This window comes from Pyxicephalus adspersus, chromosome Z (assembly GCF_032062135.1).
Source record: "Pyxicephalus adspersus chromosome Z, UCB_Pads_2.0, whole genome shotgun sequence".
Classification (NCBI taxonomy): domain Eukaryota; kingdom Metazoa; phylum Chordata; class Amphibia; order Anura; family Pyxicephalidae; genus Pyxicephalus; species Pyxicephalus adspersus.
Genome location: NC_092871.1, coordinates 20,367,547 through 20,439,635, shown reverse-complemented (window position 1 = coordinate 20,439,635; position 72,089 = coordinate 20,367,547). Strand labels below are relative to the sequence as shown.

The window sequence follows — 72,089 nt, the reverse complement described above, 5'->3', positions numbered from 1 at the left end:
ACACATGGCTGGAAGGACAAAAATACAAATCTTGTAGCAGGTAAAACTACAGTCATGTAGATATTTTGTCTGTATATTTAGCCTTTTGCCTAGAGTTCAGCTTTAATTTGTTAAGGAATGCTGAGAAAGAGTGGAATGAAGGAATATCAACCCTGCTAAGCTAGCAGATGTCTTTGTGTCTGTAGGTGGAGTCCTTACATCCCATGACAAGTTATGGTATCCCTCGCCCACCAGCAGTGCACACCCTATGGTATATGCACTATACTCCTTACTACAGAGCTATGTGTGGATCGAGCAGCTGCATTCCATCCTCCTCCTCCGCTCTCCTCCTGGCTAGTCTGGATCGGACAGCTTGCTAGGACACATTAAGTACTAACCCTAAATAACATAAATTCTATATGTGTATAGATAGACAGTGGGAGGTGACATAATATTGATTACAGAGAATCCCCTTTCAGCAGATGCTGATATCCGATAAAAACTAAACTGACAACCACCATTACTTATGGAATTCTTCCTGGGCCTATTGGCATGGCTGGCTACAGTGTCCAAGTCATCCCCAAATATTCAAGAGAAAATAATGAAAATAAAACAATGATCTGGGCTTCTCCATGCACAAACCAAAACTTCAGGTCAATAGTGACACTTGAAGGCCTCTCAAGAAAATACTTAGTTGTAGTTAGTTACATTCATTCTGCATTACTGAAGACGTTTCACAGCCTATGAAAGCTGCTTCATCAGTATCATCTTCAACTTTCCAAAAATAAGTGCAGTTGATTGTGACTAACTATCAGTAGATATACAATGACCTGGGTAAATGAAAACCTTAACAAATTCTCAAGAAAACCTTCACATCCAGCAGCACTAAAGCAGTCAATACAACTGTGGGAAGACACCCTAAACACTACTTTGAGAAAGCAACATTAAAAACGCGGTTAACGGGCAAGGTCCTCTCCTCCTCCTGTGTCACTGTCTGTATCGGTCATTTGCAACCCCCTATTTATTGTACAGGGCTGCGTAATATATTGGCGCTATATAAATACTTTTTAATAAATATAATAATATTAATATTATTAATAATAATAATAATAATAATAATATAGCAAGTTACTGCTGCAACAGGACCCCTGCTTCACTTGATGTCCAGACCATTTTCTCCTTTTTGTAGAGAAGAAACACTGCTGACCCTTCTCATCCAATCCTGATGTATCACGGGCACAGTTAAATACATCCAAACTGCAATGACATCTTTTCTTTTCACATGATGGTTTAAAGGGGATTTCCATAAAAATGGAAATCCCCTATTTAAATAATGCTTACATGTGTGTATAGAGGTTTTTACTTTTTATGTCCATTGCCAAACAGCAGCAAAACCTCTGTCCTGATGTTACATCACTTGGACGAGTGGTGTGTGCCAGGTGATACGCTTTGGATCAAATAAATAACTTCAATATTTAAAGCTTTAGTCTAATCAAACATTTTTTATGTTTATGCTGTTTAGTTCTCCAAATATTTTAATAAAAATGTTGTCGATGTCTGAAATTTAAAGTGATGCTAATATGCAAATTAGCAGATTTTTTAAACTAGACACCCCCAAAAATGTGCTGTCCATGCCAATTCTCATTACTGCATCATCGTAACACTGGAAGGGAAGATCCATTTGGTTATAGGCTTTTATTATTTGTTCCTGATTCAGATGTGTTGACAGAATGCGAGACTAAAAAGAAGTTCTATATTTTGCGAAATGTATATGACTGCTAGAGTCATAGTGAGCCAATAAATGGATGGTTTTCTGACATCACATTGAAGTATGATAGGTTAATAGTTTATATTCAATTAGCTCTCAATGAAATTTCTCCTACACTGTGGTAACATATTTTACACACAGTAAGCCCTTCTGGGGAGAGTTTTGTCCCTCCTAAAGTGACATCCAGGAAAACTTTACATTACTTTAATTTACTGATGTTTTATGATGATTGGTCTACTTTAAGGCGCCTGCATTTGTATCATTATCCGTGGTGATGCCTAGTTAATAATAAGGTCTGCTGAGAGGCAGTTACAATGTGATCAAGTTGTTATTCAGGGTAATTAAGTCACCCCTGAGTCACCTCTTTCTAGGAGCAACAAATTGTATCCTAGATAATATCTGTCTTCCTAAAGCTTCCACTGCACATAATTATTTCAAAGCTATTTTTGCTCCTCCAGTGTTCCTCTATGTAAAAAGGTATAGCACCTAGTGCTGCTAAAATATTTTTTCCTCTTACTTACTCTTCGGACAAAACCTGTCTGTAATAATAAACTGACTAAAGGCTGGTTGCTCGCTCATCGAGAATGATGGGCAATGAGGTCTGCTTGTCCTTGCCTTGACTCCATCCCAGCGGGACCTGCTGCATCTTTCCTTGCTGTATAAGGTGATATTTGACTGCAATGCAAGGACAGTGAAAGAATCGTCCTCCTTTCTAAAAACAATATGGATAAATCTGTTATCTGTAGCAGGTTTCCTTCGCACCTGTAAGGAACTTATCTAAAATTGACACATTGCCCCTATTATTGCTATCTTTCAGTAAGATTTCCCCTTCTGATTGAATGGTTGCAGTCAGGGCTTGGTGGTGAGATGAAATTTCTGGTATTAGCATTGTGGTGTCATTGGCCACCTAGTGGATCCATATTAAGTTTATTCTCAGGAGAGTAAACCGGGAATTTCTGCTGACAGAAGAGGCCTGCTTACCACAACTGTTATGAGCATGGGTCACAGACAGCAATAAAGACTCGGCAAGGATAAAACTCTGTCTTATGCAAACAAAAGTTCCTATTTTGACTGCAAAGATTGATAACTTAGGGAAAACTTGAAATGGTTAAATGGGTCTGCAACAAAAGGCGGGTGTATGGTTGTCTTTACCCATTTGTGTATTGTTTCTGGGCAGACTTATGATTTATTAACACAGCTATAAAAAGGTTGTATGAAATGCATGACCATTAGTTGCCCAGTGTTTAGGACAAAAAACAGCATCCTCAACCAGAACCAGTGTCAATACCCCTTGTACATCACAGCCCTTTTCTTTTCTGGAAATGACTGTGCTGTCCCAGCTTTTCTGTGCTTCCCCTTTAATGTTAAGAATACTACACTATTGGGTGAAAGCTGTTTTTTTACGGGGCTACTGACGTCATACATACCGGTAGTGGCCACAAGCTTATTTATTTTTAATGTCTAAACTAGAAAAGATTTTACAGGTCAAAAGCATACCAAAATTGCAATTAATGCACATATATCCTTATGGAATGTTTTTTTCTGTGCGTTGTATGTTTTTAGCTTTAGCACCAACAGTCATATCAATGTGCCAAATGGGACATGCTTGAACATCCAGTAGGTCAACCTGCTGGTGAAAAACAGTATACGTAAAACCAAAACTTTATGATGTGTGTAAATAGAACTTCTGTCAGGGTTTTACTGCTGTCTGTGTCCCCAGACAAGAGATTGACTCTCTCTGTCCTGGAGACCATTGCCAAAATGTTGCTGCTCCTGTGACAACGGTCTTATGAGAATTCCCTGAACATTGGAAAATTTTCTCTAACTTTCCCTTTTGTGTCTTAGAAAGAGAGACAGGAAAAAGTCTGATTCCAACTACTACTCCTACTTCCTATTTAAAATTAAAGTCTGGGAATGCTGAGGTGCCTGAGGTTACTCCTTTTTAGTTGAAGTTAGCCCAATTTATTGCAGATTTAGCAGCGGACAATAACAAACAAACCTGACAGCCATGGGCAAGTATAAAGACTACAATGACCACATGTGACAACTATAGGCAAACTTGAAGACTACTGACATTCCATATTGGTTGGAAGACAATGAGAAAAATCATGAGCTCCACATATATTCATCAAAACAGCCTTCGTTCATATGCTTCGGCTTACTGGAATGACAGGATAACTATTGATAAAAAGATGTATATGCTGCCAATCAAGCAGGTCTAAAACTTTCTCTGCTTCCCTATAGTCACTGTTATACTCATGAGCATACAGCTTCCTAAAATTGTAATGCAGTTTATAGCTTCTTGCTCTCAGCCAAGTGGTATTTGTAACCCTAAGGCTAACCTGACAATACCTTCTGGCTGGTAATCTGCTTTTTGAATAGCCCTGAATGGTTTTACACAATCACAAATCATATGTATAACAAATCTGCATACTTATCTTTATTACCCACACTTCCTAAATGTGTGTTTTCTCAACACTTCAGGCGGTACTTGAAATAAGCTAACACACCAAGGGGTACTTGAAATAAAGAGACTGTTGTAAAACTGTACATAATATAAAGCCATGCAGATAAAAAATGCCATTTAATTCAGCTATGTGTTCATAAAACACAATATAAATCACACTTTGTAAATATATTTTAGTATAAAGCACATGAATGTGTCTTTATTACCTCCCTGAAATCCCCTGCACAGCAGGACTTAAGGTTATGGTGATATCTCAATCCAGAAGAGGTAACTATTAACTATGATTAATATAGTGCAGGCTTGCAGGGGTAATTAGGTAACGGTAGGGTCAATGGTTATGCTCTGGGTTAGAGATGGGGTTTTAGGTGGTAAATATATTGTTTAAAGTCTGGTTAGGTGGTAATTTCAATAATAATAATAACCTGATGAATAGATGTACAGATGCTAAATATATTAGAGAGCACATTTACCTGCCAAAGTCTGTGAACTTCTGTCTATCCAATCCTGTCAGTGCCTTTTATATCTGACTGGGGTTCTGCTTTAGGTTAAATGGTATTCATATAAAGAGATAAAAGGTAAATTAAATTTCCAGCCAAAAAATTATTCTTATTTTGGATAGAAGATTTGGTGGGAAATGTAAGAACCCCTGTCAGGGTAATACTGTTCTCAGAAGTTTCATTTCCTGGCCTGTTGCCAGCATTTACCCAAACAGGAAGTGAAGGTAACTATGCAATGTGGCGAATGCGAAAAGTGACAAAAAATGAATTGTGCATGGCCAGCATTAGCCCAGTGGGTGGTATTTTTCATTCAAAAGTTCTATTTATTAAGATTATAGTGCCCCCCGCCTATGTCTATTACTGCCAAGCCTTACAGTCCACTACCTCTGCTCTCTGTTTTATGTGATTATTTAATTAAAAGGTAATGCTTCGTATTTGCACCTTTTATCTATACAAACCAGAAAGCAAAAGAAAGAAAACATTTTTCTGGAGCTATGGTGAGTCTTGTAACTTTTCTCGAACACCCCTTGCCTGATGGTTTGGCCTGATGGTTAGAGTTAGACAGAAGGAAGAAACATAAGAAATAAAAGGATCACAGCATGTGAATTTCAGGGAGTGGCATTCTCTTTATATCAATCTATCTCTTTATATATGTTACCCAATGCTCCAGCTCATTAGTGCCATGATGGTGAATGCAGCCCTGCCCTATGGGACTCAGTATGGCAATTATGGCCATGCAAGCCACAAATATGTTCTTAATGTTCATTTAGCACCCTGAGAAATGTTTGATATATATATTTATATATATATATATATATATATATATATATACACTGTATACTAAATATTGTGAGCCCTTTGAGGGACAGCTAGTGATATGACCAAGGACTTTGTAAGCGCTGCGTAATTAGTTGGCACTATTTAAATACTGTGTAACAATATTAATACTTATATTTATACACACTCAAAACTGATGTATTATTAAGCAGCTTTGTTACATTTTTGCCACTCTGTAAATTGAGAAACCTTTAAAGCAACCCCATCTTGTGTTCTTTATTTCTTTATATGTAATATATATTTACCTGGAACCACTTTACCTACACAGATCTATGCTCCAAATATAAGGCATACCACCCAGACATGCAGGTGTTTTACTTATCGCTGTAAAAAGATCTATTCCTTTAACTCGCCTACTCGCCTTCCCTACAATTAATTATAGAAAAACTATACCTGTATTAGAATGGGGATGATCAAGACCAGTGGGTCAAGAAGATGTCCACCCTACAAACCAAGTGATGTAATGAAATTGACATGTGTAATGTGTTAAGAGACGGCTTCTGTATACAAATAGAGTGGTCTAATCATAGTGCCATGTTTAATTGGTTAACAGATCAGTCCTGCATAGGAACAAAGTGATTGAACAATGACATGTTTAGCGAGTTCCTTAGAGGAGCAGCGAATGGCTGTTGTATTTATTATGTATACCAGTGACCTGGCTGTATCCTGGGACTCAGCAGACAGAATCAGGCGCAGTGCCTCTGCTGTTAGCGAGCTGACAGTAACCCCTTCCTTTCCAGCTGCTGCTTCCACATGTATCACCCACTGAGAATACAAACATTGCCTGGGAGATATTGTGCACTAATGGCAATTTTTTATTCTTTACTCATCTGGGAAAAACATTTTAATGTGATTAATTGGTGTTTATTTAAGACAGGCTGCTGTCCTCATCCTAAACTGTGTATACATATATAATGTATATACTGTTTGTGTGTGTTTGTTGCAAGTTCTCCCACGGAACTTATCTCTATCACTACAGAAATTCTCCAACCAATCATAGGACTTTTCCCAGTGAAGTGCTGCTATAATTGGCCAGTATGCATCCCTCCAGGTGTACGTGTGGCTGATGTCTGGATTGTGACTGGCTAAAGAGAACCCCTTAGCATCCAATCAGCATTCAGCCTGCCTCGCATCCAGGCTCTGTGTCTCTGCAGCAGATTAGCCTGTTCAGGAATCACAGCTAATTAGGATAATCCCATTACTGCAGCTCAGCCTTGCCTGGACCACAACACATATTCAGCTTCCTGCAGGATGCTGCATAACCCATAGACCTGCCAGGGACCAGGCAGCCCAGTACCTGCTGCAGAGACTGGGTGTTTCCCTTGTGTTTGTTTATTGTTGTGTGTCATTTAACTCCTTGGTGTATTTCACACAAAGCATGCCATTGTCTTTAAACCTCATTTCTTTACATGGGACAAACACTTTAAAAACATTGCTTTTTTTAAACAATGTCTCTTTAACCCTTCAAACAACTCACTTTGTGCCTGCATCCTATTTTATGTTCTCCTAACCCTAAACATGTAATCTTTCCTAACCATAGACCTAAGACATTAACTTGAAACTACCATTAAATCATTTTTTTCCCAACACAGTTGCAATCTCTTGATCAATTCCCCCACTACTAATTATCTTTTTTTCTGTATACAAATCATTCTTCACATATGCATAAGGGCCATCACTTCTGAGTCTGGCTATGGACATAGGATGTATGTTTGTGTGGGAACCGTCTGACAGCCCTCAGGTATGTATTGTAGTTTGCATGCACATAAACACAGCTCAACCAGAGAATTCATACATGTGCCTTTGGAGGGAAGCGAAGGGAAGGACAGACAGACAGGGCAATATATTGTAAAGGGGACAACAGTGAACTGATTAGGCTTTAAAACGTTTATCGACTTTCTGCTCCCATAGATATAATTATGCCCTCTGATCTGCCCGCTTCAAGGAGTGGCATTTCAAACCACTTTAAGACTTGGAAATCAAGTATCATCACAATAGCTAACTACAAACTACAAAAAAAATCCTAACATGACACATTTACAGCTATATTGGATAAATAAAGGATTGGGTTGTTTGTAATTTGTTTGCACCTTACAGCCTTAATTGATTTTACCATTTTGTAATCATTTGAACCGAAGACCCTAAACACGGCACATACATGTGAAATATTCTTCCTTTCCAACTATCCTACTATCTATCCTGTAGTTTACCATATCTTCCCTCCCAGAGCAGATACAGTAATCCACAGGATGGATAGTAGTCCTCAAACAGATTGTAAACACAACATAAATTGTGTACTTTTCATTGATACGCCCGACCTATCTACATCTGATTAGGGACCCAAAATCAGTTGCTCACAATTGTATGTCTCTTGAAATCATTTGAGATCTGATAATTTAATCAGATTGGGTTAGAAGAAAATCTGCCTATGTGTACTAATCTTTAATCTGCTGTGCTATGGGACTTTTAATCTAACCTTTTACTAAAACTCACTTTGTAATACATTTCTTTAAACATTGAAAACCTGGATATAACTTTCTGCCACTAAGCTTAAATTCATGCCAATAGGTGTTAAAAAATCTTTAGTCCCTGGATCACTTTAATGGCACATTAAGGCACACACACTAAAAATGGCTTTAGCAACACTAAGTCTATTGGTATGAAGGACACCGTCTGTTCTAATAGAATGGATATGAATGGAATGGATTGGGGAGCTTACTGATGAGTGGAATAGGTACTGGTGGTGTGAACAAGTCCCTAACAGGTACCTTTGGCTATGTACACATGTGAGATGATTCTCCATACAATTGGGCCACTTCTAGGATAAGAACAGTGGTCGCCCAACGTTGGACAGATCCCTGAACGACCGCTGTACAAGTCAATGGAGAAGAGCACAGCGGGGTGCCACTCGCTTATTCTTCCCCTCTCCTCTTTATAGGACAGTAGTCACTCCTTTGTTTCTGGAAATTATAATGAAAGATCATTTCCAGCGACAAAAATTGCACATGTGCATGCTGCCTTTATTCAAAGTGCAACCTTCCCTTTGACCACTCCTGCTGCAGCAGGAATTGCTTTATAAATTTAAAGACCACCTATTGTTCCTAGCAATCCAGCAAAAACAGATTTTGCTTTTGAATGAAAAGACTCCGGTACATTGTTAGACAGTATTTATATAGCGCCGTCATATTACGCAGGGCTTTACAACGTCCTTAGTCATATCACTAGCTGTCCCTCAGAGGGGCACACAATCTAATGTCCCTACCATAGTTGTATGTCGTTAACACATTATAAGGTCAATTTTGGGGGAAGCCAAAAAACATAACTGCATGCTTTTGGAATGTGGGAGGAAACCGGAGTACCAGTCCCACGTAAACACAGGGAGAACCTACAAACTCCATGCAGATAGTGCCCTGGCAGGGATACAAACCTGGGACCTAGCGCTGCAAAGGCCAGAGTGCTAACCACTGAGCCAACTGTGCTGATTTGTTGTTCTGGGTTAATGCTTCTTGTATATATCTCTAAAAGTATACTTGTGAACCATTCAGGTTTTTCTGCATTAAAGTGTCTCTCAACCAACATGTTTCAGGTACTGGGGAGAAAGCAATTAGGTAGGTTTACAGGAAAGAGTACATACAGGGCTAATAATGGCCATTTAGATATTTTTTATTTGACAAAGAGCAGGCTGGAGGTGGAAACTTAAAACTTGCAAAGCAGGCCGCTCTAAATAATAATGTCACGTGCTTTACATATGTAGTCCAGCATGTGTTTTAATCATAAAAGAAGCTGAACAGAAACATCAAACATTTGGCAGCTAAAACAGTTCCCATACATCTACTTTATCTCTGTATTGCTGTTTGCCATTCTGTTTTAAAGCTGAACTATACTTCTTCATTCTTTTCATCATTTTAAATCATATTGTCATTTTTTAAATGCAAGTAGAGTATCATTTCACTCACAGCTACGATATATCAGAGCTCAGACTGACAGAGGGAGAAGCAGCACCAGAAGCTAATCTTACTGCAGTACTCATGTTCTATCTAGGAACATGTTGATGGAGAGAAGAATTGCACAGAGCTAAGCTCATCAGTCTGCTGCTTCTCATTCCACTGCCCAACCTCAAACTGACCTGACCGGTAAGTACTTCTTAAACACGGCCAAGAATAACATTTTTTGTCTGCCTGAATGGGCTGTGCAGAGCAGAGTTGTAAATCTTAGGACTGGATGGACAGATCTTTGGCATGTAAACCATCCCCCACATATATGTATTACATCTGTGTTTGTATCTGCTTGAAGTTCAGCTTTAACCGACTCCTTCCTTATTTTTAAACACTATCTTGTTTTCTTAATTAGACCTGAGTTTTTTTAAGTCATTTACATCATTTTGTATCAACAAGGGACTGACCTTCTATCTATTAGATGACTGTGTTCCTACAGCAACAAGTGTCATCTCAGTGTTTACATCACCTGAATCTGTGTCATCAGCTCCACTCTGTACACCAGTGAAGGAAGTTACACCTACCTACAAAAGGAAAAAAAGAGACAAAAAACATTCATAAACAACAATCGTATAACAGACATGAAAAACAAATTTACACTGCTCTTATATTTTTAAGACTGTACATTTGCCAGTGCAAACAGAATAAAGAAAATATATCACTGACTGACTGATAGGGTCAAGAGGGACCCAGTCAAGCCAAATCTGATGAATAGTAAATAAAATGACAAATGTTTATTAGGGGCACTGTACATGGGTATTGTTATCATTGTACATTGAACCCATATTTGTAAAGCATAATGGGGGCCTTTAATTACACATGATTGTTATATATGGAAAAGTAATGTCACTAATGACATAAAACAGGCAATCATCTGACATGAATGATCACCAGATCATGAATGAGGTGTCAAACATCACTATTTACTGGTGCTTTTACTACTACTGTCACATTTATAAAGTGGTAATCGGCATGATTACCACTTTACAGATTGCCAGACAGCATTCGCCACTTTCACAGATGTGAATGTCGTTGACTACAATGGCTATCAGTTACTCGCTTCAAATGAATGAAATTTTTGATCACCACCAGTACAAACACGGTGTGGTGATTAAAGAACTGATCAACAGCATGCATTATACATATATATAGCCACTTCTTTATAAATGGTCCCAATGTGTTGAGTGAATCAGTTCTTTTATATGGAGACTTTAGTTTCAATGTTTTACTCTTTTGAAAGAGTTGCTTTAACTGCATAGTTTTTTTCCATGTCAGTAAGTTAAAAGATTATGGCAAACAGGTCAGCAAAATAATTATTTGGGCATTAAAAGCATACAATTCTCACAAAGCTATTTGTGCTGAAAACATATGTTCAGAATTTTCTTTGCCAAAAATTAAACGGCAACAACAAATCAATCTTCAAAAACCGACCACTAATGCACAGACTCTGTGGAATATTACAGGTCATGAAACCCACTCAAAGCTGAAAGGCTGACCCTTCAAACCCAACACTTTGATAAGTAGACATCAAGCTTTTTGTTGGTGCTGTAATTTAGAACAATCAATCAGAAATCATTTCACATTATTCTGATGTTAACTAAAATCCAGACAGGCTGCAACACAGGTAAAACCTTGAAAGCAAAATGACTCTGCTTCCAAACCTCATCCAACTTTCATAGACAGTCCCCATAGCTCTAATGCATTTCAACCTATACTGGACTTACGGTAGTTATTGAGGCAGTTATATCCATCACTGGTCAGCTACTATAAGCAGTTTAATGTTGTCTTGTTTGGGGTTTAGGTGATACTCTTTATTGGTTTACTTAAAGTGGACCTATCATCACATTTTCCTGCCACAGTGTTAAGGACTGAAAGGGGAAACCTGTAGCCTCGTGGGATATTTGCACCACCAGGATGCTGCCCAAAGATCTGGCGTGTGTCATCAAGGGCTCAATCACATGCATGTACAAGGAGATCGGCTCTTCTTTCATTACATTTGGAGAAAGAAACATCACACAATCTCCCGCCTGTGTTCTAGTGAGTACACTGAGTACACAGCGTGAGGTCAGGTGATTTCAAAAGGAACCCAGAAGAACAAATGGCAGCATTGGATGAAACGGCGAGCTTACGTGGCTTTTCCCACGTAAAGGTAAGTGCATTTTTCTTTTAAATGAAAGTTCCACTTTAAGTAATTAAAATGAAAACTTTTGAAATAACTTAAGATTGGTCAGGCATCACGCAGTTCTGAAACTGACATATTAATACACAAAAAGCAGTAAAATATACCTATTTAAAGAACAACTAATGTTACTTGACACTGGGCTTGTGATAGCTATAGTAAAATCTTATTCTATAGAGATAGAAATCAAAATATTATTGGGGTAACTGACTCCAGGTACAACCTGTACCTCAAGTACCAGTCCTTTCTAAAGATTCATAAACAAAAGAAGCTATGATATACAGTATATATTTTCATTGCTCCTCCAGACCTGCAGTAAAGAAAGGTTTATTTGGGATGTACTATTTCTTATATTTTTGTTATGACAGATTTTCTTATACAGTATTCAGATTCTCTAATACAGTAGATGCTAATAAACAGACAACATTATTTATTGTATTGTCACGCTGCTGTATTTATGTTTTCTTTTATGATTACTCATCATGCCAAATACAATAAAAAGAAAACCATTTTGTGGTTTCTTTTTATGCTGCTATAGACGGTCAGAAGAAAAGTGGATATGATTGACTACTATAGGTCAGCAAGGAATTACCGTATATATTTTTAATGTGCAGATAAATTATACAAATTAGTTAATACAAATTAGATTTTCAGATTTGCAAATGAACTGACAAGCCAGCAATGTGAGCATTTTCCTGGGTCCACAAACTGACCATTTGTGAAGGAGTTAAGTACTAGAGCGGGGCCACATATCACATCCGTAACATCAATCACTGTTTGATGGGATCTGCAGATTTCACATTCCCTTTCAAATGTCTGCAAAGCTTTTTCAGAAATCAATTACAAAGCGGCTTTTCATGAAGTCTAAAATAAATAAATGTCCCTGGGCATCAAGATAGCCGAACTGTAGTGTCAAGAACAGTCTTCAGGGCTGTACCCTCTAATAATGTCCTTTTACTGGACCACCATGCTTGAATAAAATCCTTGTTTTATTGTAGCAACTGCATGTATGTCTAGCCAGAGCTGATTATTTCAGTTCTATGCATACCTTACCCACTGAATTTTAATACAACCTGAGGACAAAAAGGGTGACACTGCGTCACCGAGTTCCCAACTCTGCCCACCTATTATTGCCTTTACAAGGGGTCCTATGCACTGATGGCCTGCAAACATGTCTGCCTTTCTTCATCTCGCCCTAACTAATGCCTACATGTGATGGTGATCCTCCATGATTACAAGAACTAAAATCCATTAAAGCAGAACTAAAGTTGTTGTTGGTGAGCTTTTGCCAAAATTAACTTCTCTTCTCTTTGATCACTTTAAATTGCCTGGAACAACTTCTTTGTCAGGATGTTGAAGGTTAGAACCTCTGCTTAGGTATATTTAGTCATTGGGGAGAATTCTGATCTCCACAAATCAGGGAAAGCATGGTGACCATCTTTAACACTTGTAACTTTGTTGCTTCAGGGAGTCCCCAAAAACTTGTGGCAATCTAAAAACTAAGCAATCTACTCAAATATAACCCTACAGTACATTGGGAGGGGCCTTAAATGGGAGGAAGGAGGTCTATTATATTATTATTGCTATGAAAGGTAACTTTGTTTCTGCATTGTGCGAAGATTGTGTGGGATTCTGGGGTATCCATCAACAAGAGGATTATATAACATTTTAATAGGTACCCTCCAGTGCCTACACAGGGCCTTAAATTCTATCTGCCACCAAGGTAAATCAGGCCCTTTATTTTGAAAAGTACTTTCTAAGGATACAAATATGGAACTGGCTATTGCTGACTTATTTTTAGTATTGCAAGATAGGCTAATTAAAAGTTTGGTCCAGTTCATGGTGATGTATTAATGATATGTGGTGCCTGGTGGCCCTAGTCAGCGCATGGCTTCTTTTATGCTATGAATATTTTAGAATTGACATCTCCTTGCTATGATTTGCGACTCTGTTCCTACTTATTTGGAAGTTTTGGTGTTTCCACCCACTATTTTGTGTTCTAGCTCTTCCTGGAGTAATAAAACATGCAGCATGTATAGTGAGGAGCCCTTATGATGGCCTTTGACCTGAGATGAGCATGTGAGTTAGGCTATGTACACACGTGCAATAATTGTTGTTGGAAAGGATCTTTCACGATCCTCTTACAGCACTGTTCTGCACTATGGAGAGGATAGGGGGGTGAATGATGGAAAGGCACCCCGCTGCTCTCTCTCCCCTTCACTTGCATTACGATCGCTCGTCATCCATCGTCCGTGGATCTGCCAGGATGGACGTTTGGACGACGAGTGCTGTACACATGCAAGATTGTCATCTGAGGTCGGCCCTGAGCCGATTATCAGCTGAGAACTTTTGCACATGTGTACCTAGCCTTAGGCTTACTTCACTGACTACATACAGTGGTCAGTAATTCATTGTGAAATGAAACACAGAATGAGAGCCTCATATCTTACGCCTTTAATGACAAATAGGCAAATCTAGATCCCATATGTACAGTAAATCCGGTTTTGGTAAAGTGTCTCTGTCATATACACAATGTGAAGAAAGGAATTGTAGGCTGTACCAATGTGCATTCTAGGCTACTTTAGGAAATAAGTGTGTTCATGGTCAATTTCTAAGTTACTTCCCCAGCATACATTTCCTACAAAAACTACCAGATCCCCTCACTAAAGTTCAGTTATAGATGGAATTTAGAGAAAGGGTCTTTGACTGATTTTCAAATGAATTTATGCCAGGTTTTTTATTCTGGAACTGCTGAGGGTATGGTGGCGTGGCCGCCTAACCTGGTTGGCCTTGAACAATGGCTCCATTTCAATTATGATTAAAGCAACCCGATGCACACCTTATTGTCTTATTGTGCGCCAGGCAGCCATAACACAGTATAGAAAATAAAGAGAAAACCTGTTGTTAACTTGGGTGATAAAAAATAATTTTTCTCTTGTACAGGTTAGATATTGTATAGAACAGACACAGAATTCTATGATCTGTAGTCTTTTAAAGCAGATGAGGTCGTGTATTGAAGAGTATAGACAAGATTAGACCTTGTACCGTGTACAGAATAATGAAAGGTCTGTACTTTTCATTCTGGGGGGAAAATACAGTTATGCAAGCAGTGCATACAAGGTAATGGGGAGATAACTAAATAACATATTGCATGATAATGAGAACAAAATGGAATATGTATAAAGGGAACTTCTCAGTACCAACACGGGAATTAACTCACACAAGCCTTCCCATCTAAGAAAATGAGGAAGCGTCAACCACTCACTCTGATCCTTTCAGTGTTTTTGAAGAAAGCTTGGCGTCTGCTGCTGACCACAAGGCCTATTTTACCCATATGTTTCTGTTAAGGGTGAAGTCTGAGAAATAACCCAGTGAAGTAAAGAACTGCTGTGTGTCTTCTGGAACAAGCTGGGTGTAACTATTCTGTTACGGACCTGACAAGCTGGGTGTAACTATTCTGTATGTCTGTTTGTGTCAAAAATTTAAACAGAGCTTTTTAAGGTTCTTCTTCCTAAGTTGGTAAGTGCCAACCCAAATAAATTTTTTTTTGGTTAGGGCTAGTTCACATTAGCAACCCCTACTTTTAACATTCCTGGGCACCTAGTGGTTGCCAGTGATGCCGGAGTGGTACCAGGCAGTAATCACTAGGCTTTGCTTACATTTTTTTTTAAATTAATAACGCTTTAAAATAAAGTTTGCAAAAGCGACTGGTTCCAACTGAAGTCTAGCGACATAACACCCTTGAATGCTGCATGTAGAATCTGTAAAATCAATGCTGCTACAAGCAACAACCAAAAAAATAAGTGAGGCATTTTGGATGTGCTACTGATCTTTGTTCCTTTAATTATATTGAATTAATTTAAAGATAAAACGTTTCAATTTTTAGATGTAGGGTATGGAAGGGTTAGACCACTTGTCTCTTTTGTGTTGCTGTGTGTGTCCCCATTAGAGGGAGATACTCCTCTATTTGTACCGGGGGCAACTGTCACCTAAACAGAATGAAAAATCTTCCAATCAGGACAATTCTCTAAGAGGGGAATATCCATCATTTAGGGATTTACATACCATAGATCTGTCTCACTGACTACAAATGATATGATGCGTACTATTTAAAGTATGCTGAGCCATTCAAACAAGGTAAATGCTGCCAAGCTGCATTCCACGGATCCAACAAGTCTCTGGTGGGGCTTGATCATAGATGGGGTAAAAAACAGTGTTGGCGTATCTCTGGCCTGTGGCGTATTGATATGTACTTGGGAATATAGAAATAAAAGTTTAAAATGTTGATAGATCTATAAAAGGCAGCCTGGCATTTCTTTTGCATGTGTGCATCCTGGGAAGTTGGTCCAGAACAAACCTGCACTTGTTGAATGAGTCGTTCTTTTTGTTCTTGTTCAGGGTTTTCAGGATTCTTTTGTGAATCTTGCACTGGTATTGCCCTGTTTGGAATAAATATAAAAAAAGTACCAGTATCAATACGTGCAATGATATAATAATGAAGCAGGGTCCTTTTAACATAATTCATAATAATTAAGAATTTTATTTGGTTTCCTCACTAGCTAGGGAAAGTTGGTGGATCTGATCTCTTCTCCTACAACGGATTAGTTTGCAGATTGCTTTACATTGAGGTGAACAGGCACGCTCTACACACTATTACAATACTGCAAGTCATCTGGTGGAAAAAAAATCACCTTGCTGCTCTCTTCGCTCTTCCAATGACCTACTAATGACTTCCTCATTAACAACCTCATCACACGTATGGCTCCAAGACTTTTCCAATGCTGCCCCGATTCTCTGGAACGGTCTTCCTCGTCCCATTCGGTTTGCTCCCACGTTACACTCATTTAAAAGAGCACTCAAAACACAGTTTTTCAGACTTGCCTACCCCATCTTCTTCTGTCTCTTAAAACACTCACCAATCAATCTTTAGAAAAAATAGGACCCAGGGATCTGGATCACAATACAGAGGCATTGTACACTTGGGGCATAATACAAAGACGATGGAAAAATGGGACATAAAGGACAGGGACCTGGAAAATTATAACAAAAAAAGAGGGGCAGTAGAAAGCTGATAGGGGGGAAGTAGGGGTTATTGGACACCTATGACAAAAATAACTGGGAGTAATAAATTGTTACCCATCCAACTTTCTGGCCACAGGGCTACAGCTTTCCCCCGCCCGTCTGAAAAAAATTCTGGGGAGAACACTGAATACGTTTTTAGATTATACATTCATTTTCTGGCTTATAAAGCAATAAGGAAAATAATATTGTACGCAAGGAAGAATTATAAAGGAAAAATAAAATAACTAATTAAATGTTTTTTTTTTTTTTTTTTAGAATTTATGAATGTTAAATCTCTTTGGGTGATCTATTGCTGATCTTTACTTATTACCACTGCTTCATTAACTGTGTCTTTCTGTGTATTATTTATCACACAAAAGCTAAATGTAATTTTTCTGTAATATTCTTTTATTGTGGAAGCGCAGCGCCCTGAACTGTCTGTCAATTATCTGTCGCTAAACGCTTGTTTTGAGAAAGCAAACACACAGCTTCAGGCACTGAAATCTGGTGGTCAGCCAGTCTGGGATTTCAGTAATAAATGCAAGTGTGTCAGCCAATGCAGCACTGTAATCGCCACATCTGTGATTGATTTCCAGAAAGTCTGCTCTGCAGGTCTGGCACTGTATTTGGGGACTATGGGAAGAACAATGTTTTATGTATTGGTGACATCTAGTGGTGATTTACAGCATTTCAGAAGAGAAGCAGGTGGGTAAATTTAATATACAGCTTCCACATACTAAGTCTGGAGAATACAATATGTTCTGTACGGAATAACCAGCATTATATTAGCACCTGCACAACAAATGGTGTTTATCATCTAGAACAGTATTGTTCAAACTTTTTAACATGGGGGAACCCTTGAAATAACCTTCAGGTTTTCAAGGACTCCTAGTATAGTAACTATATCCACAGCTCACAGTACATAGTGTTCATGGAGAGTGGTGGTAATAGATAGAATGCTTCACCAGTTGGAATAATGTCACCCTTACAAATAGCCAAAAAAAAAATTATTAATGTCAGTTAAAACGACCCGAGATTCACAAATTGCTCATTGCCTAATGAACCCCCAGCAACCTCTGGAGGAACCCTGGCTTAGAATCATTGACCTAGATGCTACATAATAATATGGTGTACATAAATGATAATGATAGGATAATCACAAAGCACTATACCACAGAATTATATACAGGTAGTCCCGGGTTACATACGAGATAAGAACTGTAGGTTTGTTCTTATGTTGAATAAAGTCAGAACAGGTACATTATTTTAATAAATACAATTATGACAGATGTTTGTTTCAACATATTATTAGGTAGCATGGTGTGAAAAAATCCTCATTGTGAGTTAATCTCAAACAAAGAAAAAAAACTTTATGCAGCCTAGACATTCTTTAACTTCTGGAGCAAGCTGTGCTTTGATATACAAAAAGAAACAATTGCTGAGTTTGTCTTGGTCATTAAAGAGGTACAGGATGCGCAAAAGAGATCACCCCCAATAATCATGCACAACCTCAGCCCTGTTAAGCAAAAGATTTCTTCTGCAAGTCATGCAAACCCCCCCTCTCCCCCATCTAGCCTCCATCCTGCACACAAGGGAGCAGGGAAGCCCGTTTGTATCTAGGAGTCGTCTTTATGTCAGATGTCCTTAACCCGGGGACTCCCTGTATTAAAATACCTTACATCTGTATTAAGCTAGAGAGTAAAAATTACCAGGGTGAGGAACCTGTTAGAATCGTCTTGAGGTACTGAGTCGGGGTCAGAAAAAAGCCACCTACCATAGAAGGGAACAGACCTGGGTGCTATACTTATTAAGGAATGGATTTCCTTAGTGAAATGTAAGGACAGCCACTGCTGAACTCTTTCTAACAATGCTAGTTCAAAGGCTACTATGCTAGCTGATTGGCTTGAAGCAATGCTATAGGAAATTTTAAATGTTCTGCAACAAATAACATACAAAGGAAGATTATACATATTTACCTTACCTGCTGCTGCAATCATCCATGAGTCTGAACCTTTATGTGGGTTGCTCTCCATGGTGTCCTGCAGTGTTAACACCGTTTTTTTGTAACTACCGGTACTTCTCTGTTGTTACTGCATCCTGTAATAAATGTAGGTCTTTTATTCCAATGCAATGGGCCACGTCCACATGGGTTACTATTCATTGCAATGGGCAGTAATGCATTTATTATTATTATAAATTGTGCTGACATATTACGCAGGACTTTACAAAGTCTATAGTCATGTCACTAGATGTCCCTCAAAGAGCTCACAATCTAATGCACATACCATAGCCATATGTTATTAATACAGTGTAAGGTCAATTATGGGGGAAAGCAAATTTACCTAACTGCATGTTTTTGGAATGTGCAAAACTTGCAAACTCCATGCAGATAGTGTCCTGGCCAGATTCAAACCTAGGACTTAACAAGTGTGCATTGTGTATGAGCCCCAACATTTATTCACCTTGTTTCCCTCCTTATAAACCTAACACTTACCCCTCAGCTTTGTGTCTGATTCACAACACTATAGGTGAAGTCATGTTCGAGTTTTCATAATCTGTTTTTACATTCATATACACCTATTGAGGTGCAAGGAAAAATATTTTCAATCCGTTAAAAGAAATTGGTCATAATGGGCTGTGTAGATATTTGTAGTCCTATAAAAACATATTCATATGTGATGGGATTTAAATACACAAACTTGGTGGCAATGAATCTTTGGGCAGCGTTGGGTCCCAGGTTTGAATCAGAGCAGAGTGGCCCTGGCTCATCAAACTGAACAGTGCTGTGTGTACAGTGCTCATTCATTAATCTGTCACTGGAAATGATCAGTAAATATCATTTTAAGTGACAGATACCTAATGTATGTACATGGCCTTAAAGGAGAACTAAACCTGCACAAATCACCTATCCATGTTTCACTGTAGGACGTGACTGTCTTCCTTTCATCTTCTTCCCAGAGATGATCTTTGTCCATCTTGATTGGCTGTGCCAGTTCAATTATCCCTGGCATACATAATGGAAGCTCGGATTGCTGGTACATACCTCCCTATCTGATACTCATTTGGATCCAGACACTTTTGTTTCTCTTCCTCCTTCTGGTCTGTTGTATAAACTTCTATAGAAAATTCACTTAATCTTTCATCTCTAAATGATTCATTGATTATTTATTTCTAAGTGAAATAAGGGACAATTTGTTGGGTATGTTGTGTATCTGTAGACATTTTACTGTCCTTTTAAAAACGTACCAGGTACGATTTTTGGTGAGTTGTGATATGTAGGAAAAACCATTTAAATTAAAGCTGCCCCAATGCAACACACAGCATTACTTGCATCAATGTGCATGGACTAATGCAGCCCACCAATGGGAACAAGCCTCTAGTGCAAGGAAGGTATTTACTGTTCAAAAAGTGGGGTGAATCTGCCCAACAGGGTCACAGGCAACACTAAAACCTAGCAGGGGTACAAACCTTTCCCCCACTATATACAAAACTTAAAAGATTGAATCATGTAGAGATTGGATGAAAGAATTACATTTAGAATGTTCTATAGACGTTTTTCTGTCAGACCAGAAGGAGGAAGAAGGACAAAAATACTTGGATCCAAAAGAGGATCGGATGTTGGGGTATCAGAACATTTCCTTTGCCAGTGTCAATGGCTATTGTCACATGACAAACCTAATTCACATATACAGTGTGTGTGTGTGAATGGAACAATGAATATTATAGATTTAGATTGTTCATGGTTTGGGTAAATGGATGATCTGTGTATAGCCAGCCTTGGGTAAGTCAGTGACTGGTTAGGGTATTTTTGTAGGTCCAGGCTTCAGAGAAGCTTTCCTGCACCATTATGTTATGTACAGGGGCTAGATAATTGCCACCCAAGATTAACAAGGATTGCCTTGAGCAAGAATTTAGCTTGTGTACAGCTGGCCCCCATCTATGTTCACTTCAATCCCACTTCACAAAATACGGGTTCACAATTCCTGTGCATCTCTGTGGGAATTATATCATCCCAGCATAACCAACCAAGATGGCCTGAGATCGTCTCTGGGAGGAACGAGGAAATGCAGTGGTGCAAAAGAATGCTGATATATGAGGTGTGCAGGTTAAGTTCCCCTTTAAAATAATGTACACACATAATATTTCTGTCACTTGATATTATCGTTCCTGATAATTTCCAATGATGATTCAATCAGCACTGTGTTGGTAAGTTTTATGTAGAGGGGAGTGGGGGGGGGGGGACAAGCACAGGGCACCCTGCTACATCCTCCATCATAGGGAAGTACAGCGGTTGTTTCCACTCCATCATTCATTGATGGGCCTGGATGGATTGGTAAATGATGTTGGGGTACTCCTGTGCACACCTTACATTTTCCCTGGAGATGATCGCGATCCTTTGCCTGGTGACAATACTCTAGTATGTGTACATAGCCATTCCAGATCCAACATTCCATATCTTTCAAAGGCAGCCTCCAGTTATGAGTTTTCCTGCATTTTGCATTGCTGCAGATTAGGAAGAAACATGAAATCAGGTTTTACTCAGCCCCCATTTCCTATTACACCTGGACAGGAGACAATCTGGGCACACCGCTCCATTCACATATCAATTCGTAAATAAACAATGAAGTCTTACCTAAAACTATGCGTGCATTGCTGGGATAATTTTTTCAGAAATTATTTAGTTGGAGTTTAGTTATAGTTTTAGGCGAGACTTCAATGTTTAGCTGATAAATCATATGGATATGGAGCGGTCTGCACAGATCATCATCCATTGTTCCACCAACACAGACCTGAACAAGGAAGGTGTACATCTTTACACAAGCTAAATGTTACATCAACACAATCATTGTTCATCTCTGAAAACAATTATCTAGCCCCCTACAAAACAAAAAGAGCTTCTTTGAAGCCTGGACCAGCTAATATTCCCTAACTGGTCACTGACTTACCCAAGGCTGGCCATACACAGATCAATCATTCAACCAAACTATAAACAATCTGATTCTATATTTATTGTTCTATTCACACACAATGGAGCGATGAATCATTCATGTACTCACTCACAATAGCTGGTGACACTGGCCGAGGAAATGTTCCGATACCTCCACATCTGATCCAATTTTGGATCCAAATCCAAAGTGTATCAGTAGACATTTTTATGTTTTGTATGGAGTGGGGAGAGGTTAGTACTCCTGCCAGGTATTAGTGTTGTCTATGACCCTGTTGGGCAGATTTACCCCACTATTTATATCGGTGACTACTTTTCCTGGTCTAGAGGATCATTCCCATTATTGGGCTGCATTGGTCCATGCACATTGATGAAAGTAATGCTCTGTGTTGCAATGGGGAAGCTTTAAATTAACTATAACTAAAACTCTAGTTCAGTTTTAGGTGAGACTTCAATGTTTAGCTGTACAATGATATGATATATGACCGGTCTGCCAGAATGTCATCTATTGTTCCACCAACACAGAAATCACCAATAACCGTACCTGGTACATTTTTAAAAGCACAGCAAAAATGTCTACAGATACACAACATACTGAAAAGATTGTCCTTCACTTTTTTGAAAATAATCTTTGAATCATTTAGGTTGTATGAAAGATTTAGTGAATTTTCTATAGTAGTTTATATATCAGACCAGAAGGAGGAAGAGGGACAAAAGGATTTGGCTGCAAAAGAGGATCAGTTGTGGTATTAGAACATTTCCTCTGCCATTACCAATATCACCGGCTACTGTCACATGACAGACCTAATTCACATATACAGAGCTAGTGTCATGAATGATTCACCGCTCCGGTATGTGTGAAAGATTTTTTATGGTTTGGTTGAATGATTGATCTGTGTATGGCCAGCCTTCGGTATGTCAGTGACCAGTTAGGGCATTTTTGCAGCTCCAGGCTTCAGAGATGCTTTCCTGTACCCTTGGGCTATGTACAGGGGCTAGATAATAGTTTTCAGAGATGAACAATGATTATAATGATAAAACATTTAGCATGTGTACAGATTCCTTGTTCAGATCTGTGTTGGTGAAACAAAAAATGACAATCTGGGCAGACCGGTCCATTTCCATATCATTGTGTGTTTGAAATTAAACTCTCACCTAAAACTACAACTACACATGATTTAGTTGGAGTTAGTTAGTTAGTTACAGTTTTAGGTGGGAGTTCAATGTTTAGCTGTGCAATGATATGGAAATGGAGCGTTCTGCCCAGATTGTCATCCATTGCTCCACCAACATAGACCTGAACAAGGAAGGTGGCCATCTTTACACATGCTAAATTTGTACTCAACACAATCATATCAACACAATTATCCTTGGAAACGAACGAATAACAACCGATCGGCCGATAATCGTTAACAAAAAAAAAGTGCAGAATGACGCCGACAAACAAGGATTGTCGCTGGAAACGAACGACCGTCCTGGCAGATCTGATTGTGTGTACGGTCGTTCAGTGATCGTGGATGGTTCTGCAGTACACTTTCTCCTTTACACGCCACTTTCTGCATAGTTCAAACAATTGTATCTGGCGTATGTACATTATTGGTGGATTATATTTGATCGATCGTTGTTACAACATGTACAGAATTGTGCACAATACGATCGTATAGAATAATCGTGCATATCCGTTAATCGTTCCTTTTCTAACGTTAATTATTGCAAGTGTGTACCTAGTTTAAGGATGCGTCTCTGAAGCGTGGAGCTGCAAAAATGCCCAAACCGTTCACTGATTTACTCAAGGCTGGCCATACACAGAGGTATTCAACCAAACTACAAAAAATCTGATTCTATAATATTCATAATATAATATTCATTGAAATCTATGGAATGTTATACATGTTACACTGCAGTATAAGGCTATGTACACATACTAGAGTATTGTCACAAGGGCAAAGGATCGCGATCATCTCCGGTGAAAAATATTTTCTGCAGACATTTATTATGTTTTGTATGGAGTGGGGAGAAGTTTGTACCCCTGCCAGGTTTTAGTGTTGTCTGTGACCCCTTTGGGCAGATTCACTCTGCTATTTATACTGGTGAATACTTTCCCTGGACTAGAGTCTCATTCCCATTATTGGGCTGCATTAGTCCATGCACATTGATTAAAGTAATGCTGCGTGTTGTGCTGGGGCAGCTTAAAGCAGACCTAAATTCAGAAATTTCACTTTACATAAAAGGGTAGAAAAACCACTTTACATAAAACCATTTTATGTAAGGTAAAAATTCTGTTTGTTTTTTAAGTACAAAATCCTTATTTTAAAAAAAAAAAAAAAAAGGTGCAGGATTGCCCCCTAATTCTCGATCGAGATTGAATGGGAGCGCAAAACCTCCTGGGATATCTGCGTCAGGCTCTTAGGCGCTCCTTCATGCCCTAAGAGCCTTTTTATTAGAAGAGAAACATTTGCTGATATCACGCATGTGCAGTGAGATTGGCAAGTTTTATTTTCCAACCTACATCACCCGATCTCACGCCTGAGTAGGAAAAAGAACCAGCAAGAGGAGAAGATGGCGGCGTGCCGGAGACCGATACCAGGACCAGGACATGATGGAAGAAACCTCTGGACCGATTAACTGCTCTGCGGGATTGAAGGTAAGCAAATTTTTTTGTTTTAGGCATTTTTTAGTTTAGTTCCTTCCTAAATATAATTGGGTTGGACAATATAACGCATTTAGGGCGCAGGCCATGTAACGCCGGTACACAGCAACACAGGTGAATTATGAAGATAGGCTGAGGAGCCACTGACTGACAACACAACACACAAATGTGTGTACTATGCATTGTGGTGATAAATTTGGTAACACACATTTGTGTAACAAGTTTTTGTCACAATTTCTAGTTTCTTAAACAGGAAAACTTCTATTGCAGACACTTTTTCCTATGACTACAGATACACATGCATTATTACACATTTACACATCTATTATTACACAGCCGTACTTATTTGAAGTTGGCTTTAACCACACACCGTCCTACCCTGACACAAAATCCTTCGCCAGCAATAAAAATGAGCGCCACGTTTTACGCATGCCCTTAGATGGGCGGGGCAAAACTTACGTCTCAGTCATCACCCATCACTATTCCTGCACAGCGTGCTGACGTAACCCTGACCGGAAAAGCGTGTGTGAATCCGGAAGTCGAGATACAGCTGCAGGTGAGAGGGGATTATCATTATTATCCCTGTGAGGAACTGTAAGTGGTGTGTGTGGGAATAGCGGAGCTTTCTCTGACTGCATGTGGTAAATATACCCCATATAAATGTGTATGCTGTGTACAGAGTGAGGTATAGGGGGCTGACCCATGCACTGCTGTATGACCAGGCTGGTCAGGTGTTACATAGGGAGGGTCAGCCTGTGGCCTGGGGAAGTGCAGAGGTCACATTAGTAAAGCTGAGCTGCTTGTGTTATTGGGAAGGATTGTAATTCATGCTCCACATTAATGGTGCCTTGCCATGGGCATCAGATACAGAGACCCCCCCCCCCCCCCATTCCTGATATTTTGCCCCTGCAGGTTTTTTGATATCAGGAGACATTCCCTTTTTTCAGGGGGTGCACATTTATTTTGGACTTGTAGATTGTAAGCTGTTTGGGGCAGGGCCCTCCCTTCCTCTTATGTCAATATCTGTCTTTCATCTGCAACCCCTAAAAAATGTACAGCGCTGCGTAATATGTTGGTGCTATATGAATATTAATATTAATAGACTGATTTATCTTCACAAAATGACTGTTCGGGCCTGGAGTACTGTCATCCCAGACTGTCAGTGTATATAATAATACAGGTAGTCCCCAGGTTAAGGACATCCGATATACAGACGCCTCCTAGATAAGAACTGGGATTCCCCGCTCGCTGTGTGCAGGGCGGAGACTTGGGGGGAGGGCGGCGGTTTGCATGACTTGCAGAAGAAATCTTTTGCTAAACACAGCTGAGGTTGTGGGTGATCTTAGGTGAGTGAGCTCTTTCTGCAGCCTCCTGTAACTCTTTAATGACCAAGACAAAATCTGCAGTTGTTTATTTTTGCATATCAAAGCACAGCTTGCTCAAGAAGTTATTGAATGTCTAGGCTCCATAAAGATTTTTGTATTTCTTGCTTTGTGACTAGCTCACAGTGAGGATTTTATACAGTAACTGACATCACGCTGCCTAATAATATGTTGAGACAAACATCTGTCCTAATTGCATTTATTTAAATAATGTACCTGTTCTGACTTACATACAAATTCAACTTAATAACAAACCTACCCTCCCTATCTCGTGTGTAACCCTGTAACTACCTGTAAATATATATATGAAAATATAGAAGACTCAAAACAATAGAAACACTTTGGTTCACTTTATCAGCACACAATGCATTAAATGCATTGGATGAAATAGCGAAGGGGGTGGAATAGATCTACTTTTCCTGCAGTGCCCATGCATTAGTGATGTCATCCTGGTAATTTTGTTTTTTGTTGGTGTATTGTTAGGATAATTTTCATGAATTTTTAGCGAATATGAAATCATTTAGTTGTTTTTTAGTTATAGTATGTGGATAGTTTTTGTATAGTGTATACATAAGACTTTATTGTTTAGCTTCCATGTTTAGTTACGCATTGATATGGAAATGGACAGGTCTTCCCAGATTGTCTTCTGGCCAGGTGTAATGGAGGGGGGGTACCCATTGGGGCAATAAAAACCGACACAAACTGACGCAGACACACATACACTGAGCACCCAGAGACTGAGAAAGGAGAAGCAGAGGTAGGTGAAGTCCCAAATTTAATCAAGGTAACAAATAATTGTGCAGATGGCTAAATTAGGGCAGTTGCTTTCCTATACTCAAGTAATGTAGTTAGGCTTGATAACATTTTGTAATCTCATCCCAGCTCTGTTTTGTCACGGTAGTACTTACATGTGTTCATCTTTCTGCATATATTGATATATTTCAATTTGGTAAAGATTCACATGTTGCACCATCATATTGTGGACTTGCCTGAGCTCCCTTGAAAGACTAAAATGTAGCAAAGCAAAACAGAAGGTGAATTTTGAATTTGTTTTGCTTTTTTGAAATAGATAAATGTTGAATCAGAGGCTGGTACAGATCATATCCCAATGTCTACCCGGTATTTTTTTTTTTTTTTTTTTTTTTATTACAAAAGACCAGACGTACAATGCTGGTGCAGATTGGTAAATCATTGAAGCTTTTGCACCTCTTTCAGTAATTTGGGTTCAATGCCTCATTGTTTGAGTTATTACAGTGTCTTTATATTGTGTGTTTTGTGAAGGAGTAAAATGATGCAGTGTTTTCCCAGACTCTTTTGGGGTGGTTACTGAGAAGTTAGGACACAATACGGGAGGCAGAAATGCCCCCTGTTGCCCCATTCTTAAGCTTTTTGTTTTGGCAGTTTCTAATAATGATAATATATCCTAGTCAATGAAACTTTTCCTGCAGTGCCAAGGTGTCTAGGTAATGTTGTTTTTTTGTTGCTGTATTGCTATGGTCGTTTTTAGGATGTTCTAGCTAATATGAAATCTTTTAGTTGGAGTTTAGTTATAGTTTTAGATGTGGCTTCAAAGTTTGCCTATACATTATTATGGAAATGGACCGGTCCACCCAGATAGTCTCCTGGCCAAGTGTTAAATAGGGGGGTGATACCCAGTGGGACAATAAAAACAGACACAAACTGACCCAGACACACACACTGGTAAACCAGAGACTGAGACAGAAAAGTTAAGCAGAGGTAGCTGAAGTCCCAAATTGAATCAAGGTAACATAATTGTGCAATTTATTGTTGTATTGCTTAAACTAGGACAGTAGTTTAGCCTTGTTTGCTGTATTGTTGATGTTTTTATTGGTATTTGCTTTCCTTTAGACAAGTATTGTATTGAGGTTTGATAATACAGTTAAAATTTTGAAAACTCATCCCACCTCTATATTTTGGTGCAGTAATACTTACTGTATATATTTTTGATTTAGTAAAGATACACAATATCAAGGTGTAATTTGTATATTTGCTTGCACTCCCTACTACCGCTGAGGAACAAAGACTAAAATTTAACATACCAAAACACACAGTGAATTCTGTCACAAAGTTAGTAGGTGCTTGTTTAAAGGATTTTTACTGCATTTTTTTAAACCTGTAAATGCTTTAAGAATAGTCTACACAGACTGCTTCCCCTAAGCGTTTAAAGACCCATAGGCCAATCTACACCAGGGAAATCAATAGGAGCGTTGGCAAGTGTTTAAAAAAGCTTCCATAAAAAACAAATTAAGATTACAGGGGTTTATAAGCCTGTTTATTTTATTAATGTATTGCCGTGGACACTTTTTATGATTTTATAGCTAAATAATAAAGTTAACATTTTAGATGTGACTTTATTGTTTAGATTCAATGTTTGGTTATGCATTGATATGGAAATGGACCAGTCAGCCCAGATTGTCTCCTGGCCAGGTGTAAAAGGAAATGGGGGGGGGGGGTGATACCCAGTGGGACAATAAAAACAGACAAACTAACCTACACAGACACTGAGAAACCAGAGACAGAAAGAAGAAGCAGAGGTAGCTGAAGTCCCAATCTAAACCAGGGTAAATAATTGTGCAGGTTTTTATTCAATGCTTAAACTAGGGCAGTGGTTTAGCATTGTTTACTGTATTGTTGATTTTGTTGGCGCTTGTTTGCTAGTTCATCTTTCCTTATACATTTTTAATTTGGTTAATACTACATATTACACCTTGATATTGTTTACTTGCTTGCACTCCTTGCTTTAGAACCAAGACTTAGCATAGCAAAACAAAAGCTGGATGTTGCCACAATGCCTTGAACTAAAGTATCTGCTGAGTGCTTGTTTACAGGATTTGTACTGCTTTTTTGAAATAAGTTAATGCTTTGATTTATGATGGACAAGGGTTTAACTCTTTAATTGGCTAGGAAGAGGATGTTGGTGGCAAAGCTTACACTTACATGCATTCTAAGGTGGTAATACAGTGTTCTGCAACTTTTTCTTTTGAAAACATTGAGAACCCTTATAAGAATATAAGTCAGTTCTTAAGGAACCTCTGCTATAATTACTATGATGCTTTTGCACCTCTTTCATTTGTGTGGGTTCAAAGCATTAACATTTTTTTGTTTTACCTACTCGTATTTTTGAAAAATCAAATTGTTCTGATTGTGTATGTAATCTGTAAAATCTTGTTTTACAGAAAGACGACATCACTGTTCTACAGACCGATTTACCATCTTCCATTATGGTAAGGATGATGATATCAACTAGCCTTGCTTTTATTTTTTTTATAGGACCGCTGTCACTTTTAAAGTATTTTCCTCATTGTTTTAAAAACATTTTAAAGCTGAAATAAATGTAACAAATTGGGATCAGGCAGCTTCATTTTTGCAGAAGAGACAGGCTTACTCGCCCTGCTGCCATCTTCATCAAATCTTTGGCCAGGTTGGGATAACATTGTTGTTGTGTATTGTGCATGCATGAGTTTATTCAAGTCCCACCACCCTGCATTGAGCTGCACATGTTTAAGCTCTATTTATCATTATAATGCAGTTAGACTGCAAATACAGCAATTAATCTGCTCCTTGTGCTTTGTTTTTACAAATTTCCCTAGCAAGAGTTTAAACATCCTCTGCTAATACCACACTAAAGAGGTGGATGTCTGCTTTTTCACACATCATGGTGCCTAGCGGTGTGACATTCACCCAGAACAGTGCTTCAATCAGCTCCCCATCTCAGGGAATGTGAAGCCAGTTAATTGCAACTTATATATGTGATTGGGACTGTCATAGGCTTCTGAGAGACTTTAACTGATATATGTGTTTCCTCCAGGCATCTGTGTTGGACCTGAAATCTAAAGAGGATAAGGATGCTGAGCTAGACAGAAAGATAGCAGCTCTGCGCAAGAAGAATGAAGCTTTGGTGAAAAGACACCAGGTAGGTGGCGAGAAGTTGTCTAACAAGTGTTGGGTGTGCACACATCTAGACTTAATTACAATAATTCCTACCATTGTTATTCTTATGGGAGTGCGTGTTAGAAAAATGTAATATACCGTATTTTTCGGACCATAAGACGCACTTTTTTTCCCCCTAAAGTGGGGGGAAAATCAGGGTGCGTCTTATGGTCCGAATGCATATTTTTTTACTTCGATCGGCGCCGCCTTCATGGGCGGGCACAAGTGCCGCACGCTGGATCTCAGGGGAAATCAAATGAATTTTTCTTGTTTTCCCGTGCGGAAAACCTGGTGCGTCTTATAGTCCGGAGCGTCTAATGGTCCGAAAAATACGGTACATATATTTGAATTTCCTAAAATGTAGCCATTTTCATCTGAACTCGTAACTAAAAAGGAGTTCCACCCATTGAAAGGGGTATGTCAGCCTGTGAAAGTATATAGGATGCTGCAGGTTGTAAACATTTCTGGGTCATGAGAAGGCAGCCTGTTAATCTAGAGCTGAGGTGTTTCCTGCTCAACATGTTAATTGAAGCCATTGTGTCTGTTATGCTAAATATGTTAATGCTATAAAACTGTTGGTTTTGCTTAATGTAGCCAAGTTACATATTTCTACCATTTACTGGAGACATACCAGGCCTGTCAGGTAAGCCTGTTTATACGAGGCAGTTTAAAGTTTTCAATTATATGTACTGTATAATATACTGTTTTACTCTCATTAATGCACTTTATGTCAAAGCATGTTCAATAAGATATGTCAGATTTATGAAGCAAAGTTGTGTTTACCTCTCTTTTTTTCCTCCTAGCTGATTGAGGAGGACCGGAAAAGGGCTGAGCAACAGGGCAATGCGGTAACCACTGCAAGAAAAGCAAAAATTTCAAATGGTGAACCAGACAAATCACGGAAAGAAAAAGAGAATTTCTCTATAACACTTGATGTGTCTGCTGGGGTGAGAACCTTTTTCATCTTATTCATCCTGTGCAATTACCATAATAGTGAATGAGGATAGCTGGGGACCATTCACATTGAATCCCAATCAGTTTACTATGACAAGTAAAGATTGTAGCGACTATAGACATTTCCTGTACTTTCCAGTACAGCCTGGCATATACATCTTCTCATTTTCTCAAAACTGGATTTTGGCATATGGGGATTTTGTTAGTTTTAGATGTTAAATTGTGATATCTTAATCTCCGGGGTGAGGCCACCAGCTGGCAAAATATGAAGTATTTGATTAAAGGGTTTGCTTTAAAGGTTCTAGGGCACAGTCTGTCATTTAGATTACCAAGAATGACATTTTCTGTAATTGGTCAGTGTGCAAACTTTTTTTTTTTTTTTGCAGGAAAAAAGAATAATAAGTGATGTTAAATCATCTCCAGGCTCACACACCCCCCCTCACACCGAAACCTCTCCGAAAAGCTCCACCTCTCCGAAAAGCTCCACCCAAAGGAACAGTGGCCGAACAAGAGCCTACTCAGGAGGTCGAAGCCCCCATTCTGACAGACCTGAAGAGGCTTTTAAATTTGATGATGAGACCACCCACCCCCCTGACCGGTCAGCAAGAGGTAGGAGGAACCATGGTGCAGAAGCGCCAAAGAGAACTCCACGTGTACCCAAAGAAGGCCCTTCAGTGGACCAGTGGGCATCAACTCCTAGGGGTGGAAGAATTCCAGGCCAAGCAAGAGGAGGAGGCACTCCAGGAAGAGGAGCTGTTCAAAATGTAAACCCAGAAGGTATCCCCGGAGTTGACAGAAAGACCAAGGTATATCAATAAATATGGCATATATCGTTTTTTTATTTCTTATTATGACATTTTTTTCATAGTTTTGTTTTTTCTTCCCATCAAACTAGGAATGGGAAGAGAAACGAAAGCTGAATATAGAAAAGATGAATGAAGAGATGGAAAAAATCGCAGAGTATGAGAGAAGCCAAAGGGTGTGTATAAGGCTGCAACCTGATTTTACATAATTCACTATAACTATGTCTTGTGTACACTGAAATGATATCCATTACTAACTATTAAATGATTTAATTCCTAGCCCGCTCACACTTTTGACTTAAAATCTTTTAAATTTCACCTAGGATGGATATAGAGAAAAAAATCCAATTCGCAACTTTCTGGATGACCCCAGGAGGACTGGTCCTATCGCAGATGTTGACAGAAAGGAGGGAAGCCGCAGGCACAACAGAAATTGGGGAGGTCCTGATTTTGAGAAAGTGAAAACCGGTATGGATCGGGAGAAAGAAAGTCATGTGAGTAGCTGAGCCTAATACACTAATGAATTTTAGGCACAGTCTTCAATTTTGGCATCTTGAAGTCTTCCTATAATTAGAATATTTAATGTGCAGCCACTGCCGATTTGCTTGTTTATATATAGCATGGAGCTGTGGAAAGCATTTCTTGTAGTTTTAGGTACAGCCATAGAGATTTCCCCTCACTTCATTTTCTGACACATTCCACATTTACCAAATAGGGAAAATCTACAACAAACTACAATTAAAAGCGGACATATATTCAGAATTCCTATACATAACTTTAAAATGCATTTATTTCCTATGTCTGTATTGCTGAGAGATTTTCTCTGTTTTAAATGTTAGACCCCATAACCAACAATTATTTTTATTCAAAAGGTGAGAAGACCTGGAGGAAAAAATCAGGTGGATATGACTATGTCAATGACTGGCAGAGAGAGAGCAGAATACATCCGCTGGAAACAAGAACGGGAACAGATTGATCAGGAGAGACTGGCACGACATAAAAAGCCCACTGGCCAATGGAGGAGAGAGTGGGATGCTGAAAAAACAGAGTCTATGTAAGACATTCATCAGAAATCATTTTGTGATTTTGTGAATCATTTTATTTTTCTTTAAATGTTTTAATAAACTGCATTAGTTGTGTGTATCTTGTGGGTAATGTATTGGTTTTGACTTATTATACTATCTTATGCTTGACAGGTTTAAAGATGGACCCATCCCTAATATAGAGGAGGAGCCAATGAGCAGAAGAGGCAAGTATCACTTTTTTTAGAGGAATACCTATCATTCTTTGTTCTGGGTTTTAATTCAGTTAGAGTTGCATTTTTTTTTATTATTATTAATATTATTATTTTCTATTCAAATTTCAACCTTTAAATGAAACATTTTATAAGGAAAACAATGGAATGGGTTTTAACACAAAACAAATGGGTATGGCTTGCACTGATAATTTGTATAAGCATCACAGTGTCCCACTGTAGCTGACAAAGTGGCATGTTTTAACATTCAGTGTCTTTTTTCACAGACCAAGGTAAAAGAGGAGCTCCGAAACCACCCACTATGGCAGAGTTTCTTTCTAAGGGATTACAAAGTTCTGGAGAGAAGAGAAATCAAAAAAGAGGCAGAGGAAGAAACAAACCATACAGGTATATGTTTGGGCAAAGCCTGGAAAAAAATGCTTTCTTTATCATTTGTAGACCTAGGAGGGACTATTGTTCCCGGCAGTTATAGTCCTATATGTATATGTAGGAGTATGATGGCGTATTAAAAGGGATGTGGAAAGCCTTTACAGATGAATTCAAGAGGTCAGAATCCAGGATATGCCTGACATGGCAGCTAGACAACGCTGAATAAACAGGCATTCATGCACTAATTTTAAGGGTTTTGCATTATAAAAATGTAAACTTAAGGTTTGCAGTTGCACTGTGTTACAACCATATTAAGCACAAAGACTTAACATGTTTAAAATTTTTTTTAACAGTATGCACGACAGTCGTTGGGAAAGCGATGAGGATGAAGTAAATGAAAAAGACAAGACCTTGTCTGTGGAAGAAAAAGAGAAGGAGACGTGCGTGGAGAAAAAGGTTAGAAGAACTTTTGTTACGTTTTGGGTCTTCATTGGGGCACAAAGTGATGTAGAATCTTTCTATGACACGGCAGTAGAACCTTTTTTGTTTTTGCAATGGAGTTTCAAAGCGAGGCTGTTTTAGTTTTTTTTTTTTTTCCCTCTCTCCTTTATTGGAGATAATTACTGTGCAGTTCTAAAGCTGGTAAAGAGGTAGTTTGGTAGTCTGTTAGGAACTATGACATTATTATCATGACAGGCATTATCAGCATGTTATCAGTACTTCGTTCTGAGATGGGTGCCAAAGTACCCAGCCTGTAATCTGACTTATATGGTTTAGAGGAATTCATGACAACATGTATATTAATAGTTTGCTTCATTACAGGAAGAAAAAAAATTAGAGGCCCCACAGGAAAATGCATCTGAAGCACCAAAACACCATGTGGTTTCAAAGAAAGATGATTGTGAACATAAAAATGAAGTAGAGGAATGTGAGGAAGATGATGAAGAATGGACAGATGCTAGTGGTGATGAAGTAGTTGGAGAAAGTTCAGAAGTTGACGAGGACTCCACTGAAGAGGCTCCCAAAATTTCCCCAGTATCTCCAAAGGAGCAAATGCTACCTGAGCAGATAGAGCTGAGCCCCAAACCAAGCCCCAAACTTATCATTTCTTCACCTAATGTGAACAATGACGAGGTAGCTGTAGAGTCCAAACCCACCAGCCCGTTCTCCCCTGATGGGCATCGGCCAGTCACTGACTGGGGGGAGGAGATGGAACTGCTGTCAACTCCCGAAAGCAGCATTGAGGACAGTCCTCAAACACTTAATAGGAAGGAGTTCAGCATGGACTCAAGATCTCCTTCAGGTCAGTGAAAGTTTGAGTGGTGCACTGACAATGGCCTATATGCACACACGTCTCCCCAAGCTGGTGTATTTCCGGGTGATAGTTCTCCACAAAAATGGTGTTTTGAGTGAGAAGGCTGCAGACTATTATGTAGTCTTTAAATTTCTGTTTTGAAGAAAAAAACCCCAAAAAGCTAAATCACCAAATCACCTTTGGGTATAACTGCTAAATGAGTGGCTTGTGCTTGTATTGGCTCCTTTTCCTTTTTTGTTTTCTTTTCCCTGTTCATGTGAACTGAAGCGTCTGTTCTCCCCAAAACAACAGGCTATGTGAGGAGATGGTGCTAAGCTATTAACCCTTCCGCTTCCTGCCATGTTCTTCCCGCTGACCCCATGTGATGTGGATAGTGAATGATTTGACCTTGCGAGTTAGGATCTGAATGGAGAGCAACACTCCGCTTGTTGATACGAAAACCTGTGCACCCTGTCCTCTTTAATGTGTTTTTTTTTTTTTTTTTTTTTATATTATAAATGATCATCTTGTCATGCTTTTACTGCAAAATTACCATCGTCCGTTTTAAAATATTAAGCTATTTGTTGGTATCCATTTCAGTGTTAGAAGTGAGCAGGCATATTATAGTTTACAAGCCTCTTGCCAGGTTTGTTATTGTGAAAGGTCTGGTAATACAGTTTATTCTAGCATTAAGTGAAATTATTAATTGAAAATAGGTTAATTTAAAGTAAAAATAATTCCTGTTTAAAAATAATAAAAAAATTAACTCATCATGAACAATTACATCACATTTTCTCCATATTTGGCATGTGCAAAAGTTATCAGATCACTTAAAGAAGGATACAAATGTAACTGGATTATCACAACTCACACTGACTACCTTTAACACACTGAGCGGATTGTTTTTACTGCATTGCTTCTATCATAAACACTTATGGAAGTGGCCAGTACTTTTTATCATATTTATTGCCCTTTATCAATTTTTATTACAAATATTACAATATTGCTTGTAATTTTATTATAAAGCAGTTCAAATTAATTTGATTATAATAACTACCTAAATAATATAGGGCACTTCCACCTAATATAGGGCACAACCCCTTACTAGGACCTTCTGACCATTCCCGCCTAATTGTAACAATCTCCTAAATAAGCTAGACATCAGGCTTAGTTGTGCTTAACAAGCACTAGTGACACCTTTATTACGGCCTTTGTTGATACTCTTTTGTTCACAGCACTGTAAATCTCAAGGAAGGTTAACTGCATTTCATATGCACCTTTTAGTGAATTTTGAATGGTCTCAAACTGATGGCATAGACACAGACTCCAACTAAACTGGTAGTCTATTTCCGTGCATTTTCCAAAGATTTGTGGGCCAAGCAAGGCTCCTGGAAAATTCCAGGTGTGCAATATGATATAGCAGGTATGCTGCCAGTTGTGCTGGCCAAACATTTACAATAAAAAAAAAAGTTTAGAAATGTAGCACTTACAAAAATGATTTTACTAGACAAAAAGTGAGAAATTCTACCGCAAAAAACTTCAATAAATTATTGATTAAATCTATATGTGCTAGATATTTGTCCACATATCCTGTCTGATTAAACCATTGGCACTTTGAAGAGAACCCTCTCTAATATTGCCCGAGGTAACTGTACAAAACTGTAAACGTTTTTTCACCACTTTATCAAGGATAAAAAAAAAAAACAAGTTATAGATAGGACGAAACAGTATTCAGGAAAAAAGTAAATTTGGAAGACTGTCTTGGTTTGATGGATTCCTCTATGAATGTGAACAAGTATAATAATTTGTTCAGTATACACATTTTTTGTCTTTACAATCATTCCTCTATGTAAAGGACTGTATGCACTCGGAATCTTGACTGTCTTTTGGCTATCTATTTTGACTGTATATTTTTTTTAAGGTCTGTGTGTAATGACATTCCTTTTGTAATAACTTGAACTTTTATTATCTTTTATATTTCGCATTTTTTTTAATTCTATCTATTTTTATGTAGTGCAAAAAAAAAATAAAAATAAAAATTGTTTTTCAAAAATAAGGGAGCATTGCTGTTGAAAACATTTAAATATTTCAGGTGTTTTTTTTTTTTTTTTAAATATTTTAGGATGCAATGTTCTCCTTTACTATAAGGCTTACGTACACACGACAGATGATTCTAATCTGATAATCAGCTCAGGGTTAGTATCGGATGAGGATCTGGCATGTGTGCAGTGCTCGTCTGACGGGACAGATCCACAAACTATTGCAATACAAATAAAGGGGAGAGAGAGCAGTGAGGTGCTGCCTCATTGTTCTCTCCCCTCTCCATAGAGCAGAACGGTGCTGTATGTACAACGCTTATTCATGCGTGGTGCAGTTGATCTGGTGCAGATCGTGAAAGATCCTTTCCAATGACAATTATTGAATGTGTATGTAGCCCAGATACTTGATGAAAGAATCTGCATTGTGTTGTGCTTATGCCAGAGTTGTATTAGCAGCCTTTTCATTTCTGTACACATTTACCATCCTTAAATTAAATGATACTACAATTTGCTGGCTTAAAAATAAACATAGCAATACCAGCAAATCGTTGCAGGAGAGCTACATGCAGCGCACTTTCAGATGTAGTAATCATTAGGTTGGTTTACAACGTTCAGTTATCTGTTTGTAACAGGATTTTGTTCCTAAAAGTAATAATGGTGTGACAAACCTATTTCCCCCCCCATTCCTCTCAAAGAAAAAAAAACTTTTTAGGGCATAAGCAGCCAGACACTCCTTCCTAGCTTTATTGTATTGGCAACAATTCAGCTTTACGTAAAGTAACACTTCCATGAGTATAGGGGAGTACAGGGGCTGCCTGTGTCGACTTCCTCATGAGTATCAAACTGGAGAAAGCAAGCAGTAATAATACCTGCCAGATTTTCTAACTTTTCCCAAATCTATAAAAGGGTTTGTATTGCTGTGTCGGTACCATTGTAAAGATTTCTTATCATTGCCTACTACAGATGTTTTTCCCCACTTTGATTTATGGAGTTGTGGTTTATGGTAGTGGTGGTCAGCTTAAAAATTATAGAGGACCACAGGTACAGCCCCTGACACTTAGCATGTTTTCTTGTGTTAAGGTGCTTTGAAAATAAATTCGCTATAACACAACTCAAACATGTTTTATTGCAATGTATTGCAAAACCACCCTGAAGAAAAGAAAGTCACCATGGGTGTCAGTGGCTGCAATAATAACCACCGGCATTGGTGTCAGTGGATGAAATTATAATCACTGGCATTGGTGTCAGTGACTGCAATAATACCCAACGGCATTGGTGTCCTTGGCTGCAATTATAACCACCGGCATTGGTGTCAGTGGCCACAATAATACCCACTGGCATTGGTGTCAGTGGCCACAATAATACCCACCGGCATTGGTGTCAGTGGCCACAATAATACCCACAGGCATTGGTGTCAGTGGCCACAATAATACCCACGGGCATTGGTGTCAGTGTCCCCAATTATAATGACCAGCATTGTTGTCAGGGGCCGCAATAATAACCACCAGCATTGGTGTCAGTGTCCGCAATTATAATCACCGGCATTGGTGTCAGTGTCCGCAATTATAATCACCGGCATTGGTGTCAGTGTCCGCAATTATGATCTCCAGCATTGGTGTCAGTGGCCGCAATAATAACCACCAGCATTGGTGTCAGTGGCCGCAATTATAATCACCGGCATTGGTGTCAGTGGCCACAATTATGATCACCCGCATTGGTGTCAGTGTCCGCAGTTACGATCACCGGCATTGGTGTCAGTAGTGGCAATAATAACCACCAGCATTGCTGTCAGTGGCCGCAATAAAAACCACCGGCATTGGTGTCAGTGGCCGCAATTATAATCACCGGCATTGGTGTCAGTGGCCCAGTGGCCGCAATTATAGCCACCAGCATTGGAGTCAATGATCACAATCCGTGGCCCAATCCGTGGCCGCAATTATAATCACCGGCATTGGTGTCAGTGGCCCAGTGGCCGCAATTATAGCCACCAGCATTGGAGTCAATGATCACAATCCTCATCGTTGGTATTAGTCATTGCACTAATAACCACCAGCAACAATGTCAGTGTCTGCTAAAAACCCTTAGAATTGGTGCTAACTACCAAATTAATAGCCCACAGCATTGGTAACGGCAGTAATGATTATCACCAGCACGATGCAATAAAAAAACAGATCTGGTGGCAGTGGATACAATATAAAAAAACACAACTCTGACATCCATGTCTGCAATAAAAAACAACATTGCTGTCAGTGCCAGTACTAATACCCCCCCCCCATCCTGTGGCCTTAGTTGTCAGATGCTCAATGAGCAATGCTCTTACCCCTCCCTTAATGTATGCTTAATGTTGGTGCCCCCTCATCTTCATTGGTGGTCAGCAGTACTGTTTTTGAGCCCCCCCCAATCCCCTTAGCATTGTTGGTCATTGCAGTGCAACCAGCCCCAGCATTAGTGATCAGTTTTCACTCACCACATGCTCATCCCCTCACCCACCAGAAACTTTACTATCCAACTATAATCCAATCTATCAACCTATAAATCCCTGACTGTCATTTTGCATTAGCAACACCAGGTAATTACTGCTTATCCAATATACATTTGATCACACCTAACCCAAGTGTATCGGTAATTCCAACAAACAAGCGCCTTTTCCCATAAAGAAAATTACATATTTCCTATTCTCAAATACATCTCATGACATATAAGCTGCCGTAAATAATATTATACTCCAGTTAAGCACTGTATTGATTGAGCCAGCACTGACCCCGAAGTAGATTTCCATTCACGTTGTCACCTGTAGAATGAACTGCTGAAATGTCCATTACAGTCATAAGACAGAAGACATATGAATGTCATTACTATATATAACAAGCCAATCTATTTCAGTGTTAAACCCAGAAATGTTTTCAGGCCGGATGGGAAGAAAATTGTAGGTGGGTGGCAGCCCATGTACTGTGATCCAACTCCTCAGTAACCACCCAAAAACAGCCGGGTGGTTACTGAAAAGTGCTGGGTGGTGAGCCTAGCTAAAAGGGCCTGGGGAGAACTCCATATCTAATGAAGGGTGCACAACATTGGGTGTTCTCCACCTTAGTTTTGTTCTTGCATTTGCTTGACTGATTCAAAGTCAACGTTTTCTGTTATTTTCTGAAATGTTGGGGTTGCCATTGCTGGCCCCTTATGTAAATCCAGTTACATGGCTATTGATAACCCAGGAGGTGTACAGATCAGGATAGTCAATGCAGACAGAATCTGCAGTCCTATTTTGGGTTAGCAACTCCAAGTATACCGGTAGAAGCCAAAGATTCCACATGACAACCAGGAAATAAGCGTGAATTTAGGGTGAAACAGTAATAAACAGATTTTCTTTCTTTTAGATTATATATCCTGTGATTGTGATGTTTTCTTACTATACTAACCCTGGTGCTTTAAAACAGTAGGTGGTGCTGCGTGCATTTCTGAGTTGTGGAGACCAATGATTTACTTTTATGTAATTTTGACACTGTTGTTGCAAGTGAGAGAATTTATTTATAAAAAGAACTAAGTCAGTTTGGCTCATGTTCCATGCAGTGGTTTTCAATTTGTTTATACTTTAGCTATCTACTGTCTGTAGCTAAACTTGCAGACTTATAGAAAGAAAAAGAGAGCAAATTCTTTATACAAATCTCTTTATAAATGTCATATATAAATATATATATATATATATATATATATATATATATATATATAAAATCCAGTGTCTAGTGATATGCTGTGTGACCTAGCTCTGTGACACAGCATATCACCACCCTTTTTCAGCTTTGCTATTACATGCTTCTTTTATCAGGCTGCAAAAGACTAAAGCCGCATACACACCTGCAATTATTGTCGTTGGAAAGGATCTTTCACGATCCTTTCCAACAAAAAAAAGACTGAAAGATGCATGAACAAGTGCTGTACATACAGCACCGTTCTGCTCTATAGAGAGGGGAGGGGGAGAATTACGGAGCGGCACCCTGCTGTGTGCTCCCCACCTTCCCTTGCATTGCGATCGTTTGTCGTCCATGGTCAGTGGATCCGCCAGGACGGTCGTTCGGACGACGGGCGCTGTACACACTCCAGATTCTCATCCGATATCGCCCGAGAACTATTTGATGTGTGTATGTAGCCTAAGGCTGTGTACACACCTCAGATTGCTGTTGCTGGAAACGATCATTCATAATCGTTTCCAGTGACAGATGAAGAAATGAGCACTGTGCGCATATCGAAGTTTCGTTCTATGGAGAAGGGAGATGGAGAAAAAGTAAGGGATACCCCACTGTGCACTCCTACATAGGAGTGAACTGCGGCCGGTCAAGATCAGTTGTTCATCATTGGCCATGGAAAACAAATGTGTTCAATATTATTGTTTCTTTAGAAAGTAGTCACAGCCTGAGTAGAAAAGCCTGTACCCTCCCAGCATGATGTAAAGGGCCCCTGCTGAGTGTGTGGTCTCTCTACAGAAATATGGTACGCCCCATGATAGAGCTAATCTAATACCCCGTCCACAGAGAGAAAAAGAGTCCTTCACTGGGACATGCATGCAGGGGATAGCACTGAAGCCATAATGCTGATCCTCCATCTCACATAGTGCCCAATTTATTAAGAGAATACACTTTCATCAGTAAAGCTGGGTGATCCAGCAAACCTAGAATGTATTTCTTCAAAGTAATTTACTATTTGCTAACAAATGTTTTGAATGCTGAACTAGATCCATTCCAGGTTTGCTGGATCACCTAGCTTCACTGATGAAAGTATATCCTCTCCAGCCTTGGAGAGCTTTAATAAATCAGGCCCATGGTGCTTATGGGTCAGTAATTCAAAATATTAAAGCCAGATAATCAAGATAGCAATCAGACAACTAGCATTGTTTAATAGGAATCCAGCCATGGCAGCTCATGTAGATTTCTTTTTAGCATTCAGATATAACAGCTGCTTAAATTGCAAAAACAATATATAAATATTTACTGACTCTATTTCCCCTTTAATTAAGCCTCCTAGATTGTTGGTAGCTTATTGATGTCACAAATCCTTTGTATGTTCTGCCTTGCTATTTATAGCAGCTGTGTGACATGATTATGATAAGTTCGCTGTAAACACATTTTGGTTGATGCGGCCACATTACATTTGCTTTAAGATGCACACACATTTTGTGGCTCATATTTGTATTTTAAGTAACTGAAGGAAAGTAATACTGACGTCCACAAAAAAGCAGAAATCACAAGTGGTTACTGCAATACTTATTTTACTAGACAATGCATTTCCCAGATTAATCAACATTAGCCCAGAAAAAAGATTTTGCATGTTTATCCTTTAATCGTGCATCATAAAAATATGGCATGCAATAAAACCTTAATCTTTGTTTTACATTAGGCAGACATTGCTTGTATGTATATTTCTTGGTAGGAAAGGACTCTAAATAAAAGTCTATGATCTGGTACACCGCAGCTAATACCTAAAAAATAAAACTTCATACTCCAAGCTATGTATTTCCAACTTTGAAAGGTAATTACCATTGCTCTATTGAATTGCATTTAATACTCCATCAATATGCCAAATTTACTTGTTGATTCTGCCAGCCAAACTTTTCCTCCTGCACTTTTTTCATAAATGCTCTTCTGCGTTCCAATTTAATGCAGCATTGTTACATTAGAGCAGCCCTTCTTAACCTATTTAACATGGGGAACCCTTGAAATTACTTTCAAGGGTCACCTGCTATAGGTAATATATCCACAGATTAACATTGTGGTCAAGGGGAAGAAAGCCATGCATTGGTGGCCATTGGGAAAAATGAATTCCTTACAGATAGCCAAAAGGATCATTGGTGTCAGTGGTACCTGGGCTTAGTGGCACAAATTGCTCATTGATCAAGGAACCTCCAGTAACCTCTAAAGCAGCGGTCACCAGAAAATTTTGGTGGTCCCTGGCTCTGGCCAAAGCACCCTCCAGCAGGGTAAGGAGAAGGACCCAGCTTTGGGAGGTGAACCAGCCAGAGCCGCAGACCATGTCTCCTGTACAGATTGTAGTCTCAGGGTGGTGGGCGGGTTGTGTCTCTGGATCTGCGATGGGAGAGTGAGCTGGTTCTGGCATCATGAGGTCACTATGGGGGAAGTTTCTTCCCCTTTGAGTGACAACCGTAAATTTAGTGGTCCGTGGGTCCAACAGGTTGGCGACCACTGCTCTAGAGGAACCCTGATTGACAAACCGTGCATTAGAGATTACACACAGGTTGCATAGAAATTCAAAGCTCATTTACTGTAAGTAAATCCAAATATTTCAATACTAATACCATGGCCAGGTAAAGTTTAAATAGAGTTAGGGATAAGCTATAGCAAAGGTTTCCTGCCAGTGATGTCCTATCACATCAACTTAGGCTCAGAATTCCCATCCTAGACAGATGTCTCCAGAACAATTGAGATGTTTTTCCCTATTTTCTAATTTTCATGACAGCTATAACATTTTGGGTTTCTTGCTTTCTTCTGTTTCGGTGACAATGGTCAACAGGATAAATAGAGAGGTGAATCCCTTCATGACAGACAGTGACCAATTAAAAATTTGAGAGACAAACTATCTCTTCCCCATCCAAAATTGCAAAAAAAGTTTTGCCTTACATACACTTCATGAGGGACATTGGGGCATTTCATTAGTATGTAATCAAGGGGCAATTGATCCGATGCCTAACCGATGATCTCCAAATTTTTAAAATGTAGAACAATCTTGTTTAAAAGTAGCTGTCATACCGATTGCTAATATTGAACATATAACCAATTGTTGGGTTGCAACATTTTATGCAGCAGTGTTTTACATTTTCAGAAAGCTTGCTTAGGCTCAAACGTATTGCTAGCAGAAGATATGCAATGAAATCCAAAAAAAGTATATGATCATAAATAGAAATCTGTTATTTATGACTTGTAGTTGGTGCAGCAGTCATGAGACACCTTCCGTTGGCCTCTCTGATATCGTTATCTCTCATTCACACACAGCTCTAGTACCATTACACTGGGGAATGCAGTTAGATCTTACGTTTGTTATTTACACAGTTTTGGGTGGTGAATCCAGAAATCACCCCAGTTTTTTGTGATCACATGCAGTTTTTACGATACAGGACACCCTCAATTTTTGTAAAAAAAAAAAAAAATTTTACATACAGTTGACATTCAAAAATCCTGCAACCTCAGGACCTGAGGAGTGTCAGATTTTCGAAAATTCTGGATTTTTGAAAGTTATACCTCCACACACAGGCCAGCCTTTCTCTTGCAGCACCGCGGCCATCTGGCACAGTTCCAGAGAGCAGGAAATTCATGCCGGGAAACTGAAAGAAACCGATTATGGATGGTCTGATTTTCAAATGTCAACTGTACAATGAAAAAATTATGAAATAATAACTTGAATGTAGTGTTTATTCAAATTTGTTTTGTTCATACAAAAGTTTATTGTTACTCCATGCCATTTTTTTTACAGTAAAACATTTGAAAATTATTCGGGTAAGCGGTTAAGGTAAAAATTTACGCTTGTAGCTTTTCCTGGAGTGTTCAGTGTTAGGATAATGTTGTTGGATGCTCCAACATAAGTCAGCCATCATATGTACATCCTATCTACCCTGATAACGTTGTTCCATGACCTTGAAATACTGGTGGAATCATTCACCTTGCTTATCAATGACTGAACTGCAGGTTTTCTGGGAAGTTAGAAAGATGGCTTTGCAGAAAATGCACCTTGATGCCCATACTGCAACCAAGCATTTGTAGCTCTCAAAGATTTTCTGGACAATTTCTGTGTAATTATTTGCTCATGTGTTTCCAAGAAAGTCCTTGACAATGGCTTTGAATGATAACCAAGCATTCTTTTTGACTTCTGACATTGTCCTGATGAAATGTTCATCTTTGATGAGCTGACGAATCTGTGGCCCATCAAACACATCAGCCATTATTTTTCAAATGACAGGCTAGAAAATGCCAATATGAGGTACTTGAAACAGTTAACGCAAAGCTTTAACAAACTACTTCACCAGACCCAGTTTCATGTGCAGAGGCCGGAATATACCGTATTTTTTGCAGTATAAGACGCACTTTTTCTTCCCCAAAACTGGGGGGGAAAAGTTAGTGCGTCCTATACTACAAAGGTGTGATAAAATAACTAAAATAATATACTCACACGATACCCGATCCTGCGTGTGTCTCTGGCTGCAGCAGCGTCTGTCTCCTCTTCTCTCTGGCAGCAGCACGTGTCTTCTCCTGTCTGTAAAGCAGAGCGAAAGAAGCCGGCACAGCGCCACCTGCTGTTCCCTGTCCTAACTGCCGTACAGTGGAAAAAAAGCACAGAGTGATCAGAAGGGGAATTTGAATGAGAGTGATCAGAAAGGAATTTTGAATGACACAGAGTGATCAGAAAGGGAATTTGAAAGGCATAGAGTGATCAGAAAGGGAATTTGAATGGCACATGAGTGATCAGAAGGGGAATACCGGTATAAATGGCACATGAGTGATCAGAAGGGGAATAATCTTTCAGAATCTTTTTTTTCTAGATTTTCCTCCTTTAAAATTGGGTGCGTCTTATATTCCGGAGCGTATTATAGGGCGAAAAATACGGTAATATTCTTTCTATCAACAAGTGGCTCACGTAGAATGTTTGGATCACCTGGTTTTAGGGCAGATCTTGGAGGCCAATTCCTTTCCACCCAATGCCTCTCACGAGCTCTGCTGTCCCACATGCACAGATAACAGGGATACTTGGTGTATCCGCGTTGCTGACCAAGAAGGAAGCATACCATTTTAAGGTCAACACAGATGACCTGATTATGTTGGTGATATTGATGAATAGTCACCATTCAGTTGAGTTATAAGTTGGAATTCCCAATTTCTCCATTAAACCAGGTATGTTATGGCAATACACAAAGCCACTGTCAGTTCTAAAGCACTGCAGCAAAAACAAATAATATTATATCATGTTGTGTAGTTTTTTCCTGGTTTCACTATTTTCTCTATGATTCTTTATCTTGCACTTTGATCAGCCCTTGCATAGTAGCTGAAGTGACAGATGAAGGAGACAATAAGTGTTTCTGTATTGTCTGTTGAAATGAAATAGGAGTTATAAGATCAGGGGTAAGGGACATACATTTAAAAAGTTGTTTTTTATACTACGGTGTTGATCTATTTTGTTGCAGGTATCTGTCAATAGTTATAACAGCATAAAACAAGCACTTCTATTTGAAGCCTCTTTAAAAGTGCCTAAGGTTATAAATCCAAATAAATAAAAAAATGTAGATATTACCTTGGTAAGGTAGTAGTTATATTATATCTGCAGGAGGTATAGGAGGGACATTACACGTCTAACCACTACAGGGAGAAGTACAAGTTATTCTGTACAGAGAGCAGCAGTTACTGGTCTTATTACAACAAACATCTACAAGGCCAAGTACAATATTTAATTCTAAATTGCTGCAAACATATCGGAAAATATTTAAAGATTATCAAGATTTCAAAGAGTACACATGGCTGTTGAATGTATACAGTACTTCTGCTTTACCTGCAACCAAGAGCATAACTACAGTCATAAGAAACCATGCAACTGCTATGGGGGCCAGATACATAGGGGGCTCAGGGATCATTAATACATTTCAGTCAAAAGCATATATAAATAAAGATTTGGAGTTTCTATATGGTTATATGTAATCAATTAGCATTTTGTATCTGAATATGAATTAGACATTACAAGAGGTGCACTTAATGCTGCCACTTTATAGGTAGTCGTGATCCTGATTATGATAATATTAATGCAACTTACAGTTTAGAAGATCCATACAAGTTTTAACTATTTTTAATGCCAGACATCTCCCAGAGAGTTACCTTAATGGTGCATAAATGAAGGTTAAAGGACATCTGGATCTTCTAAAAAGCATGGCCTGTACATGGCTGTATGTACTATAAGGGTACTTGTTAGAGAGGAACATCAAGTCATCACGTAATGAACTATAACCTTTTCTCAATTGTGCTTCAATACCATGCCCACCTCTTGATATGTATGGCTGGGTGGGCTGTAAGGTTCAGGGTTTATAGGATTTTAGGAGAAATCAAAAATATTTTAAAAATATGAAACCACTTTTTCTTTCTCTTGTATAGTGAGCTATAAAACTTTTTACATCAATCCACTGCAGTGATGTAGAGCTAAACACAGTCCTGCTCTTAATACAGCTTCCAGGCCAACACTTCCATGCAACAGAGCCAAACCAACAAAAGGCAACCTAGACAGCAGCCTAGGGCTCAGTAGATGTCAAAGAAACTCAGCGATGTGTAGTTCATGTCTGATAGACACATGTCAGTACTTGCAATGCAATAGACAGATTCTCTGTATCCACTGCAATTTGAAGTAATAAGGAAAATGAAATTGCAACCTTGCCTTAATCCATCTCTGTTATCTTTGTAGATACATGTATGCCAAGTAATTCCTGTGTTTGCAACTCCACAGAAAGCACTCAAAACCCCTCTCTGGATCCAGAAGGAGTTGTGCCATCCAGTGTAGAATCCAGTTCTTTGCAATCCTCGGAGGTCCAGACAGACCAACAACCTACACCTGTTGAAGAGTCCACAAGTGAGCCATTGCCAGATGCTCCAATGCGTCCTCTGGAGAAAGACCCTGACAGCACTGCAGATCAAGGTAAATGGTTCTCTTGATTCATTGTATGGCTAGGTCAGGAATCCAAGGTCCATTAATATTGCAGTGGTTTTAATAACCCAACACTGAATGTTTCCACCAAAATTACCACCATTAAATGTTCACAGTTATCATAAGAAAATGCTGCAGATAATGACTCCTCATTCAATTCCCAATTACTTCTTGATGTTTGTAGTAATTAGATGACCATTGAAAAGCATTGGTCATATTGTGTATGCCCAGGAGCGGGCGGGGAAGAGTGTTCAGCTTTACCAAAAATGTATTTTTAGTTCTGAATAATGATGGAACCGCTGTTTGTTTTCCTGCCTGGGTTTGTTTTGGTGGGAATTCCTCTGTCCATTAAGATAACTGGAAGAGGTTTACGCCTTTCTAAATTTATTCAAATAAAAAAAAAAACAAAATCAAGTCAGACACTCTTGGATTACATGCTAATGTGGAGTTGTTTTTTGAGCCATTAGAGAATGCTTAGATTAGGCCAGCATTGCACTCGTTTTCCTTTTTGATGTAGTATTTTGATCTGACGGATACAGTGCTCATCGTCCATCATCCGAACGACTGTCCTAGCAGATCCACGGGTGATAGACAACGAATGATCGTAATGGAATTAAAGGGGAGAGAGCGCAGCGGGTGCCGCTCCGTCGTTCTCCCCCCTCCCCTCTCCATAGAGCAGAACGGTGCTGTATGTACAGCGCTCGATCATGCATCGTGCAGTCATTAGTCATTGGAAAGGATTGTAAAAGATCCTTCCCAATGATAATTATTGCACATTTGTACATAGCCTAAGTCTGATAACATTATCAGGCTTCCAAACTACCTTTAGTGATCTACAAAATTTGTTTATGTAATAGAGATGGGGAGCATGTTGTGGATCAAATCAGAAAGCATGTTAGTGTACCAAAATCCTGTTCCTCTATAGAAACAATGCAGTAAGTGTTGTCATCCTAGGACAGGATCACCAGGTAACAACAGGGGAAAAAAGAAATAATGTGGCCACTACATTTAGAAACTGGCAAGCTACGCTATATTACATTTTTGTTTTGGAGTTTAGGTACACTTTATTTTCATTGCTGGGATGGATACAAAATAAATTATTCCTGGAGAAAATGCTGCCCCGTGTTTTTCCTTCCACTTCCCAATACATGGAAAGGTCTAGATAACTAGGTATGTGATTTCTGACAAGGGGAAATATTAAATGATTTAATCTTTGACCATAAACATAACAGAGATCACATGTCCCTAGGCTTTCAGAAATATATGCTGAAGAGAAAGGAGCCCAGAGCAGCATTTTCTCCAGATAAAGGGTCTGAACTCTTAAAGCTCGCCAAGGCTCAAGAAAATACACTTTCATCAGTGAAGCTGGGTGATCCAACAAACCTGGAATGAATTTCTTAAAAGTCAGTTTCTATTTGTTAGCAAATGTTTCAATGCTGCACCAGATCCATTTCAGGTTTGCTGGATCACCCAGCGTCACTGCTGAAAGCGTATCCTGTCAAGCCTTGGAGAGCTTTAGAAAATCAGGCCCAAAGTATTTCAGTCTTTCATTCTTCATTTCAGCATTTCATTCTTCATTTCAGCATTCATGTTAACATTTAAATATAGTTTCACTTTAGGAAAATTATATTAATTTTATCTGACAACCAGTCAAACTCTTCCATTTATTTTCTAATTTGTATTGGTAAAAATTTTTACTTCCAATGGGGCCTCTTGTGTTGGTTTTCTAGTATTGATTTACCTACGCTGTTAATAATACAAGGTCATGTAATTTTCTTTTCATCTGTGCTTTCAAAAGGTGAGAAAGTGGAGGAGAATTCAACAGTCACAGCTGAGATCCCAATAGTTGTAGAAGAGGTGTCCCCAATCCAAGAACAGAGCTGCCAGTCCCCAACCACAGAAGAGACTGTTTCAGTGAAAGAAGAGCCCACCCCGCTAGCAGAAGATGTGGAGGGAACCATTAAAACCGTGCACATTGCTGACTTTGAGACGGTTTGTTTCAGAAAGATCACTCGCTGAATGTGCATGTCTCCTCTCCATCCTTTCATCGTCTTTCTGTGCTTATGGCATATTAATATCCTGCAACTGTCACTCTCTATATTGCTGAACTGCTACCGGTGTCACACTAATGCTTTCTGTCTGCATGGCTGCTTTATACCGATTTGGACTGGGGGAGGGGGTTGCCAGTTCTATAATTAAATTATACATAAAGTAAGTAGATTACCATTTTTCAGGCAATAAAATGGAAAGCTTCTATTATTTATCAGGGTTCTATTGTAAATTGGGTATCATAGTGGGAGCAGATTTTACTTTTTTTCCTAATATATTTTTTCAAGATGCAACTAATTAGCCCAGTCTAAGTCCGTCTGGTAGTAAGTGACCTCTATGTTGCTCACTGTTCTCCTTGCTGGAGGCTCTAACATGAGGAAGAAACACCCTTTAGAATCATAAAGCATATTTCTTTTTCTCAAAACTGTTACAATGAAGGTCTCCATGAAGAAAGCGGGGTCTATGTAGCTGATCTAACAACAGTGTATTCATATTACATGTAGGGCTGATCCTTTGTGGCATGATCTGGGCTATTAATGTAACATGAGCCAACATTTTTAGGTCAATGCTATCAATAATAATATGTTACTGATTTTGACCTATTCAGGAGTAGTATAAGATCATTACAGTGTTATCCCCAGCTCCTTTTAGTAGTGCGCAACACCTGGCACTTTTCAGTAACCATCCGGCTGTTTTTGGGTAGTTACTAAAGATTTGGATCACAATACAGCGGCTGCCACCCACCTACAATTTCCTTCCACCCAGCTTAAAAAAATGCTTGGGTTGAAGACTGCATTAGTACATACTCAAATTTTATTTTTAATACATTTTTGAAAAAATAGGCAGTCTTAACTAGTAAGTAAACCAAACAATTATACTTTTATGAATTTATGAAAATTTTAAATCATGCTGATGGATTGGCTCTCTATACCTCTTCCAGATTATATAGGACTGTAGACCTCAACCAGAGATTTCTAGGGGTTCCTTGAGCAATGAGCAATTTGTGACTCTCTGGCCAGTTACCACTGACACCAATGATCTTTCTGGTTATCAGTAAGGGTGACATTCTTACCCATAGCCAACCATATAAGAGACATGCACCCATTAATCATTGGGCTAATGTACCATAAGTTGGGTATATCATAAGTATTAGCAGGGGTTCCCTGTGATGAAAATTATTTGCAAGGCTGGATGGTGAAACAGTTGGGAAAGGCATATACAGAGAATTATATTCCCTGCTTTAACATAACTACAGCCTGTATTATTCTTATGTAAAATCTAGTTTGGGGAGTATGAATGTGATATTACCGCCAAGTGTAAGGTAGAAATAAGGTAATCACAGCCAAAATGCCCCTTCCTCCAAGTCATAAAGGAACTAGTGAACACTAGTATATAGGTATACTGGTATACTAAAAAGCCTGTGCAAGTTCTCAACTATGAACTATGGTTTTTGTTTGACCCTCTCCATTAAAAGAAGATAAAACATATCATTGAGCCAGTGAATGCTTCAGATATATACGTCTATGTGAATCGCTAAAGACAAGCAATTGTCAGTTATTTTCTAGTTATTAGCTCATTTTTTGGTGGAGATGGAGCCAGATTTCCACTGGCATGTTCAACATAAATGTCAACAGCAATTTGGATGAATGACAACATTTGTGTACAGGTTTAAACTAATGTGACTGTGGTCATTACTGTAAATAAATAATGTAGTACTTATGGGACTGAAGCACACTGCAGCCTTATTATATAACCCCTTGTGGTATGCTAGTCTATTGTAATACATTATTAATACACTTGTATTAAAGTGAACCTAAAATCAAAGTAACCTCTAGAATTGTTAATGGTGCCCTGAAAAGTGTAGCTTTTCTCGGAAAGTTAAGGGGGCACTAAAAGCCTAAAACGGAAAATACAGAATCAAAAGCATATATGAAAGCAGAATACATATGCACTGAAATCAGAACTAAACGCTAAAACTAAAAATAAAATGCTAAGAGGATTTTCTAGGTAGTGCGAGGAGAAATTCATCCTAAACAATATGTGAGGTTTCCAAGGCACTACTATGTCTACAGCTTCATATTTGTTCCTGCAGTGTGAGATTTTAGGCACCACTGTCTCTAACTGATTTGGACCAGGATTTGGTGATGCTACTTCTGTGTTGCTCACTGTTCTCTCTGCTGGAGGCTCTAGCTTGAGGAAGCAAAACCCTGCCCACTGCCCCCACAAAAAAAAAGTGCAGAAGAAGGTATATCAGTAATGGAAAGATCAGCTGCAAGGATACTACAGACACAGTGCCAACTAAAGTCTACAACTATAGAAAAAACTATGCATTTGCATTTATATTTATCTTTAACACTATACATATTATTACACAGTATTAATGTAGCACCAACATAATACACAGCGCTTTACAAAGTCCATAGTTAAATTGTCACTAGTTGTCCCTCAACTGGGCTCACAATCTAATGTCCCTACCATAGTCATATGTCTTTAATACAGTCCAAAGACAATTTTAGGGGGAAGCCAATTATCCTAACTGCATGTTTTTTGAATGTGGGGGGAAACCTGAGTACCCGCAAACATGGGGAGAACCTGCAAACTCCATGCAGATAGTGTTCTGGCCAAGATTCGAACCTGGGAACTGGTGCTGCAAAAGCCACTATGCTAACATACATTAGGCCCTATAAGGTATGTTAAATCAAAAAAACAGACCACCAATATAAGATAGCATACATGCAAGATAAGATATCTCTAGGCCTCCATGCTGTTCAATATTTAAGCAACATGTGACTTTTCATCCATATAGGTATACAACAATATGCTTTACCTTGTCTCATCCCAGCTGTGGAGCCAGTGCCTGACATAAGAGATTTTGTAGTATACCAAGGCCACTCCTGTTGCTTATTCTAATAAATATTAATATAGCACTAAATGTATTTCTCGATGAGTTAGAACTCTGTTTTATCTTTAGAGGATGATACTGCACACTCTTCTAAAACCTCCAGCTTTATCAGATAAAAACCATGACACCTTTAAGCACAAATAGGCGCAAAATAAGCACAAAATAGTCTGTAGGCGAAGGACACACCATCATGCCCCAAAATACACCGACTACAGGTTTTGGATTATTGTTGCTTTCTTTCTATATCCACTTCCACATTAACTTTTCATTTTAATCCATCACCTCTCTTGTTCCCTTTTCATTAGAGAAACTGAGCTTACTGAACAGAGCAAGCAGCAATATTTTTCACTATAACTTTTCCTTTATACCACGGTTTCAAAACAATAAATGCAGTACTATGGACAACAAGCTTATCCTCCCTATAAATATTTTTGTATTTTTAAATGTCAAAGCGGTACATTTGACATTTAAAAACACTTCCTATTTTAAATTTCTCGCCAGTCCCGCCCCTCAGTGCATGCCGTACGCACACGCGTCCCATGTCCACCTGGCATCTGCATCCCCTGGCCTCGTGTCTTCAATATTCACTTGCTGGAGATGCGAGGCCAGGGGACACAGATACTGGCCCCCCATTACCAAGGGGACACAGATGCCAGGCCGACATCACCGGAGGACACTGCGGGCTCGTGGGGACCATGTAAGCCCTCAATTTAACCATGAGTGTGGCTTGGGGTTACTGCCTCTTGGAATGAAATTTAACCCTGAGCCACACTCGGGATTACCGCCAGGGAGGTTAATGAAAAATTAAGCAGTCCCTCCACATTAGGAGCAACTGGGTACTCTATTTTTTTACTTTCATAAACCATAGGTTGCCATTGTCATCATTATTATTATAATCATTATTATCATCATCAATTATTTATATTGCGCCCAAAGTCATGCAACTAACTGTCCTTCAAAGGGGCTCACTATCTAATGTCCTTACCATAGTCATATGTCATTACCACAGTCTAAGGGAAGCAAATTAACCTACCTGCATGTTTTTGGAATGTGTGAGGAAACCGGAGTACCCAGAGGAATCCCACCTAAACTCGGGGACAACCTGCTAACTCCATGCAGATAGAGCCCTGAACCCGGTGCTGCAAAAGCCACCATGCTAACACACATTAGGCCCTATAATGTATGTTAAAAAAAAAAACAGACCACACATGTAGGATAGCAACATATAAAACAATGGCTGTTATGCTAATGTACATTAAAACACATTTGTGCGAAAAGGTTTTTAGTTTATTCCCCCATTGTCCATTGTATATCTAAAATATTATATCATAAATTATCTATAAGCTCACCTGAATTTTTTATGGAGGCATTTAAACTAGAACTAAAGTCCCATAACCTGCAAAGATCTACGCAGGTGGTTGCGCTTGCTAGGACGCCCGTGTGTCTGTGCAGGAGTCATGTCACCCGGGCATGGCCATTCAAGATAGTCAAAGATCATCTTCAGAATGTATAGAAGATGGCGGCATCCTAAGATGGACCGGGTGGGGTGGGGTTAGTTTTGCTTTAAAAAAAAAAAGAATACAAAAGCAAGTATGAAAGCAGAATACATATCCATGAAAAGCAGAACTAAACTCTAAAAATAAAAAATGTGTGGAGGATTTGTTTGAAGAGATGATCAAAACGTTTGATCTTCCTCTTTGCACTTCTCTTTTTGTGTACACTGTACAGGTTATGCAGTGTGCACTCCCATGTCCATGACATGTCCTTTAGTAATAGTCACATTTAACTGAATTTGTTGTTCTTCCTGAAAAGTTAGTCTAACTAACTACTACTAGCTATACCTTCACAGGCATCCACAGGCATCCTCCACTCTCCAAATAAAATAGTGAAGGTGAGGAACAGATAATGGCAGATGCTAGCGGAGACCAATCCATGTCTGCTGCCCCTTTGCCAATCTTCAGCCCCCTATTGTCTATACCCGAGTATTACACCATGGGGGATTTGGAGAGGAAGCCAACAAACCCACCATTGTGACTGGACTGTGCAAGGAAACCGGAGCACATATTGGAAACCTGCACAACCATAATTAGCCATAAAAATAACTGGTGAACGTTGAATCCATTTTTGGAAAAAAAATATTATTCTTGTGATAAAGCTGTTCTCTCCTGCCTTCCTATTCTGCTGATCTCTGCAACAATCCAGATGAGGAGTTCTGACTGTTCTTTGACTTCTCTGCTGTATGCTTTTTCAAGGCAGTGACAGCCAGGAACCTAGCATTGTCGGAAGGAAATGTCAGCAATAGCATCCTCCAAATTTCCCTCAATACAGGTTTCCTTTAATCACAGAAAACACATTTTATCTAATTATTAAACAGCTGCACATCCAAGCAGACTTCCTGTAAATCCCTTTTCCTTGAGTACCTATTTGCGTGATGTGCAATGATTAATTTCTGGCTGTGAGACAAGTCTCCATGGTGATCCAGTAATATGTCCTGACAACCAGAGAATTGTCTTTCTACTTGACAAGCCAGAGTATAAACAATTAGAACAAGCTGCTTGAGATTGCAGCTCGCCCATCCGTAATACCTGGAGAACAGAAAATGGAAGGAATGGTAGAAAATTGGAAACATTGCACTTAACCAATGAGAAAATATCAATTACTACGGAAAAGTAAACCTGGGTGGTGTTTATGAGCAAGAACTCCATATTGTCTTTCTATAGTATATCACGCAAAAGAGTAACACACATCCCTCCCGCTGATATAAATTTACAGTGTGCTCTGTGCAAAGTGAATTCATCAAACATATTATTGACCAAATATAGACAGACTGAAACCACATGCAAAGTGTGCACAAAATGGTTCCCAACTCCTCCCATTCACTTGATTAGGAGCAGTCGGAAGTATGGTTGAACCTGCAGTACAACACTGCAGTTAACCACAATACCTGCAGTTATTGTTTAGTTCATTTTATGTTGGTTCTAAGTGTCTGAGTTAGGTTAAACTGTAGCTACCTGTTTGTTAAAGAAAATTACCCTTATTATAGATTCTTTCCTACTAAGTGGTAGAAACATGCAGCTGCATTGCATGCACTTCCTATATCCTGTGTATTTTGCAGGGGGGGTCTACCTTCTGCAGTCATCTAATCAAACAGGTTCGAATTCCAGCCAGAACACTGTCTGCTAGAAGTTTGTAGGTTCTCCCTGTGTCTACATGGGTTTTCTTCGGGTACACCAGTTTCCACCCACATTCCAAAAACAGGGCATAAGGTTATTCAGCTTTCCCTCAAAAATTGTTCTTCGACTACGTTAATGACATATGACTATGGTAAAGAAATTAGATTGTGAGCTCCTTTGAGGGACAGCTAGTAATATGACTATGGACTTTGTAAAGCGCTACATTTAGCTTTCCAAAACCAATGTAAGTATAGTTCTCCAACAGCCCCAGGGCACATAGAAGGCAGACTAGAATGTAAAGGGTTAGCTTCTGGACAAGGAAAGACATTTCCACATTACACATAATGTATGATTTTTTTCCCAGTTTCTTAAAAGCTGCTCAGTGCGAGGCCAGCATTAATAATGTATAAGCATTCCTTCAACATTCAGCATTTTAATGGTGCATTAAGCTACTTTCCATGTAGCTGTGTGATCATCTTTGCTTTTTGAGGGCTGTTGTGGCAGTCTAGCCCAAGTGAAGAGCAATGCATGCGCATCTGAATGTTTCTCTGGAAATTACAAATGTACACAAGAAATAGAGAGTAGAACGGAGAATGGAAAAGTGTGAAATCACCAGCTTTGCATAGTCATTGCCTGTTCTGTTCTAATATTCTTATGTATATCTTCAATGATCAATGGGCAAGATTCTCAAAATGTTTTCAATGCTGTTCTTTATTTTCCAGCTTTGACAAATAAAAGCAGAGCTCCACGTTAATCTCTAAAAACAGAGCATGCTTGCTTGCAGTAGACCTATTTGGCATGCACTTCTGACCCTTCTTCTCACGGTCTTTGTGCTGTTGTATTAGAGATTGCAAAAGGCCGCAATCAAGACAACTTTGGGCACCATTAGTAGCTGCCTTAAACAATACTTGAAATGTTTTGCTAATCAATACATAGCTGCAGTAAAGCTGCATACACACGTGCAATAATAGTCATTGGAAAGGATCTCTCCCTTCCTTTGCATTGGGATCATTAATTGTCCATCGTCCGTGGATTGGCCAGGACAGTCGTTCATGCGATGGACGACTGGCGCTGTACACACACTAGATTCTCACCCGATTTCAGCCCTGAGCCGATTATCGGGCGAGAACGGTTGGACGTTTGTATGTAGCTTAAAGCTAGGTTCAGACAGATGTTTGACAACCGTGCAACTAACTGCTCCCTGGTGCCCATTTCAACTCTGTGGGTGTTCAATAGCATTTTTGGCAGCGTTTGTTCACATTTGCTAAAGACATTAAAAACCATGGAAGAAGTTTGAACATCAGACTGTCTGGATTTGGTGCATAAAGCATCTAAAAAATGCAGAACAACCAAAACTACGTGCACAAAAAGGCATTTTAACCATTCTCGTTCGTCCATTGATAACCGGGGCTTTTAAGGCAGTTAAGGACTGATTACAACAGTGGACCACAGCGAACCCACTGTCTTAGCCCAACTAAGTTATATTTTATATCTTCTATAATATATAAGTTTATATCTTCTTGTATTTGGTTTATTGTGTATTTTGGATGAAAAAAAGTTAAATTAAAAAAAAAAACACTGACAAATCTTTCCCTTTTTTTTTCTATAGCAGAGTACGGAGGTGCCACCATCATCCTGACCACCTTGACCATTTGTCTTCAGCAGATGTTTCTCTCTAAACGGGATGTCAAACAACAAGCTTGAAAGACTAATGTTCTGTTTCGCTACAGTGTTAACTGCTCCAGATCTCCTGCTTGTTCATTTATTCGGTGACCATTCCTAGAGACAGGTTCTCTTGTTGTTTGGATCTGATATAACTGCATCTGTGCACTACAAATATTTTGTCCTCCATACCAAAAGAGAACAACAACCGCTAATAACGAAGCCTGTTTCTGGGGCACAAACACAAATGTGTTTCTATAAAATGATTTCAGTTTTTGGTGTATGCTGGCACATTATTTTACCCACTGGATCAGCATTTCTTGAACTTTTTAACACGGTGGAACCTTTAAAAATAACCTAAAGGTTTTATGAAACCCCTGTTAGAGTTACTATATCAAGAGCTTGCAGTACAATAGCACTATGGTCCGTGGGCAGAACGTCCCTTACATTGCTGGCCAGTGGGAAAAATATCCTTATCTCTTATAGATAGCCCAAAAGATCATTTGTGTCAGTTAAACTGGCCTGAGAGATCCAAATTGCTCAAGGAACCTCTAGAGCAGGGGTGCCCAACAGGTGGATCGCAATCTACCAGTAGATCACATAAGTGAATGTGAGTAGATCGCGGAGCCCTGCCTTTCAAAATAAACTCTACCGTGCACATGAGTTATTAAGTCCAATTACCGTTGGTGATAGATGATTTTGACTTGGTCGTTTTAAAAGTAGCTCGCAAGCCAAAAAAATGTGGGCATCCCTGTGCTAGAGGAACCCTGGTTGTAAAACTGGGTGCTTATATCTCTTGCTGACACTGGTCGTAAGATCTGTGCCCATTTCTAGCCATGTCATTCGAAGTCCAAGAAGGTGTCTTTCTCCCTACTAAAAACACTTATTTCATTTTTTAAAGCCGCTTTAAAAGCTTCCAAGTAGGCTTTCGAACAGCATTACTATTCTAGTCTATGGAAGACTATAAGGAGAATCAACAATGAGATTCTGCATAAATTCTGCTTAGATGCTGCATAAATGCTGCTTTAATTCCACAACGCACCTGAAACACCTGCAACATGATAATATTAAAAAAAAAGGGCTTAGTGGTTCATTAGCAGTTTTTAGGCATTTGCTGCAAAACTACATTCTTAATCCTCCATATAAACAAGTGATAAGATGCTTAGTAAATGACAATAAACAGACAATGGGGATCTAACCCACCAATATCTATTTCTAACTGAATTGAGTGTGATGTGGACTTTTAATCCTGGCCCACATTACCATCTAGTTGTACATTCTTTGGATTTTCCAAAATCTTTAGAGTAACTGAGCATTCAGTTATAAACTGAATGCATTGTTTAAAGTACCTAGAATGCTGTTTGACAATCTATTGCTGGTTATACACAGGGTGACCCTTTGAATTGTTATAACAATTGTATCCATTGGTTCCTTTTTATTGCCATTTCAATGGCAATTTTGCTGTATCATACACAAAAGCAATCAATGGGCTACAAACTTGCAGTGGTTTTGAACTGATCATGTGATGCAATCAGTCAATTCTGCAATGACTTCTTTGATTTTCATCTGAAAGTGATTGGATTGTTGCAGGTATATTTAATATTTATATTGCATTGAACAATCATTTTAAACATCCAGTCCATTAAAGGTCCAATGTCAATGAAAATAGTTATTCCATGTAGAAGCATTATAGGGATTGTACAGTTAGACTTAAGTCAGTATTAGAGAGCTTTCTAATTCAGTGGTCGCCGACCTTTTCGGACCCATGGACCACTGAATTTTTGGGCTCCAGTCCGCGCATTTGCAGGGAGCCGGATGTCACTCAAAGGGAAAGAAGCTTCCCCCATAGTGGCCTCATGATGCCAGAACCTGCCCATTCTCCCATCCCAGGTCTGAGCCGGCGATGGGAGAGGGACGGGTTGTGTCCAGAGACAAAAATTGCCCACTTCCTTGAGCCTGCGATCTGTACGGGAGACAAGCTCTGCGGCTCTGGCTGGTGTGCCCTCCCTGCGGGGTCTATCTCCTGACCATGCTCGGGGTGCACCAGAGCAGCAGACCACCACCGTCCGGTGTTCTAATATTCATTTTAATTCATTAACCTCCTTGGTGGTATTCCCAAGTGTGACTCGGGGTGGAATTTCCATACCAAAAGTGGTAACCCCGAGCCGCATTCGGGTTGGAATTGTCAGGGAGTTTAAAACTCATACCATGTTCCCACGTTCCAGTGGCGTCCTACAGCGATGCCCGGGATCTTCTTCCCCTGGTGATGCCGGCCGGGCATCTGCGTAACCTAGCGATGCCTGGCCGGCATCTGCGTCCCCGCCGCGTGAACGATGCGTGGGGATGCGAGGCCAGGGCTAAGCAGATGACTTAGGCTCGTGAGCAGGACTGTTACGAAGGTAGGCGGGACTGGGCGGGAAATTTAAAATAATGAGGATTTTTAAATGATCCTAATCATACCGCCAGGGAGGGTAATAGTATATACAGTATTAGGGTTCTGGTGTCAAAAAGCCGCCCCTGAGGGCACAGTATGTAAAAAGGGGAAGTGTTGCAAACAATAATTTGTTCAAGCAGGTTTAGACCTGTAGAAGGATCAAGTGATCCTACTCTAAATCCAGTGGCTAACACCATGCTACCACTCGCACCGGGCGTGATTCCTGAAGAACGCACTGAACTGCTCCCTGACGCCCCCATTTAATCTTTCATCGGGTAGAAGCTACCTGTACCATCTCCCCTGGAGCAGCGACTCACTAACAGAAGAAATGGTACCCGTACTGCAACCTTACCATTGGCCAGAATATATCTTTAATTCCCAAATAGATCTTTAAACAAAATCCTTGACTACCCCAGGCTTACATGGAGATGTCCAGCAGTCGTTTTAGCTTTTATTTTTATCTTGCACTAAAATCTGACTTCTGAAATGGTTGTCAGGGGTTTGTTTTTTTGTTTTTTTTCATTTTTTTTAAATAAGTAAATTTTAGGTGGAGGTGCAGAAATTTATATCCTTTGGCAGATAAATTAGCTCTCATGTGTGTATTGTAACTGTGTGTCTGGAGTTTAGATTTTTACGCAATAGCCAAATCCAGATACCATATATTTATAGCTTCTGAATGAATTTGAGCCTACAATAATTTAACCCAGTGTGCTTACCGTGTTCCAGGCACCAATGTAATCAATTCTATGCACCATTAGAGGGAGGTTACACAGCACCAAATCATATAACAAGGGACTGCAGTTCTACCCAGATACAGTGTGAATAACCTGACTGATATAGTATAATATCAGAACTTTCTGACTCTATAAAAAAAATTATAGGACAATGCAACAATTATTGTTAAGATGGTGAACCAAAGAAATATTGTGATGTTGCACATACAATGCTATCCAGGCAGGTGCTTTATTTATTTATGACTACACTACAGAAGTGTGATCTGGATATTTATTGGCAAACCAATGGATTGCCTTGATACTTGACCACTCTTATTTATTGGGTGCATTTTACAGAGTTCTCAAATCCTCCCTTTTACCTCAAGATCTCCTTCAACTGTAGACATTGTTCTAGAAATTTGCCTATTGAAATAGATACGAACCATGCTGTATTTTTCTTCCTATGGGTTCACCTTAAAGAGCATCTTGTACCAAAATGTTACCTTGTTACATAACGGACTTGTGTCTTTTTTCAACCTAACCATCATAACTTTGATGACCCACATCATTAAAAAAGAATACATAACAAAAAAAATGTGGTTTCTGTATAGAAGAGGGTAACATCTGACAAGGTCCTGGGAACCCAAGTATCCCGAATCTCACAAGAAGATGCTCCCGCAAAGTGTAGGAGTGTTCTTTCATGGAATTTTGCGATTTCTATTATTCTTAGGATTTTGCCAGAAAAACTGTGAGGTCACCTATGCCTCGGGGGTGTAGACAAAAGTTGGGGAAGTTAAATTTATTTTTTTCTCAGGTTTTTCTGCATTTTTAGCAGAGGTTCTATGTAAAAGGTATAATGCAGTGTTTTTTGGTGGGAGCACATTTTGGGGAATATTCCCCTTTATGAAAAATGAACTTCAATACATGCCCCATTATTATTTTAGGACACACTGACTAACCAGTTTCTATGAATTCGACCAGCAGTAGTTCATGCATTCAGTATCTCCTTTAAACCCCATGGGTGGCTTTGTTCAAAATAAAAAAAAAAAATCTTATACTTAAAGTAGGCATAATTATTGCAATACACATGAAGCCTCGCTGTATTGTTGCAAATTGTAATGGATTTTTAACCTTCAGAAATATAATTCAGGCTAACTAGCCTTATGTTAACATGCATTTTAGCCCGAAATTACCCCCCAAAACATATTTCCTGAAAACGTCAAATAAAAGAATTTCAGTTACAACTTTTTGTGTTACAGGATTTTGCCTAATTGTATTTCCAATCTAATTTTTAAGTAAAAAAAAAAAAAAAAAATATATATATATATATATATATATACATAAAATTGTAGTGCACATAAACACAGTACAATTCATTTTTTGTTGTGCATGGAGAACAACATCAATATCCAAAGTTATCCAAAACTTTTTTAACTTTACAGCTCATAACTTTAAAGTTAACCCATGTCTCCGGAGTTTTTAATTAAATTTTAGTAATAGTGTAAATGTGCATTTAATAAAAGGATATTGAGGCACCTCATTGGCAGTGATGAGATTAAAAGCAGGGCATACACCAGATGCCCAGACTCATTTAGGGCAGCTAAGAACGCCCAGTATGTGTTTGCACTTAAATCAGAGATCAGTTTATTATTAGCAAAATAATAATAATAAAAAAGTTCTTTGTTGTTATCACCTACTGCAATTTATCATGAAAGTTACAATGTTGCAGTCTATCCAATGGGTTAGTAGAGGTTGATGAAATGTTTCCTTGTTTGCAGCAAACTGATGACTTACATATCAGCCTTGGCACAGTCACTTGAAAAGATAAAAGGTGGAATTAATGCCGATATACAATGTGTAATTTCAAAAGCTTGTTAAGATGCTAAAAAGGTCTTCTTTAAATGCAGGAACTCATAAAAACCAGTATAAACCTCCAGTGCATATACAATTCCAATTCTTGGCCTGCATCTAAGAGGCAGCACTCAATATATCTGAACATACATTTAAAATGTAAATTCAGTAGTTACCTTTTCAACCTGAACACAGTGTTGAGATATTAAAAGCTGAAATTATTTTATGTTTTTTTGGAAAGGTCCAACCCCATTCTGACTTATATAAGTTCCCTACTGGCAAGTGGGGCGGTCCATGCAGAAGGAATTATAAGGCTTGGGTGTAGTTAAGCTTGACATTCACATAAAAAACTATTGATTTGGTTACAAGTAAAGCTGCCCCTGTCTTTGAAAGTATTAATAATTTGTAGAGATAACATGATTTGTTCATCACAATAAAAACTTTTTTTTTATATATAAATGAGGCCACTGATAGTCAAATATATCATACACCAATTTGTTTTCCATGGGAAAGTTTTTTTTTAAAAGCAACTAAAACAAATAATTTCTTTCCTAGCAAAGAATTCTAAATATGTTTTTTTGCACAAATTGACCTTCGGTAAGTGAAGTCCTCCCATACCTGTGTTATATAATGCCAACAGAAATTAGAATTAGAATTTTAAGGACAGTCAACATTTGTTTGAAGAAATATTTCCTGTTGAGCTTCAGAGAGCAGAAAAAGATTTGATCCAAATGGAATGCAGCTTTATATTTTGTAGAGAACATTGCTAAGCAAGAACTCATGGCATCTAAATTGCCACAGGGAATCATTTTAAAAATGTCAATGCAATTTAAGAATTATTTGTATGAGCTCCAGGTTCACTGCTATCATTGGGTTACTGCAAATCTCAATGGATTTGTGAAGTTAGGGAATCTCAAAATAAGAGAAAACAAAAAAAAAACAACCTGTGTTAAAGTGCATAGCCTTCAGCATGGTCAGCTAAGTCGCAAGATCCAATATCTTTAAGGTAAGCTTACAACAGCCATATTGCCAATATGTGTTGTAACAAATAGAGAGGTGGTACCTTTTTTGGATTTGGTACAAGAATTGGTACCCCCATAGCAGTTCCTGCTTTCCATGCCCATTGTTTAACAATGGCTTACTTAAAAGCCTATAGACTGCATTAATGGGGTTTGCAACCTTATAACAAAAATATTCTCGAACTATGAATAGAAATACATGAAGATGCTGGAGAGACAACATATTTGTGACTTTTTGCCTTAGCATTATGAACAAATTTTGTATTATTTTTTGTCTTTTCACATGAATTATACACTGTGATTTTTTCAGGGTTAAAAAAAGCATTGATTCTCCCAAACAATGTCACTGCACTGTACCTCTGTATATAACTGAAGTCTATTAGAATCTATAAATATGTATGTACATGTGTCTATAACCTTCCATTCTTCCCTCTGCGATGATTTGCACTTTCTTCTTGTAGTTTTTACCTTTTATTGATTGCTTTAATGAAATATAATCACGGGTCTTGTACGGCTGTCTGATGTGTCATTTGTGAATTCATAAAGGATTTTGTGAACCTGAAAGAATTACTGTGCCTGGCATTACTGAAATTGAAGATACTTTGTGTCTGGCTGTCTATTTCATCTACAGGCTTCTACATGCCATTCAACTTTCTGGCATATGATCGAAGAGCACCTTTATAAACAAGTATGTTTGCAAAAGGACCAACCCCTACCATTTTCTTTTCCCCCAAGAAGACTCTTCTTCCATACTCCTAAAGGGATCACTGCTACAATTCCAACAAAAGAGACACCGCTGCCATGCCCCCCCATGAAGACTCCCCTTCCATACCCCTAAAGTGATCACTGCTACCATGCCACCAAAAGAGAGACCCCTGCCATACCTCCAAGAGAAATACTCCTGTCATGCCACCCAAAAAGACTCCCCTTCCATACCCCCAACGTGATCACAGCTACCATGCCCCCAAAGAGACACTGCTGCCATGCCCCCCCCCATGAAGACTCCCCTTCCATACTCCTATATACTTCATCCATACTATAGTGATCACTGCTACTATGCCACCAAAATAGAGACCCCTGCTATACCTCCAAGGGACTTACTCCTGCCATGCTCCCAAAGAAGACTCCCCTTCCATACCCCTAAAGGGATTATTGCTACCATGCAATCAAAAGAGACACCCCTACCACACCTCCAAATGACACCCCTGCCATGCCCCGAAGGAGACACCCCTTCCATACTCCTGAAGGAATCATCGGTACCATGCTATCAAAAGAGACATCCCTGCCATACCTTCAAAGGGGTCACCCCTGCCATGCCCCAAAGAAGACACCCCTTCCATACCCCTAAAGGGATCACCAGTATCATGCCATCAAAAAAGACACCCGTGTCATACCTTCAAATGTCCCACACCCACCATGCCCCCAAGGACTCCTGCAACGTTACCTTTTATCCAGCCCAGAAAGAAATAAGGTGTGCCTACAGCCTTATATCTGTATTTCTGCAGTGTGAGATCCTATTTATTACTGCTTGACTGTTAGTCTTAGGTGATTTGGTATAAGATTTGGTAAGGTCACTACTATTCTGTTCACTGTTCTCCTTGCTGGAGGACATGAGGAACTAAAGCCCTGCTACTACAAAGATGTCTGCACACAGTGCGGTATAAGAATGGGAATATTAGAAAACATCAGCTAAATGAGACCACAGGCAATAAGGATGATTTGTCCGTTGCCCTCTCTTTGACATTTTGGGGTTCTCATCCTCATTAATATGCTGAAATAGTTGGAAAAACTTTGTTTTCCATTGCCAGGGGTATTTTTTTCCTTATATTCTAAAAAAAACTTTTTCTAAAATACCTCAATGACCCTTAGCATGAGGGGATGCATTGGAATAGTGGTTTAATTTGCCCCCCATAGATTTGACCAATACACAGACCATTTCATCCATCTATCCAAGGAGTAAAAAGCACAGTTGTAAATTTTAGACTAAATATTGTTTTCACTCAAGAAATGTTTGATTTTAAAAAGGGTGATCCTTGAAAATGCAGAGTAAATCTTTTTTGTTGCTAAAAGCTGAGTTTGCCTTTTTTTGGCAAAAGTTTCATACATACACCCCTTGGTAATTAAAGATTACAAATTCATAGAGATGGGTAACCTGGGAAAACAGTAGTAATAAAGACTATGTTCAGACTAGCATTGAGGTTGCGGTGTAGTTATCACTTCCTCATGCTAGTGAACCACTGCCTAATGGGGAAGTAGCTTCTACTCACGGCAGCCAAATAGAAAATGAATAGGTTATGTCCTTTACAAATGAATAAAGAATGTTATAAAAATGAATGGTGGAGGCAGTGAATGGTTGAGCACCCCACTGCTGCCTGGTGTCCAATGTGCAACCTGGAAGGTTCCGGTCACCAGATCTGCACAAGATCGCTTTAGGCTAAAAAAAAATTATTTTGCAATATCTAGATATAAATGTTATCAGTAATTTAGAAACTGCAATAATCACTCTTTACAAACTTAAACATTCCAGAATTATCTTGCAAAATACAGGACACTATGCAAGGAAGGGGGCAAGGTCAGGAATCAGAGGAACCATAAAAGATTCGTCATGCTGGGTGACAGGGTGTATGGGGTGGAAATCCATGTGACCCCATTAATTATAGGGTTAGTCTAAATGGCTGATCTAAACCACAAATAGAAGCAACTGGGAAAAAAGTAGAATTTGGTTCCAAAAGAGCCACAACCCTTGGTTTCTATAAATAAATTCTTTTACTGATCCAGAACAAATATTTAGACCAGGCACAGAAGCCAGATGAAGCCGGGCAACTGGCAACTTTAAAAGCAGGTTGGCATTGGGAACCCATATGTGTTCATGATCAGGAAGCTTACCAAGGCTGACAATGTGTCTTCTGCTTAAGAGTACATAGAACAGAACATTTGGGAGGTTGCTACTTTTGGAAATCAAAATGTCATGGAAAACACTGATTAAAAAAAAAGTCAACCTGTCCTTTTAACTTCAGGATTTATCTGTCAGGTTTTTAACCATGTGGCGACACAAACACATTTTAATTTGCATTGTCCACTTTCTGGAAGTTACACATGTCTACACAATATTGATATGCAAAATAATAACTATTGATAATCCAGCCAGGTTGAGGCAGATCAAAGGCCAATTATTGATCTGTTGGTAACAGAAGTGCCTGAATCTGGAACAAGCATGGAGGTAAAGGTTTAATAATAACCGAGAATCTGTTGAAGCCAGAGGATCAGTATACTATTCTTGCATATTCAGAAGGTGAAAAAAAGTGATAGCAACCTGTTATTTTACCTATGACAGGTTTTCTTTAAAGCAGAACTCTGGACATAAATGCAAATACTTATGTGGGAGCCGCTTTAACTTTTAAAAGATCTGTATTTCAGTTCATCCAGTCCTGATATTTTCATAGCCCTACCACCCAGCACAGTTCTATCTAGCAGGGTGGAAAACATGTTTTTTTTTTCATCCCATGTCCCTCCCCTGGCCTTTGAATGAACAGTAAAAAGAGAAGCAGCAAACTGATATGCCCAATCTGTCACTCAGCTCTCTCCTCTTATCAGCAAGTTCATTGTACCGCTGCACACCTGATTAGCTCCTTGTGTTGTATCTTTCACCTGAACTGTACAGGACCTTCAGAAGTTTGATACCAGATCAAGTTCAAGAATACATTTTTGATGTATTCATTATTACAGGACATTGGTTTGTTTATATCTGTCTGGGGTGTAGCTTTAACATTTATTATTACTGTATTGGAGTAAAACCTGTATGCAGCAGCACCGCACTTTGCATTGGAAGTGCAGAAGGATGTTGATGCTATAAATATATAAATTTGGTTATCGTAAATAAATATTTTAGTGAACATGATGAATCTTACAGGTGATCTGGAGGATACATATATTTACATTCACATATATATACGGAAGAGATTTTTCTCTATTTAACCGTGTGCGCATTGCTGTTTATATATTTGGCGACTGGTAATACCTTGAATTATAATATTAATATATTCTTGTTTTATGATAAACATTTCTGTATAGGAGCAGACTTTTGCTAAAAAGAAGGTTTTTTTTAATAAAATCAAAAAACACACTTTTAGAATATTGTATTGAAATCTGAAATAAAAAAAGCGATCTTTCCTTTTTCACATCAGACCTATAGGCATGATATTGATCTCCATAGGTTGGATGATGATATTAAAGGTCATTGATAAACAATCTGGGGTTTGGTCCTGTTCTGTATGCACAGAGGCTGTGTGTGATGTGGGTGAGACCTTCCATCTACTGACGTAAAAAGATTTTCTGCTCCAGGGTACATCCAGAATAGACCAAATGCAGCAGGATGAGGGGGAGGGCCTGTGGCGAGCTTACACCGTTCATGTTTTATATGTATGAGGATGATGCTGATGAGACAGAAGCCGCTCCCTAGGAATACAGCAAATCCGTACATTCAGAGCCTGACTGCTGCCCTGAGCACTCATTGATATCCTGTTATTTGTAGCTGTGTGTGAAGAAGAATGCTGATCTCTGTATGATACCTTCCTAGAATGTCATTCAGATAGACCAGTAACACAGCGATTCTCCTGCGCAGAAAAGATAATGACACACAGGGATGTGGATGGAATTGCAATGCCAAACCAGGATCTCAATTATTCAGGCGACAAAAAGTCAAAGACTTCAGCACTGAACAATAAGCAGTGGGTCAGGCTTGCTACCGTCATAGCCTATTTCTTATGCGTTTCCCTTGGAGCCATTATTTTGGCTGTCATCTATGGTCTCATATGGACTCCGTCCCCTAGAGTGAGCACCTCGTCTGTGGGACCCACATCTAAGAACTCTGACGGAGCTAATTTGGCCAACCTCATCCATCAACCTCATCCCAAAGACCCTGATTTGAGTGCCAGGTCCAAAAGGGGGTTCAAAGCAATTTTGCTTAAGAAACAAGATTTGGAGGTGCCAGGTCCTCAGGTGGAACGTATCGAAAAGACGGGGCCAATAACACATTTTGTCCCTGTGGAGATGAAACTTCAGGTGAGCACAAAAAAAGAAGACCCGACAATAGCAGGAAAGTGTGGCTCAAGACGGATGGAGGTCATTGGCCTGCCTGATGAGACATCTGAGGAAGGAAGTGGAGCAAGACCGGACTGTGACAAATAATGTCACAATAACTGGCACCGTGACAGTTGATGGGTCATTGGTGAACATTGTTGGAATACTAGAGTCCTTATTATGACTGTTGATGGGCCATTGCCGAGGATGGTTTGGGCAAACTGGGATCTAACAGTGACAGTGTCACCATAATAAGTCATGATGTCAATAGGTGGAATCTACCTCTTCAGCTCAGGCTTTCACCCGGTTATTCAGAGGAGATGGACAAACACCCCGGTCTATGTTCAGCCATAGACTTACATGCTTCCTCGGTGGTGACATGTATTATGCATTAACAATTCTATCATACATTAAGTGTCTGTATTTTTAGGTGTTTGTGTTATAATTTGAATGTGCCAACGTATTCATAGCTAAATCTAGATTATGTTTGTGCAAGGCAATTACTTGTGTAAAATGACAAATATATATAAAAAGTATAGCCATATATTTTATTATTGCATATGAGATAAATGATATAACGAATATATGAATATAATGTGCCATGACAGAACTACAGTGCTTAGATTCTAGTGTCGGCAGTTTCATTTTATGTATGCACTATTATAAATTACAGCTGAATTAAAGAACACAATGACAAAATGATTGTTGCTTTATAACAAAACCACATAAATAGCACTGTACACTGACAGGTCTCTAATATATATATATATATATATATATATATATATATATATATATAGGCTCAGAATACAGTTGATAGATAGAGACATATCTAATAAATACATACATATATATATATATATATATATATATATATAATTTATTTATATTTATTTATTATTTTTATATAAAAGTTGTATTTCAACTGTCTATATCTAGCAACTGTCTTCTGTTCTCCAGCAGTCCAGACATCGAAAGACAATTACAACTTGGTTGACATACATATACACCTGAAATTCCTAAAAAAGACAAGAAATCATATTAGGGTTGTTGTATGGAAGACATAGAAGATATCAGAAGATATCCCCATCAACCAAGGTATCCCTAAAACTAAAATAGCTTTTTGGGTAGATTGGTCATTTCATTTAGGCTTTCTTGAGTTCCTAATTTTGCACCTCAGACACTTTGTGAATATTTAGGCTCCGAGTGTGTCCATATACAAACATTTACATCGTAAGATGTCAAAATCAATTTTTCAGAACTGAACTTGCATAATTTTAGTTTTATGTTGTTATCAGCAATGGGAATTATGCAGTTGTGTAAGAAAAGGAGGTTTATATATAAAATTACAACTGGGCAGCACCTCTTAGCACTTTTAACTTCGACTTTTTCTTTTAGTAATAATGCCCTACCGGATCAAAAATGTTTAGAAGTGGAACTTTCTGGTTTAAATCGAAAAAGGAAGGAAATGATATGCTTTTCTTTTTCAAATACTAATACAGTTATACAATCATCCTGACCTTGACTTATCTACCTAGTAGGTAACTGACCTCAAAGCACTGAGTTCAGACTTCTTGGGTACATGCTTGTCCCAGTTCGAGGAATACTTATTCACTAAAGCAGAGATATCCTTTGAGTTTGCATCCTTAAAAACCAGTAAGCCCTCATTACAACTCTCCTAGATCCAGATATACCTTCTTCCGTATGATGACACCAGATCCTGCTTCCCAGTGGTACAGGTTAGTGAGCACTCCAGGTCCACTTGCTGTAATCCATAAATCTCCATATCCAAAACTTTACACAAGGATAGGGATTATTTAAACCATATGACTGTGATTTTCAATCTCACTGGACTCAGTTTAAAAAATAATAAAAAGATTTTGTTTTTTAAAATGAGACTTTATAGTAAATCCTGTAACACAAAACCAACTCTATATACTGCATGAAGAGAAAACTGTTTTGTTTTGTTCCTTTTCTAAATTAGGTTTATATTCTTTGCAGGCCACTTTGAAACAGGTAACAATAAAATTAGGTATGATGCTTTACATAAATGTAAATTAGGTATCTTATTAGTGTTCTTCATTTGTACTTAAAGAATGTAATTGAATGGAATGTAACATTTTCCTCCACCCGCTGACAACAGAGGGAGAGCTATGGGTAAAAAACAAATTGTTGTGTGAAAATAGTACATTTAACTTTTCAAGGATGAACAGTTGCTCTTTCAAGATTTATATTTTGAGTATACCAACACAACATGACCTGAAAGATTTCATGATAATTTTTCAAAAGTGAATCATTTTTCCACTTTTCATATACAGTTGCATTTCCTTCTTGTATTCTATAGAGTACAGTTTTACCAAAAGTAAGTAAAGTCAGGATAAATAATAAATTAAACTAAAATAAATTTAGTGTACATAGTATATAAATACTGCATTGGAGAGAGTTATCACTTTGGGTTATTGGGTTTTCTCCATTATACCAAAAACATAGTAGTAAGTTCATTGGCTTCCCCTACGCTATCCTAGTTTGGGTTTAGGGTAGCTTCGTACTCCGGGAACAGATAAAAAATGTCATGGCTTCAATTCCAATGGGAGTTGGTGGTTGTGTTGTTAGCTCGTTGACCTACCCCAGAAGTATCACAACATCATCAGGAAGAGCCCTGCAAAGCTGCAAAGCTTGGCAGTCCAACTGATACACTACAACTTTTAGGGGAATGTAACAAAACAGAAATAATTCAGAGAGAAGGGAAATAATTCTTGTTGACTCCAAACATGGTTATTATTCTGGATATTCCCTACCTTTTTAATATTTGTTATCATCTTGCAAACCCAATCCCCAGTCTTCAGAAAAGGATATATCCTTTTAGTCTGGGTCACTGCAAAGAAACATAGATGGCCATTCCTCAATAAGAATATGGACTGCAGCATGCAGAAGAAGACCATAGAACAACAGGTGCACTGAACAGTGAAAGTGTCAGAAGACCAGGGACAGATATGTATTGGCCTGCAAGCAAGGTGTGTGGTGGGTGGCTCCATAAGGAAAACTGTATTGAGGAAATAGTTATCCTTTTAGCCTAATTCCCAGGTACACATACCCAAACAGATATAAAAAAAGGCCTTCTGAACTCCAATGCTGTGTCTACTGGGTTTTGATAAATTCTGCACAAAGCATACCCCCACCATACCCCTTCATAAGGGGCTTTAGGAACACATGAGTTATTTAGAATCCTAGAAGCACCCTTGGTTATAAATGCTCAGTAATACTCATACCTGGAATAAATCTACTTGAAAAACCCAATCGACCAATCAATTCCAAGAATTTTGAAACACTATACCAGCATAATCTGCTTGCACTGTGAAATTGTATCAGAACTTCTCTACTACGCTGCTTGGATTGTTAGCATGCTGCATCAGAATTCCATCAAGCAAGATTGCTTCATTATCTAACAAAATTGACTGGGTAAAAACTTGCATATTAAAATTGTTATGCAAAATGTGTCACAGCACTGCTGTAAACATGTAGGCACCACTTTTAAAAAATATTTTAGTCAAGTCACATGGGCAATCTTTACATCAGCATCAGAATACTAAGAAAGCCCCTGCCAGTCTCAAAAAATCACTCAGCTGCCAGCAGAATGTCCCTCACTTCTATCTCTAGCTAGTGAACAAGAATTGGCAGCAATAAGAGCAAGAGAAAAGCAATTTTACAAATGTATGTAGAATGCTCTGCAACATAGGATCCGTCATCAAAGTCACCTGTCTCCTAGCCTATACATTACCGGAAGAAAATTATTATTTGTGCAATACAGAATATGGATTTGCTCTACTTTAATATTTAGATTGCTCTTGTTCAGTACAGGTCGACAAGCAAAAATCGATAATCCAGATTCTTCAGTTTCCCAGCATGAATTTCAAAATCGAACTTTCAATACACGGACTGTAGTACACTGTTTGGCCACTAATGTTTTCATGGCACTGTTCTGCAGAAACAGCTTTTAGGTCTTGCTTGCTACACTAAATACACATTGAGACATCCCTGCTGCCTGCTCCCTGGAACTGTGCCGGATGTCCATGGGTGCTGCGAGAGGAGGTAAGTATAAAACAAA

General features: G+C 38.9%; 1 protein-coding gene and 1 long non-coding RNA gene across 6 annotated transcripts in view; one reads left to right on the top strand and one right to left on the bottom strand.

Annotated features, from left to right (window-relative positions):
- Nucleotides 1–16,147, bottom strand: part of LOC140343770 (uncharacterized) — a 56,713-nt gene extending 40,566 nt beyond the window's left edge. The window contains exons 1-2 of the long non-coding RNA XR_011923412.1: nucleotides 16,080–16,147; nucleotides 9,951–10,067 (exon numbers count right to left, since the gene is read on the bottom strand). This is a non-coding gene — a long non-coding RNA (uncharacterized lncRNA). The remainder of the gene's footprint in view (nucleotides 1–9,950; nucleotides 10,068–16,079) is intronic.
- Nucleotides 16,148–24,888: 8,741 nt separating this feature from the next.
- CCDC9 (coiled-coil domain containing 9) lies at nucleotides 24,889–63,472 on the top strand. 5 transcript variants are annotated; one of them, XM_072431023.1, is made up of 15 exons: nucleotides 24,889–24,934; nucleotides 28,958–29,005; nucleotides 29,590–29,694; nucleotides 30,515–30,658; nucleotides 31,052–31,471; nucleotides 31,561–31,644; nucleotides 31,792–31,962; nucleotides 32,341–32,522; nucleotides 32,665–32,717; nucleotides 32,990–33,110; nucleotides 33,446–33,548; nucleotides 33,915–34,395; nucleotides 46,905–47,093; nucleotides 48,901–49,094; nucleotides 56,839–63,472. In XM_072431023.1, exons 2-15 carry the CDS (start codon nucleotides 29,003–29,005, stop codon nucleotides 56,863–56,865), a joined length of 2,277 nt encoding a protein of 758 aa, XP_072287124.1. In that variant the 5' UTR covers nucleotides 24,889–24,934; nucleotides 28,958–29,002; the 3' UTR covers nucleotides 56,866–63,472. The 5 variants fall into 5 exon arrangements, with proteins under 5 accessions (XP_072287124.1, XP_072287125.1, XP_072287121.1 ...); XM_072431024.1 differs by having other exon boundaries at nucleotides 24,901–24,934; nucleotides 56,836–63,472; XM_072431020.1 differs by having other exon boundaries at nucleotides 24,916–24,972; nucleotides 56,836–63,472.
- Nucleotides 63,473–72,089: the final 8,617 nt, after the last annotated feature.

Coding starts and splice junctions, on each gene's coding strand:
- CCDC9 (XM_072431024.1), top strand. Junction 31,645..31,791: donor AGTATGAGAGAAGCCAAAGG/GTGTGTATAAGG, acceptor AATTTCACCTAG/GATGGATATAGAGAAAAAAA. Junction 49,095..56,835: donor ACATTGCTGACTTTGAGACG/GTTTGTTTCAGA, acceptor TTTTTTCTATAG/CAGAGTACGGAGGTGCCACC.